The sequence below is a fragment of the Phyllobates terribilis genome, unplaced genomic scaffold (assembly GCF_046119375.1).
Source record: "Phyllobates terribilis strain yellow unplaced genomic scaffold, ASM4611937v1 Scaffold_12__6_contigs__length_324123572, whole genome shotgun sequence".
Classification (NCBI taxonomy): domain Eukaryota; kingdom Metazoa; phylum Chordata; class Amphibia; order Anura; family Dendrobatidae; genus Phyllobates; species Phyllobates terribilis.
Genome location: NW_027362772.1, coordinates 196,777,677 through 196,849,765, shown reverse-complemented (window position 1 = coordinate 196,849,765; position 72,089 = coordinate 196,777,677). Strand labels below are relative to the sequence as shown.

Below are 72,089 nucleotides of genomic sequence, written 5' to 3'. Positions count from 1 at the left end.
TAAAATTAATACACACAATTGTATACTGCTGGCATTTATTTGATGTGAGGAACATGTTCACACTCACACAAGCGAAACACCACATCTACACCCAACTGGTCCCTGTACAAACTAGAAAGGCCCTAGCAGCACAACAACAAAAATATACCATATCGGACTTGGCTCCTTAAAAGCCCATCGAGGGGTTTCTCGAACCTCCTGAGGAACCAGACTAAGAAAAGGAAAAAAAGTGTGAGAAGAGATACAAGAACCCAAGGTGAGAAATTAAGACACATTCAAATAAAGTGAAGGAGAGACGGTTAAGGAGTACCAAAAATAAAAGGAACAATTAAGACTTCCCACAAACTTAATAGAGATAAATGGGAAAGGTGCTTTGAGGGAAAGTAAATCAACTTACTGCAAGAATACAACTTGAGTTTACCTAGCAAGGTAAACCTATAAGATAAAGAGCAGGAACTCCTAGATGTACATCCACCAGGAAATGTAGCCAGTAAGGAAGTGCAGAGAAGGGATACTACATAAAGCCCCACCAAGAAAGTGATAGTGCCATACAAAATGGGAAAATGGAAAACACCTAGAAAAGATGAAACCAAAAAAGGAGAATAAGGACAAAATAAAAATCAGCATTTGGACAGGGAAAGAACAGAGCAATAGCTCAACAGGCAGAAGAATCGGCCACGAAGCAACAGGGCCACCGATCGAATCCCGAGACATGACATTTGACATCTTTTTTCTTTTCAAAAGTGAAGTGAACATTCATATCCATCGAAAAGGGAAAAACAAACTTATATTTTGCGCTCGTATTCACTATTCGCATATGCAATAGAGTTCTATAGTTTAGGAGGCTCACAGACCAACTGCAACATCAATCCCTCCAGGGCCTTGAACAGCAGATCCAGTCACTGGCCCATGTGATGACTTTGTGTGTCATGACACATACAAGTTTTTGACATAAGGCAACATAAGGTCTTTGTGCTTGGTGGCGTTTCATCAGGTTTTTGGATTTGACTTTTGGTCGGTAAGTCCATTGAGTTTTATTTTTTTGCGTACAAGAAGCGTTCTCAAACTTCGATAAAACAAACATGAAAATTGGACAGAACGTGGATAGAATTCAAGTGCTTTTCATTGACCCATAGATTTGCGTTTACAAGCATGGTCTGGGACTCAGATCAAAATCGGTGATGTCAGGTTTGGTACAGACCACTCAGTCTGCAAAAATACATGGACACGTGAACAGCCCAATAGATTATAATAGGTAAAAATTCTATCCATGTAAAGCACAGGTAGAACTCGTACGTATTATTGTGATCATGTAAATAAAGTATGTGGTTATGCAAATGAGGACTGTGTGTAAGGAAGAAAAAGAAAGCTAAGGTGAATCAGCTGGAGGCAGGTTTTAATCAGCAAGAAACATAACGATTGTAACATAGTAACGCAGGTTGAATAAAGACCTAGGTCCATCCAGTTCAACCTTTCTCCCCCAATTGTGCTCCCTACACTAACACTACACTAACTTACTGGGCCTAAGCCTCACAAGTGTATTATTACCATTTTTATTATTGCTGTGCTATTACAATTAAAAATGAACCCGTTAATAATATTTTAATTAGTTTTTTATTTATTGTATTACTCTTGTGATTCTAATAATGGTATTACTAAAATCCCTATGCTTAAATCTATTGATCCAGAAGAAGGCAAAAACCCCAGGACACATTCAGCAAATTTGTATCATGAGGAAAAATTCCTTCTTGACCCCGAGAAAAGGCGATCAGTCCTAGAACCCTGGATCAAACCTAATTATGATAATAGTTATGTAATTCCTATTATCGTATTAAATGTACTTGTAGCACCCTGAGGATTCGGCTGCTACAGGGGTATTACACCTCAAGCCAGAGGTGTGGTATTCCACTCCCGGGTAAGGATGGAGTGTGGAACTGAGCTAGTAGGCTGCATGCACTACATACATCCCATTTCCGGGGGACAGAACGACGGTACTCCCACCAGTATATGTGCAGGTACGACAGCGTCTGTCCCTGGCTGGAGTGGGAGGGGGGTGGAACATCCCAGTAGTGTAGGGGCAGATAGGGGGAGTAGTCTGGGTAAAGATAGGAGCTCATTGGGTGCTGGTCACCTGAGCTCACACATAGAGGGAGTATATATGGTGGGCACCATCTTAGGACAGGGTCTTTTTAGCCTGAGGAGCAGAGCAGAGGAGTTCAGCCGGGAGGGCTGACAGGGAGCTGTGGCTCCGGCTGGGCCCAGCTCCAGAGCCAAGCCTGCAGAGGGAGAGAGGAGAAAAGAAGGACCCAGAGAGAAAGACAAGAAGGGAACCCCAAGATCCCAGAATAAAGACAAAAGGGTGAAGGGTTGGCGGACAAGGGTACCGGATCCCAAGCTGGCAGAGGCCAAAACAAACCTTAGCCAGGAACCGGAGGTCGTGGGCAGGATCTGCCACGACCCTCACCAAATCCACCAGAATGGCACACCGAGCATAGGGTCAGGGAAGCCAGGGAAGGTTCAACCAACAAGAGACCCGAGGGAGCCAGACACAGGTGGATCCCTGGTGGGAACGGCCAGAGAGAGAGAGAGTCAGAAAGGAGCTCAGGACCACGCTCCGGAATTGCCTCGGCAGGATTTCGTGCCCGCAACCACCGGGTACTGCGTGCCTGAAGAAAAGTTCATATTTACCGTAAAAAGAAGTCTCCCGCCAATTCCGGAGGGTCCCCGCCATCGGACGCCATCTCGGATCGTTTCCCGCCATTTGCCCGCCATCTGCAGTCTTTTCCCGCCATCCACGGAGTTTCCCGCCACTGGGAGACGATTCCTGCCATTTCAGAAGATTTCCCGCCCTGGCAGAGCGGACGCCATTATGGGCGTGCCGGAGGGTGGCAAGAGGCCACCTCCCATCGTGGGCCAGGTCAAGGAATGGCGCCAAAAGCGGAAACCGCCCCCACCAGCAGAGACTGTGATGTTAGAGATGTCCATCAGCGTGAGGGGACTGCCCCTGGAACTGACAATCACCAAGTTACCCCAGGACCGCCCTCAGTATGGGCGTATACAGAACAAAAGAGAGAAGATGGGAGCAGCTTGGAGGAGTCTGGAGAGGAGTCTGGAGGAGCCGTACCCGGAGATGGAGGGAGAGGCAGGCAGCACCGACCCTGTGGTCAGGAGCCTGATGCAAGCAACCACCCCACAAGACCTGGTGGAGATCCTGGCACAGCTCCCCCGAGACCGGGAGCGTGCACAGACCGCGCTGGAGGGCCTCGCACGGAGGATGGCCCAGGTGCAGCGAGAAACGCTGATGGAGTGGAGCAGGGAGATGGCCCAGCAGGCTGGGACCCGCCAGCGGAGCACACCACCTGCAACGAGGAGCACGCCTGCCCCTGAAGAGGATGCAGAAGGGACGGAGGCCGGAGACGACGCCGCAGAGGGAGCTGAAGAGACGGAGGCAAGTAAAGGGGATGTCACTACCCCAAGCCCAGCCACCGTAAGCCTACCCCCGCTCCCCGTCGCAGAGCCCGAAGTCCCACTGATCGTGCCCGTTGCCGCACCGCTACCGCTCCAGACTAGGCCCCAAGCAGGAGCCGCGACCACGCCCCCTGTGACGTCACGCGCCGCAACCCTGAGCGCGGCCAAGCAGGAGACGCCACCGGCCTGGTCGCAGGGCCGAGTACCCCCGGGCGCCGCAGTGCCAACAGCGCCCTCTACCTCCACTGAGCCACCGGCCTGGTCGCTGGGCCAAGTAACCCCGGGCGCCGCCGTCTTCACGGTGCCCTTTACATTCAGGGTGCCCCAAGCCTGGTCGCAAGGCCTGGTGAACCCGGGCGTCGCCACCACAACAGCGCCCTCAACGTCCACAGCGCCACACCTGGGTGAAGACCTATTTGCCCAGCACACATGCCCGGATGGGCAGCCCTTTGTGTGGCCACCGGAGTTCCACCATCCCCGACTCCGGAAAGAAAGACCTCTGGATGAGCCCCTGATCCCGGCTCCGGCGCCCGTCAAGATGACCCCGCTCTCGTTAGAGGAGGCGCAGTTTGAGTGGGACCCCGCAGGAGGAGACCTCATCGGGTTCACTCAAGAAACCCGGGCGGCTGCAGCGGAGCGTGCAGAGTGCTGCCGCCAGCAGTTGGAAGCCTTTGACCGAGAAAGAAGAGAGAGGCGGGTCCGCGAGCAGCGGCTGCAAATAAAAAGTGCAGAACAGAAGAGCCGGACCAGGAGGAACCCCCGTGCAGCCCACGGTCCCCGTGCCACCGGGACTGTAATTAAATTCCAACTGCAGCACGGTTGGGGCTTCATCAGAGATCATCACACCCCCGGCGACGTCTTCGTGACCAGAAGAGATGTCGAGTCCCACCTACCGGAGGGACACAGAGGTCGTGACCTATACCTGGGTGATGAGGTCACCTTCACCCGGCACCAATGTGCCAAAGGACCCTATGCCCTTCATGTGCACCAACTGACAGAGAAAGAGCTGAGGTGTCAGGAGGAGCAAGAGGACCTGGACGGGTCTGAAGCCTACCCTCAGGAAGGAGCAGGAGGGCATCGTCACCATTAAGAGGTGAACTGAAACTGTAAAATAGTTACCCGTAAGGGTATATGCCATGCTGCTAATTTAAATATGTTCCCCGTTGGGACAAGTGTGAACTGTTCCAGTGTGTCCCATCTCCCCACAGGCTGAGGACTGTGAGCAGCCATCCCTAATCCCACTGGCCGAGGACTGAGAGCGGCCACCTTCCCTTGTACATAGTTGCGCTTCCTAAAGTGCCCCCTACCGGTTTTATAGGAAACTGTTTTTTCTTGAAGAGACTGTTGCACTTTACCCGGTCACAAGTTGCACCGTGGCCGGAGGAACAAGAATGTTTATATGAAAAAGTTTTATGCTGATAATATATATATTGTTTTATATGTTTATGATGTTTTTGAAAAAAATTGTATGTTTGTGGATGTTTTTATTCTTTTACAGCCCGAGGACGTGCTGTGATTTACCAGGGGGGAATGTAGCACCCTGAGGATTCGGCTGCTACAGGGGTATTACACCTCAAGCCAGAGGTGTGGTATTCCACTCCCGGGTAAGGATGGAGTGTGGAACTGAGCTAGTAGGCTGCATGCACTACATACATCCCATTTCCGGGGGACAGAACGACGGTACTCCCACCAGTATATGTGCAGGTACGACAGCGTCTGTCCCTGGCTGGAGTGGGAGGGGGGTGGAACATCCCAGTAGTGTAGGGGCAGATAGGGGGAGTAGTCTGGGTAAAGATAGGAGCTCATTGGGTGCTGGTCACCTGAGCTCACACATAGAGGGAGTATATATGGTGGGCACCATCTTAGGACAGGGTCTTTTTAGCCTGAGGAGCAGAGCAGAGGAGTTCAGCCGGGAGGGCTGACAGGGAGCTGTGGCTCCGGCTGGGCCCAGCTCCAGAGCCAAGCCTGCAGAGGGAGAGAGGAGAAAAGAAGGACCCAGAGAGAAAGACAAGAAGGGAACCCCAAGATCCCAGAATAAAGACAAAAGGGTGAAGGGTTGGCGGACAAGGGTACCGGATCCCAAGCTGGCAGAGGCCAAAACAAACCTTAGCCAGGAACCGGAGGTCGTGGGCAGGATCTGCCACGACCCTCACCAAATCCACCAGAATGGCACACCGAGCATAGGGTCAGGGAAGCCAGGGAAGGTTCAACCAACAAGAGACCCGAGGGAGCCAGACACAGGTGGATCCCTGGTGGGAACGGCCAGAGAGAGAGAGAGTCAGAAAGGAGCTCAGGACCACGCTCCGGAATTGCCTGGGGGTTAGCCGAGTCCAGGACCTGGTGGAAGGGAGCTCAGGACCACGCTCCGGAATCGCCTGGGGGTTAGCCGAGTCCAGGACCTGGTGGACGCAGCACGGCTCGGGTGGTCACTCAAGGCCAGAGTGACCAAAAGAACACCAGTAAGTAAAAACCCTGAACTGCATCTCCTGACTCTGAGTCTTCTTTCTGCATCATCACAACCCCCCATCATCCACACCTGCTGCCCTGAGGCCATACCCCTCCCGTTGGGGGTTATACCATCACTGCTGCACATATACCACCGGCCTCAGCGGACTGCTCTGCAGCGGCGGCGTCAAAGCCGCACTCAACGGGTGGCGTAGTCGACAATCAAGTTAACATCTACTGCCATAGACTGCCACTTAGTTTGACACCCTGGGCACGGACCGGGTCACCGCCACAAGGACTACTACCCCTATCCAGATCCGGCTCCGGGTATCCCTTGCACATGGCCCAGGGGGTGCGTCATACTACTAAAGGTGTAACATTTTGTCTAACTTAACCGTAGCCCACAATGTTATGTGTATCGAGGAAGTCATCCAGCCCTTTTTTGAAAGCGATTATAGTGTCTGCCATTACTACCTCTTGTGGTAGCGCATTCTACAGCCTGACTACTCTGACTGTAAAGAACCCTTTCCTGTTTAGGTGCCAGAATCGCCTTTCTTCCACCCATAATGAGTGCCCCCTGGTCCTTAGAATAAGTCATGTGCTAGTCCTTTGTACTGACCACACTCATATTAATACATGTAAATGAGATCTCCTCTGAGGCATCGTTTTTCTAAGCTAAACAAGCCCAACTTTTTCAACCTCTCATAATATGAGAGACCTTGCATCCCTTGTAATAATCTAGTTGCCCGTCTTTGAACTGACTCTAACTTCTGAATATTCTTTTTAAAATGTGGAGCCCAAAACTGGATTCCATATTCTAAATGTGGCCTCACCAGTGATTTATAAAGGGGTAACAATACTTCTCTTTTTATACATCCTAAAATCTTGTTTGCTTTTGCGGCTGCGCTGCTGCTTAACAATGAGTACTGCTGCTCAGCTTACTTGTAACCAAAATACTCAAGTCCTTCTCCCATTTTGTAGTCCCGAGTATACTCCCATTTAATGTATATGTAGCAATAGGATTACTCCGTCCTAGGTGCATTACTCTACATTTATCTACATTAAACCTCATTTGCCAAGTGTTTGCCCATTCAGTCATCTTATAAAGATCTTATAAAGATCGTTATGCAATATTGTAATGTCAAGATCAGATTTTAATATCCTATATAGTTTGGTGTTGTCAGCAAAAACTGACACTTTACTCACAATCCCATCCACAAGGTCATTAATACAGAGGTTAAGAAGAATAGGTCCTAGCACAGATCCCTGCGACACCCCACTGCTAACTATATCCTATTTAGAGAACGTACCATTTATGACGACTCTGTTTCCTATCATTTAGCCAATTCCTTACCCATCTACATATAGTTCCCCCAAGTCCTTGCTTCTGTAGCTTCAGTATAAGGCTGTTATGTGGTACAGTATCAAATGCCTTTGCAAAGTCCAGATAAATCACATCCGCCGTATTACCATCTTCCAGATTTGCACTTACCTCCTCATAGAACCCCAACATGTTGGTTAAACACGACCTATTCTTCATGAATCCGTGCTGATTGTCATTTATTATATTATTCTCTGTGCTATAACTCTGCAGGTCATCTCTTATGATGCCCTCAAAAACTTTGCACACTACTGATGCCAGACTTACCGGACGGTAGTTACCTGGATCCACCATTTTAACTTTCTTAAATATAGGTACCACATCGGCTATCCTCCAATCCTGTGGCACTACCCCTGTTACCAGAGAGTGTAAGAATATGAGATACAGCGGTTTGTCAGTTACTGAGCTTAATTTCCTCAGTATCCGTGGATGAATGCCATCTGGGCCGGGGAATTTGTCAATGTTTATTTTGCGCAGATGCAGGTGTACATCTTTTTGTGTTAAACTAGTTATATCAGGTGGTGAACTTTGATTTTTCCCCTGTTGAAAGATCTCTGGAACGGACAGTTTGTTGGTGAACATGGATGAAAAGTGACTGTTTAATATCTCAGCCTTTTCTTTGTCCTCTATAATTATCTTGTTGTCATTGTTTTTTTAAGGGGCCGATACCATCTGATTTTTTCTTTTTGGCATTGATGTATATATCAAAATTTTGGGGATTTATTTTAATATCGCTGGCGATTTGTTGCTCTGTAGATAATTTTGCTAGCTTGATTTCTTTTTTTACATTTCTTATTTAGGTCTTTATACTCCTGAAATGCTATTTCTGCATTCTCGAGAATGTCGGTAAATGGATAAAGATGGTGCCAGTGGAAGATGCGTTTCCTCCAGGATGAATCAGTCAGATTAATTAATATCAGACTAATTAGAAAGCTATAACACTATGCGTTTCTCGGACGTTCCGTCCGCTTCCTCAGGTACAGAGACATTCTCATGAAGAATCCCGAGGGATTTGTGCCTGCTGCAGCACTTCGTCTTATGCCTTTCCCATGAGTTGTGCATGTCACAACCCATAAAGGTGAGCAATTTTCATTTCTTACCTTCACAATTGTTATCGGATAACCGCGCTATCTTGCGCCCCTTTCTTCGCTTTTTTCATTTCTGTATTCTCGGCCTTCAAGATTTTGAATGCCCTTTGTTTATGTCTTATTAAACTTTGTACTGTCTTATTTATCCATAGTCGTTTCTTTTTATTCCTGGACATTTTATTACCAGTGGGTATAAATTTTCTACAGGATTCTAGTAGTATTTCCTTAAACATGCCCCATTTACGTTCGGTATCCCCGGTTACCATTATATGGTCCTAGTCTACACGACTAAGTTCTTCCCTTAATTTGTTGAAATCAGCTTTCCTAAAGTTCCAGACTTTTGCATTTCTTTTTTGAAATGTTTTATTGAATATTACATTAAAACTTATCATATTATGGTTGCTGTTTCCCAAATGCTCCCGGACCTGTAGATCTGAAACAGTATCAGGTCTATTTGACAGCACCAGATCCACCAGATTACCTCCCCTGGTTGGTTCATCTACCAGCTGAGAGAGGTAATTGTCCTGAACTGTGGATAAGAACTTGCAGCTTTTAGCACAACTGGAAGGTTCTATGTCCAACTGAATATCTGGATAGTTAAAATCCACCATAATAAGGACCTTATTATTGTTTGCTGCATTTTTAATTTGTTGCAGCATTTCGTCCTCTACCTGTTCAGCTATATTAGGAGGCTTGTAACAAACTCCAATTAGCAGCTTTCCATTATTGCCATCTCCATGTACATTTACCCAGACTGACTCTACATTGTTGCAGCTCCCCCCAATGTTTTCATTGAGCACAGCTTTTAATTTGGATCTTACAAAAATACACACCCCTCCACCTTTTTTGTCTTTCCTGTCCTTTCTAAATGTAGTGTATCCCTCCATGTTTGTCACCCAGTCATGGCTTTCATCCAGCCAGGTTTCCGTAATACCCACCACATCATATTCCGTGAACGACATAAGAGTCTCCAGTTCAGCCATTTTGTTAGCGAGACTTCTTGCATTTGCCAGCAGACATTTAATACTTTTACCACATTTGTTACTCATACTCATCTCCCTAGTTTCCTTGCGCATCCCAGCCCCCCCTAGATCCTCTATAACCTCTGCTGTCCCACTCTGTCTACTCTATCTATCCCCTTATTAGCACGAATACCCTCCCTCCCCCCAGATCCTAGTTTAAAAGCTCCTCCATCCGTCCGACCATTTTTTCCCCCAGCATAGCTGCACCCTTCTCATTGAGATGCACCCTGTCCCTACTGTAGAGCCTGTAGTCGACAGCAAAGTCAGTCCAGTTCTCTATGAACCCAAAGCCTTCCTTCCTGCAACAATTTCTGAGCCACTTATTTATATCCCTAAGCTCCCGCTGTCTATCTAGTGACGCTCGTAGCACCGGCAGTATTTCTGAAAACACCACCTTGGATGTCCTGGCCTTCAGCTTCTCTCCTAGTTCCCAATAATCATTTTTAAGGACCTTCCACCTCCCTCTAACTTTGTCATTGGTACCGATGTGTACCATGACTGCTGAGTTTTCCCCAGTCCCATCCAGCAATCTGTCTATCCGATCCGCAATAGGTCGAACCCGACAGACAACATACTGTTCGGCATTCACGGTCTCGGTGGCAGATGACCCTGTCTGTCCGCCTAATTATAGAGTCCCCTACCACCAACATCTGTCTAGACTTTGCTGCACTCCTATTTGTCTCCTTCCTATGGCAGTCATCTTCCTGGTTGCTAGGAGAAATGTCCTGCTGCAGTGTTCCCAGCCCTGGGCTTGCAATCCCAATATCAGCCAAACAGGCATATTTACTAGGTTGTGCCAGAACAGGACTGGGCTCCCTGGCACTTGTCCCCCCACTCCTACTTCTAACTGTTACCCAGGTACCTACTTCTGGGTCCTGATCGTCCCCAACTCCACATCACTAGCCCCAGCTAGCGCATGATCAGTGAGCTCTAAACGCCTCTCCAGGTTTGCAATGCTCCTGAGTGTTGCTAGCTGCACATTTAGATCTAGTATCTGGGCTTCCAAACATGTAACTCGCTGACATCAAGCACAGACATATTCACCCTCAAATGGCTGTTCAAGGCATGCATGCATCTCACAAGACGCACACCTGGTAGCATTGTCCATGGAGCACATATTAAATGGGGATAAACAATATAGGTAAAAGCAGAAAAACTAATAGAAGGCTAGTAAGGAAAACACCAAACTATGCTCTTGTGTTAAACTATGATATTGCATTTAACTATGCACTTATCTGCCCCTCTCTACTTATGCCTTGTCTGGGACGTTCTATCAGCCTCTGCACACTCAGTAGCCTCGCTGGTTAGCTTTGCACTTGAAGTCTTTGTAGTCAGCCCAGCACAGGTGATCCTGTTAGGTGCAATTGTGCCCTCAGAGATTGGGAGACCCACACATAAGCAGTAAGCTTATTTCAGTAGGGAAGGAGCACTGCTATGCTTGCAGTTACTCCCTCCAACACTGTAGGTTCTGTGCTCTGATCTCAGTTTCACTGAGCTCATCTATGTCAGACTTGTTTCAATAAAGAGATCCTATCAGCTTGAAAATGAAGTGAAATGCAATGCAATGAAATCCCTATGCTTTCTGTGCATGGAGGCTCAGTGGGCGATCCAAACCAGTGATTGCCGGTTTTCCTTTTAAGTTGCATGCAGAGATAACTGTCAATCGCTAACAGGACCGCCCACTGGACCTAAATGTACAGAAAGTACAGAGATTTAGTTGAATAAAATACATGCTTTACTGAGTCTCTTTCCCACAAAACTATACATCAATCTGTTCAGGTCCTCCTACTCTATAACATGTCATCCGCAGATTGCACTATATTTCCAAGCTAAAAGAGGCCTTTTAGGCTGTTCAATGGCTGCACTGCAGGCAAGGGCTGTGAGTTCACTTCAGAGATTTGTGGTAAGAGGTGTTATGTTTGCTACTGAATGGGGAGCTGATAAGCGGGGTAAGGAGTACTGCAGAAATGATGAACAGGTGGTTAGCAGAAAGATGAGTTCACAAGGGGGGGTGTTGGTGCCAGATATGTCTGAGGCGTGACGGTGGAATGATAAGGAGTGGTGGGAAGTGGCGCGCCAAGCTGACGAGTGGGGTGTACTGTTGAATAATGAGCTAACTAATGTATTTATGATAACTTATCCCTAAATAGTACTGTCAAACAATTACCATGTAATACCACTATACATGTGCTAAATAATACTGTCATATCGATACCACATATTATCACCACAAAGTTTTTATGTCAGTGTATAACACCCGCAAATTGTTACACAAAAGTTGTTGCACAAAAATTTCACGATTTTTGACATCAATAGGGCAGGATAGTGGGAGTGGGAATGGTTACCCGTGGCCTGCCAGGCTCACTATAAATTACTTCAGAAAGTAGCACAAATTATAGCTGAAATCTACTCAAGCTTATAAGTGGCATAGATTCCTGATTCTGCCGAAAGGGGTGCTGGAAAGCAAAAAATTCAGTCTTGATTACTCAAACCCATATTTTCTAAAAAAAAAATACCACCATACTGTTATTGAATAAATAAACACTACACTACAATAATATAATATATAAATCTAATAAAATGAGCTTGGAAACAAGATTGTTCAGGTCAGTATGATTATGGCAATACCAAACTTTATTTTTTTTTTTTTATTATATTGAGTGATTTGAAAAGAAGGGTTATTTCACCATTTTTTGAGACAGTTTCTTTAATTTTTTTTATCGATGGACCAGTGTGAGATGTTGTTTTTTGAGTGGCTAGCTGATAGTTTTATTGATACCGTTTTGGATTATAAATAATATTTTTATTGATTCTTATTGCATTTTTGGGGGAAGTATGTTGACATTAAAATGAAAATTGCCTCTCCAGAGACGAAGAGGACTGGAACTTTACAGTGCCACCTGTTGGAAGGAGCAATCCTACAAGTCACTATCGACCCTTTAACGAGCCTTGCAATATGACTAAAGTTCTAGTCCTCTTCCTCTCTGAAGAGGCAATTTGCATATTTAATTTCCCAGAGGAGCATTGCACGGCGAATAAGTCTCCTTAAATTGGCATGCCAGTTCCAGCATGTCATTCTTCCCTTAGACATAAAAATGGGAATTCTAGTCTTTTGATTTTTATTTTTATTTACGACATATACCATACACCCACACATGTGTACAGTACAGACCAAAAGTTTGGACACACCTTCTCATTTAAAGATTTTTCTGTATTTTCGTGACTATGAAAATTGTACATTCACACTGAAGGCATAAAAACTATGATTTAACACATGTGGAATTATATACTTAACAAAAAAGTGTGAAACAACTGAAAATATATCTTATATTCTAGGTTCTTCAAAGTATCCACCTTTTGCTTTGATGACTGCTTTGCACACTCTTGGCATTCTCTTGATGAGCTTGAAGAGATAGTCACCGGAAATGGTTTACACTTCACAGGTGTGCCCTGTCAGGTTTAATAAGTAGGTTTTCTTGCCTTATAAATGGGGTTGGGACCATCAGTTGTGTTGTGCAGAAGTCTGGTGGATACACAGCTGATAGTCCTACTGAATAGACTGTTAGAATTTGTATTATGGCAAGAAAAAAGCAGCTAAGTAAAGAAAAACGAGTGGCCATCATTACTTTAAGAAATGAAGGTCAGTCAGTGCGAAAAATTGGGCAAACTTTGAAAGTGTCCCCAAGTGCAGTTGCAAAAACCATCAAGTGCTACAAAGAAACTGGCTCACATGAGGACCGCCCCAGGAAAGGAAAACCAAGAGTCACCTCTGCTTCTGAGGATAAGTTTATCCAAGTCACCAGCCTCAGAAATTGCAGGTTAACAGCAGCTCAGATTAGAGACCAGGTCAAGGCCACACAGAGTTCTAGCAGCAGACACATCTCTTCAACAACTGTTAAGAGGAGACTTTGTGCAGCAGGCCTTCATGGTAAAATAGCTGCTAGGAAACCACTGCTAAGGATAGGGAACAAGCAGAAGAGACTTGTTTGGGCTAAAGAACACAAGGAATGGACATGAGACCAGTGGAAATCTGTGCTTTGGTCTGATGAGTCCAAATTTGAGATCTTTGGTTCTAACCACCGTGTCTTTGTGCGATGCAGAAAAGGTGAACGGATGGACTCTACATTCGTGGTTCCCACCGTGAAGCATGGAGGAGGAGGTGTGATGGTGTGGGTGTGCTTTGCTGGTGACACTGTTGGGGATTTATTCAAAATTGAAGGCATACTGAACCAGCATGGCTACCACAGCATCTTGCAGCGGCATGCTATTCCATCCGGTTTGCGTTTAGTTGGACCATCATTTATTTTTCAACAGGATAATGACCCCAAACATACCTCCAGGCTGTGTAAGGGCTATTTGACCAAGAATGAGAGTGATGGGGTGCTACGCCAGATGACCTCGCCTCCACAGCCACCAGACCTGAACCCAATCGAGATGGTTTGGGGAGAGCTGGACAACAGAGTGAAGGCAAAAGGGCCAACAAGTGCTAAGCATCTCTTGGAACTCCTTCAAGATTGTTGAAGACCATTTCCGGTGACTACCTCTTGAAGCTCATCAAGAGAATGCCAAGAGTGTGCAAAGCAATCATCAAATCAAAAGGTGGCTACTTTGAAGAACCTAGAATATAAGACATATTTTCAGTTGTTTCACACTTTTTTGTTAAGTATATAATTCCACATGTATTACTTCATAGTTTTGATGCCTTAAGTGTGAATGTACAATTTTCATAGTCAAGAAAATACAGAAAAATCTTTAAATTAGAAGGTGTGTGCAAACTTTTGGTCTGTACTGTATATGTCATACATGTGTGATGAAAATACAGAATCTAGAATAAAAACAAAATGAGAAAATACCCTGCACTAAGTAAATAAATAGTACATGTAAAAAACATAGTTGACACTATTTTGATCAAGAGAACATAAATACCATCCTAACGCAACAAGGAGTACCTAATCAGAATGCTCAGCAACTCTTGTAGTTCACCTCGCTATGTGTCAGCAGACGTCGAAATAGACGGGGGTAGAGCAGGACCCAGAGATGGGTCCTGCTTTGCCCCCATCTATTTTGATGTCTGCTGACACATTGTGAGGTGAATTACATAAGTTAGGGTCCATCCTCTATTGCGTAAACTTGTTGCAGAGGTATGGCTTTTGCTCTCTTTTGATCAAACTAGTGTCAAACAAATACGCTATGTTTTCAATGTACTACTACCATTTATTTAATTACTTACTACACGGTGTTTGCTCATTTTTTTATCCTAGGTTCTGTCTTTTAAATGGCCACAGTGTGAATGTGCACCTACACATTACACTTATACCAACATGTATTCCAGCTCATTTCTTTTCTTTTTCTTTAGTTTTTGTACTCTGTACAAACAGGGGCATGGCCCACTTTTTTTGCTGTGCATCTTGTCTATATAGCTTTCCACATGTGAGATGGCAATGAACAGACTTGTAGTATCGGATTCTGGCCACCGGAGGTTACTGTTGCTTCTTGTATAGACTTTGTGGTAGACCTCATGGTGTTTTTCAGAAGGAAGTAAGATCAAAATGGAGGAGGACCATCGACTGCCATCCTGAAAACTAAGTCTTCGCTGTGTGCTAAAAACTAATCAGTTCAGAGTACTGGAGAAAAGTGTACCTGTTCCTGTGACTCCTGTTAGAGAGGAAGCATTTCTTTGGGGGACAACTAAGGTTGGATGCAGAGCTGGATTACCACCCAAGGCATCTGCTGTAACGTGCAGGCCCTCCCGCTAGCCTTTCAGGATAAAACTACACTCCAGGTGACAAGTCAAGGAACCACTCCTCGGCCTCCCAGCTAAACAGCCGAACGGATGATCATCCAGCCTCATCTGTGACCAGGTTACAGACGTTAAGACCTGAGCTCAGGCCCCACCACAGGGATCCCAGTGGGAGTGTGCATGCGGACATTAGAGAGTTTGGCACTAAACATAGATTTTTAGTTAGAGACATTGTTTGCTAGTAGGACTGTGTGAACCAGAGCTAAATAGTCACCTCATTAGGGGGAGCTTGTGTACAGATAGCATAACAGAATTGTAATCTTAGAGAATTGTTAAGTTTGTGAATCTCTGCGCTGCACCTCTGCAGGGGCCGTCTCTTGCACCCATCTAATTACAACTTTGCCCTTGGTGAACTCCCAGTTACTGCATTAGGCAGAACCACAGGTCAGGAAAATTATAGTGTATCCATTAGAATATGCTGGGCCTATCGGTGGTGCAGCGAAAGGGTCCTAATGGACAAGGGTTAGGTGTGTGTGAAATTTAACTGTGTTTCTTTTGTGTGTTGTCGGGGTAACTCAGTTTCTGTTAGTAAAAAGTAGTTCCTTAAACAATTCTTTAGTTGTGTTCTTTGTCCTCGGCCCGCTGTACTCTGGGAGAGACCACCGCGGTACATGGTCTACACATGGGCAGGTGCACAACAGTAGGGTCTGGTTCCTGCTCTGCCCCCTGTCTATTTTGAGGTCTGCTGACACATAACTAGGTGAACTGCAAGAGTTAGGGGCTATCCTGATTGGGTACACCTTGTCCCGGAGGGAAGGCTTTTACGCTCTTTTGATCAAAATATGGTCAACTTATTACTCTATGTTATGTACATGTAGTATTACTATTTATTTACTTATTACAGGGTATTTGATCTTATTGTTTTTATCTTGTGTACTGTCTGTTAAATGGCCACAACTTATACTAACATGTGTTCCAGTTCATTTCTTTGATTTTGTAATTATGTAAATGGAAAGGCCATGTTGGAAAGAGGTTAAAATGTTATGACCATTGGCTTGTACAGACTCTATATATCGCTGTACATAGCAGATTTCAAAATAGTTATGACTGAAAATTGTGGTACATGCACCTCTAATTTCCTATCAGATTTGATAGACTGGCCCTCTTGAATGATTTGGTGGAGTTGGCAAGCACATATCCAAAGGAAAATCTTTCTAATTGATTCAGCACTTGGGACTCGTTTCATCTTGCAGTATTCGTTATCACTCTTTGTAAAAAAAAAAAAAAAAAAAAGGTGGGCTCATTAATTTTGCAGAGAATAAAAAAATCCTCTTTTCCTCTTTATTTTTGTCTTTTATATATTTTGCACCTTTTTAGATCAATAAGTCACATGTTCCATTAAACTATTTCATGCAACTCTGGCATACAAAAAAAAATCTCTGTATGGGGAGGACTGGAGTACATTTGTGCAAACATTTTGCGACTTTAGAAAATCGCAAATAATGAATCGGCCACAAACATCTGGGTTACAAACAAAGCGCCTATAATGGTGAACATAGAAATATGCAGATGAACAAGTAGAAAATAGACTTCAAATAGGCGCAACTTAAAACAGTGTATGGTGGCTGCCGGACATATAGTGGATGGGAGATATGTATCACAGAGATGCATGTCCTCTGTGATATAAACCTGGAGTAATTCTCTAGTACATATAGTACTAAGAGGGGTTAATCGGCCATGTTCGGTCCAGCTCTAATTGTAAGCAGCTGAAGAGTTAGGGCGGGTAGGCTACTCATCATATCTCCACCGCTGGGTGTGGTTCAAATAGAAACATGGGATCTGTTTATCTGATACATGGTACTGTGTATGAAGGTGGAAGACCTCCTGGATTGGGTGGTTTGGCAAAAAAGACTAAGAAGCTTGACTCTAAGCCAAGCGGGCAAACCCACAGTATTGTATGACCTGTTTACTTTATGTTTCACTTTGAGCTGGACAAATGTTGTATTTGAAATAAACTAGCCGGACTTTAAATAGAAACAGTTCCTGTGATACTTCAGATCGCTCTGAAGTGAGTAGCATTTGTTACATTTAGTGTTAGAAGTGCGGGCAGTGTTTCCAGGGAACACGTGTGACTGCTAAAGAAGTACTCCATGTCTTGGGTGAAAGTGGCTATAAGCCAGGGAACAATGTCAGACAGTATGGAGGACCTGTGTAATGCACGCGCCCGGACTGACTGGCGTGTGCGTGTATATGTAGTGATTCCACTGGACCGTACCGGAGAGTGAATGCCTGGAGGGGCGTAACTAAGTATCCACCCGATTCGACCAAGGTCGCACAACGGCATACGATGCCAGTGCACCAAGGAGGAACCGAGCAGAGGGACCAGGTGCTACTCCAGGTCAGACCCCGGACACGGCTGTTGACCCACACCGGGGAATACAGGAACAGGCAGGTTAGGCTGGCACACAGACTGGTGGGTATAGGCAGACACGGCTGGTATGCAGACGGGTGGATGCTGGTAAGCACTACTGGTATGCAGGCAGGGAGGTACTGGCAGGTAGTACAGGTTGGAGCACAGAGTGGATAGGACCCAGTACAGACTGGGACTCAGGAACAGAACCGCAGATGCGGTGGACAAACAAAGCAGAGTGAGGCCGCCCGGAGCGGCGAGCAAGAGCAGAGCAAAACGAGACCGCCTGGAGCGGTGAGCGAGAGTAGAGCAGGACGAGGCCGCCTGGAGCGGTGAGCAAGAGTGGAGCAGGACGAGACTGCCGGAGAAGTGAGCAAAGGGTGAGAGCAGAGCGATACTGCTGGAGCAGTGAGCAAAGGGTCAGAGCAGAGCGAGACTGCCGGAGAAGTGAGCAAAGGGTCAGAGCAGAGCGAGACTGTCGGAGCAGTGAGCAAAGGGTCAGAGCAGAGCGAGACTGCCGGAGCAGTGAGCAAAGGGTCAGAGCAGAGCGAGACTGCCGGAGCAGTGAGCAAAGGGTCAGAGCAGAGCTAGACTGCCAGAGCAGTGAGCAAAGGGTCAGAGCAGAGCAAGACTGCCAGAGCAGTGAGCAAAGGGTCAGAGCAGAGCAAGACTGCCAGAGCAGTGAGCAAAGGGTCAGAACAGAGCGAGACTGCCGGAGCAGTGAGCAAAAGGTCAGAGCAGAGCGAGACTGCCGGAGCGGTGAGCAAGGCAGAGCAGAGCGAGACCGCCTGGAGCGGTGAGCAAAGGCAGAGCAGAGCGAGACTGCCAGAGCAGTGAGCAAAGGGTCAGAGCAGAGCGAGACTGCCGGAGCAGTGAGCAAAGGCAGAGCAGAGCAAGACTGCCGGAGCAGTGAGCAAAGGGTCAGAGCAGAGCGAGACTGCCGGAGCAGTGAGCAAAGGCAGAGCAGAGCAAGACTGCCGGAGCAGTGAGCAAAGGGTCAGAGCAGAGCGAGACTGCCGGATCAGTGAGCAAAGGGTCAGAGCAGAGCGAGACTGCCGGAGCGGTGAGCAAAGGCAGAGCAGAGCGAGGCCGCCTGGAGCGGTGAGCAAAGGCAGAGCAGAGCGAGACCGCCGGAGCGGTGAGCAAAGGCAGAGCAGGCAAGAACCGCCGGAGCGGTGAGCAAGGCAGAGCAGGCAAGAACCGCCGGAGCGGTGAGCAAGGCAGAGCAGGCAGAAACTGCCGGAGCGGCGAGCAAGGCAGGACAGAGGGGACAGGGCTCTGTTCACACGGAACAGACTGGAAGGGAAAGGCAGAACCAGATACACACAAGATACTTGCAATGAAGTAGCGAGCGGACTCTAAACTCACAAACGGAAGTACAGCGACAACGAGTAGGAGTTAGGTGCAGGTTCAGACTCTGCAGAAAAAGGGAAGGTACGGACATAGAGTAAAACAGGAGACAGGTTAGGAGACAGTTCAGACAGGAACTGTACTGCAACAAATACAGGAGCGAGTCTGGGTATGCGGCCCCCAGAGGGGGGGATGAACAGGCTAGGAGTGAGTTCAGACAGGCCTGGAAATACAGCCTCCAGGAAGACAGACAGACAGCTGGCTAGAGTGCACAGACAGGACACAGTTCAGACACGGGAACTGATACCGTAAGGCAGGAAACAGACAGGACCTGGCACATCAGTGACAAGAAGCCAACTGACAGAACAAGATGTTCAGGCATGGATTCCAAGGAGGAGCTGGTTTAAATACCAGGTGACAGACAGCAATAGGCTGAGGATGCATTAGGGGCGTGTCTGCAGTAGCTACAAGAAACAGGAAGTTCAGCGGGCGTCGCCGTAAGCAGCCAGAGCAGAGCAAAGCAGACAGTATGGAAAGAAGCCAGAGTGGCAGTCTGGACTGGAAATCAAGTGCGCGCTCTTGCACAGTGGGAGATGGACCACTATGCAAGGACACCGCCAGGTATGTTACAACCTGATTAAGCACTTGGTATAAGTCCAGCAGCAGCATTAGCAACAGCTACAGCAGCAACAGCTGGCACAACAGGAGACAAGTAAGCTGCTTATGCAACAGATCCAGCAGCGGCACCAGGAACAGATCCAGCAGCAGCAACAAAACCAGTACCAACAACAACAGCAGCAGATTGAATTACACAGATGCGGTTTGTGGCACGGCGGCAGCTCCAACTCCAAGGTCAGCTGATTTCTCTGTCTGGAAGGCTGTAAGGAGAGGCTTGCAGAAAATGACCCCAGGTAATGACAGAGGCCTTTTTAACCACTTTTGAGAGTTGCCGATAGGGAGAAACTCCCACCAGAGCAGTTGACAGAAGTCCTGGTGCTACACTTAATGGTAGAGCCACAAAAGGCCTACTATGATCTAACCTTACAGGTTGGCAAAGAATATGCAAAATTGAAAATGAAAATTTTTGCGCGCTTGGGGGTGACAATGACTGTCAGGGCACAACAGGTCCACCACTGGGCAATATCACCGTGACAAACCCACTCACTCACAAATGTTTGATCTGCTGCACTTCATCCAAAAGAGGTTGCAGTCAGAGTCCTGTATCCCAGCGCAGATGGTGGAGCGAGCTGTAATGGGCCAGTTCGTGCATCCCTTCCGAGGCTGATGCACCCCCTTGGACTTTGGATGTCCCACCCCCTTTTTAACCTGCGCCCCCCCAGTATGAAATGGGTTGCCCGGAGAGATCCCCGGGATGCTGATGGCTTGGTCAAACTGGTCGAAAGGTATCAGGGAGTCGAGGGTTCCTTGGGGAGACAACCTACTCCATACTGTGCTTCGCATCAGGGGGTGGATGCTCAAAAGGGGGTGGGGCATCTAAAGTCCAACGGAGAGGCGGAAGTAATACCGAAGGTCCCATCATAGGCCAGGACTTTTGTTGGTTGGACTTGTGGGAGAAGGGGACACTGTCCCCATCGGGGCTCACAATCTAAATTCCCTATCAGTATGTCTTTGGAGTGTGGGAGATAACCGGAGAAGCCGGAGGAAGCCCACGCAAACACGGGGAGAACACACAAACTCCTTGCAGATGTTGTCCTTGGTGGGATTTGAACCCAAGACCCCAGCGCTGCAAGGCTGCAGTGCTAACCACTGAACCACCGTGCTTCTGTGGCACCCCAGGGGTCTGGTTGCCACAGTAATAGGAATATTACGTCTGAGAGCAAGTGGGAGGTTTCTCTGGTCAGGAGCCCTAAGCATGCAACACCGCCCGCCCAGACCTGGGAGGGGAGGAATCTGCCCTTATAAACTGGGTCTGGGGCGGGATTAGGACAGTCAGAGCCTGGAGAGGGAAAGTTACAGCAGGAGCTCTGTAGGAGCAGTAGCTGAAGATCAGGGGCTGGAAGCTAAGCAGAGATATAGCTCGCCCTGGCAGAAGAATCTGATAACCGGACACCGGAGTCCGAGGCTGTGGGGACTGATATCCACCCAGCAGCAGAAACCAGCCGGCAGGGGATTCCAGGTCCTCTGGCCATAGAAGCCCGGAGGCTCAGTCACAAGGAAGGGACCAGCACCGCCATCCAGGAGCGGAGGCTAACAGAAGGCCCCAAGTCACCAGCCATACGGGTGAGCACCACACGGCATACTCAGGGACGTGGGCTACTTCTACCGGCTTACAGCAAGGTAGCCAGAAAGAGTGCAGATAGACGGAGAGGCCTACAACTCCACCTGGCCAGGGGAGCTCCTGTTTGCTCGCAGACTGACCAGGCCCCTTATGTTAGCCAGTACTCCCGGGAGGGTCTGCCTTAACATCACCAGTAAAGACCCTGAACTGCACTGCAAAGACTCTGAGTCGTTCCTGCTTCATCGCCGCACCAGCACTACTAGTCCTGGGACTCCCGCGCACCATCACTCCCATCATCCACATTCACTGCCCTGGGGCTGCACTCCTCCCGTGGGGAGTCACACTACCTCAGCTGCATACCCCATCAGCCCCAGCGGTCTGCCTTGCAGCGGTGGTCCGCACTGACCGCAATCCACGGGTGGCATAGTCGGACTATTAACTTAAAACCTTACAAATAGACTGCCACTGGTTTGACCACCCTGAGCCACGGGACCGGGTCGCCGCCACGGAGACTACAAACCCCAGCATCCCCCAGAGACCTGGTTCCGGGTAACCCACTACACGTGTACGCGGGGCCCAGGGGGCGAGTCACTTCCCATAGGCTAACATTCTCCTGAGGCCAACATTCCTGAGTTAGGGCTGACCGGCAAAAATTTGGGGTCTATCCAACATAGGGACCTAACTCTAAAGAAGGCGCTCAATAATGTAACCATCATAAATGGTATAGCGCAGGAGTCGGGAGCTGACAACATAAAATAGGGAAACCTGGTGAGTGGGGACTTATTGAACTGGTTACTTAGGTAAGGGAGGAGATAGTGGAACAATTGTGGATGCCAGGACCTTATAGATGGAGGGTGTTAGACATGGCCCATTCACATGTCTTAGGTGGCCATCTGGGGGTGGCCAAAACTCAAGAACAGATCATGCGGAGATTCTATTGGCGCGGAGATATTAAAGTATTGCAGGTCCTGTCGCACCTGCCAGATAACCGCCCTCACCTTTCGCTTTCAAAGTCTTGCCATTACCCATCATAAAAGTACCATTAGTGCAAACTGCCATGGACTTGGTTGACCCCCTGGTTAAATCTGCTCGTGGGCATCAATATATATTTGTCATTCTTAATTATGCTATGCGGCACCTTGAAGCGATTCCCCTGAGAAACTCCCCTGTGAAAAGCATAGCCCAGGAGTTGGTCCATGTTTTTTCCTGGACTGGCTTACCCAGGGAGATCCTGACTGACCAAGAAACACCATTTATGAATAAGGTGATGAGAGAACTGTGTAAGGCCCTGCAAATTACACAACTGAAGACGTCAGTGTACCATGCCCTGATGGATGGCCTTGTGGAAAAGTTCAATAAAAAATAGAAGCTTATGCTTAAGAAGGTCATAGAAAAGCATAGTTGAGACTGGTACTGTCTCCTACCATATCTGTTGTTTTCTATCCACGAGGTTCCACAAGCCTTTACCAGACTCTCTCCGTTTGAATTTCTGTATGACCAACATCCTTGATCTAGGGAAGGAAACCTGGGAAGCCAAAGTCATGCCCCACCAGAGTTTCATCGAGCACGTCGCCCAGATGCAGAAGAGGATTATAAAGGTGATGCCCATTGTAAAAGAACATCTCCATGCATACGAGGCTCAAGCTAGGGTCTACAATCGGTCAGCCCGGGTGAGGCAGTTCAGCCCCGGGGATTGAGTCCTCATACTAATTCCCACAGTGGAGAGTAAGTTTATGGCCAAATGGCAAGGCTCCTGTGAGGTGGTGGAGAGGCTTGGTGAAGTGAACTACAAGGTTCATCAACCAGGAAGAGGAAAACCGTACCAGATGGAGCCCATTGAAACTTCATGTTTGCTGGTTAAGCTAGAAGTAGATGTTGAAGGAGTCGCAATAGTAGAGACGCTGTTGAAAGCCAAAAAAACGCTGTATGGAGTTGCTGCAGCAGAACTGGGACCTGTTCTCAGATTTGCTGTGGTGTACAAAGGTCATAGAACACGAGGTTCTGACGGAATCCCAAGTGTGGGTGAACTTGAAGCCATATCGAATTCCCGAGGACCAGAGAGAGCTGATCTCCAAGTAAGTGAAGTGTATGCTGAATCTCAGAGTCATTGAGGAATCCAAGAGCAGGTAGTCTAGCCCGATTGTCCTGGTTCCAAAACCCGATGGGAATGGAGGTACTATAGCGATTATAGGAAAATGAATGAAGTCTCTAAGTTCAACGCATATCAGATACAGTGTGTCGATGAACTGATCAAGAGACTTGGGCCAGCAAGGTACATAACCACCTTGAATTTAACAAAGGGATATTGGCAAATCCCCATGTCACAAGAAGCCAAGGAGAAGGCTGCTTTTTCTACGCCCGACGGATGCTTCCAATACATCCGGATGCTGTTTGGACTGCAGGAAGCACTGGCCACCTTCCAGAGAGCCATGGACTCTTCAGAATTATGCCGCAGCATACCTAAACGATATTGTAATTTACATAGGCTGAATAAAGACCCAGGTCAATAAAGTTTAACCCTCCTCCACCAATTGTACATTTGGTCACTAATTTAACTATAACTCACAATGTTATGTGAATCGAGGAAATCATCCAGCCACTTTTTAAAAGCTGTTATAGTGTTTAACATTACTACCTGTTGTAGTAGCGCATTCCACAGTCTGACTGCTCTAACTGTAAAGAACCCTTTCCTGTTTAGATGCCGGAATTGCCTTTCTTCCACCTGTAATGAGTGACCCCCTGGTCCTTAGTATGGTCTTTCGAAGGAATAAGTTATGTACCAGCACTTTGTACTGACCACACATATACAGTACAGACCAAAAGTTTGGACACATCTCATTTAAAGATTTTTCTGTATTTTCATGACCTTGAAAATTGTACATTCACACTGAAGGCATCAAAACTATGAATTAACACATGTGGAATTATATACTTAACAAAAAAGCGTGAAACAACTGAAAATATGTCTTATATTCTAGGTTCTTCAAAGTAGCCACCTTTTGCTTCGATGACTGCTTTGCACACTCTTGGCATTCTCTTGATGAGCTTCAAGAGGTAGTCACTGGAAATGGTTTTCACTTCACAGGTATGCACTGTCAGGTTTAATAAGTGGGATTTCTTGCCTTATAAATGGGGTTGGGACCATCAGTTGTGTTGTGCAGAAGTCAGGTGGATACACAGCTGATAGTCCTACTGAATAGACTGTTAGAATTCGTATTATGGCAAGGAAAAAACAGTAAAGAAAAACGAGTGGCCATCATTACTTTAAGAAATGAAGGTCAGTCAGTGCGAAAAATTGGGCAAACTTTGAATGCGTCCCCAAGTGCAGTTGCAAAAACCATCAAGCGCTACAAAGAAACTGGCTCACATGAGGACCGCCCCAGGAAAGGAAGACCAAGAGTCACCTCTGCTTCTGAGGATAAGTTTATCCGAGTCATCAGCCTCAGAAATCGCAGGTTAACAGCAGCTCAGACTAGAGACCAGGTCAATGCCACACAGAGTGTAGCGCCGGCGTCCCTGCCCTCTGCTAGGCAGGGACGCTGTTCCCCTCACCTCTCTGCTCCGTGCCCGGCGTCCTCCTCCCGCTCTGCTGGCAGCGCGCGCTCCTTCCCGGCCACTGTGCTTAGGGCGCGCGCGTGCGCTCTCCCTCCCTCTTAAAGGGGCCGCGCGCGCCGTCCTAAGGAGTCCCCGGCCAATGGCCGGAGGACTTCACCATATATAAGGCACCTCCTCCAAAATGGAGGTGCCCGAGCAATGTTGTTGCACTGTTCACTACTCTGCTTCAGCCCTCAGGTCCCGTTGCCAGTTACCTGCCAGATACCTGCCAGATTCCTGCCAGCTTGCTGTCTTATTCCTGCCTGATTATCTGCTACCTGCCTGCTAGTCTGAGGTCCGACGGTCTGCCTTACTACTCCTGTCAGTCTGTCTAAGGACCAGCCTGTCCGCTCACCTGGGAGCGCACTTCAGCCACCTGCCTGCTTGCCTGAGGTCCGACGGTCTGCCTTCCAACTCCTGTCAGTCTGTCTATGGACCAGCTTGCCTGCTCACCTGGGAGCACACATCTGCTACCTGCCTGCTAGCCTACCTGGAGGCTCCGCCGTCACGTGCTGTGACCACCTGCCTGTCCAGTGACTCCTGCCCGCTCACCTGGGAGCGCTCATCTGCTGCCTGTCTGCTAGCCTACCTGGAGGCTCTGCCGTCATGTGCTGTGACCACCCGCCTGTCCAGAGACTTCTGCCCGCTCACCTGGGAGCGCTCATCTGCCGCCTGTCTGTTGGTCTTCCTGGAGGCTCCGCCGTCACATGCTATGACCACCCGTTCATCCAGAGTCTCTCGCCTGCTCACCTGGGAGCTCACGTCTATCATCAGCCGCCACAGGTCGTACCAACCCTTTACCCAGAGACTGCCCCGGTCACTTGCCGTGACCATGTGCCCGTTCATCCAGAGACTGCCCCGGTCACTTGCCGTGACCATCTGCCCGTTCATCCAGAGACTGCCCTGGTCACTTGCCGTGACCATCTGCCCGTTCATTCAGAGACTGCCCCGGTCACTTGCCGTGACCATCTGCCCGTTCATTCAGAGACTGCCCCGGTCACTTGCTCTGACTTCCTGCCCGTCTTCCCTGGTCGCCACCCGCTCCCTTACAAGGACCGCCCCCTTGTATAGTAGCTCAGAGGTTCCGCCTCCCAGACCCGTTACAGTTTGCTCGGGCCCTGGAACCCGGTGGCACCCAAGCTCCCTCGCTCTCGGACCTGTGTCATGAACTGTCCCGTCAAAGGTCCCAACAGGAGTCCATCCTGGGTCACCTGCGGAATGTCAATACTCGCCTGGACACTCTGACTGCTCCACCAGCAACCTCCGCCAGTGCCATGTCTCGCAATCCGGCAGCTCCGCTGCCCACTAATACCATGGTATCCTACCCCGGACCCCGGCTTTCTGCACCTCCTCGCTTCGGAGGCGACTCCGCCCAGGCTCGGGGCTTCATAAATCAGTGCACCCTGCACTTTGAACTATTGTCCCACCAGTTTAACTCCGACCGAGCCAAAATTGCATTCATCATGTCCCATCTCACCGGGGAGGCCCTGGCCTGGCTAAATCCTCTATGGGAGAGAGGAGACCCCCTGGTGTCCAACTTGCCTGCTTTTCTCACGGCTTTCCGGAAAGTCTTCGACGAACCCGGACGGAAGACCTCATCCGCATCATCACTGCTACGCCTCCGTCAGGGAAGTCTCACCGTGGGCCAATATGCCATACGGTTCCGTACCCTTGCCTCGGAGTTGGCCTGGGATAACGACGCTCTGGTATCCGTCTTCTGGGAGGGTCTGTCCGGCCGTATTAAAGATGAACTTGCCGGTCGGGACATCCCTACCACTCTCGATGACCTAATAACTCTTGCCACCCGGATTGACCTACAGTTCCAGGAGCGTGCCAAAGAGGTCACCCGTGAGAGGAGGTTACCACGTCTAGCTCCTACTTTTCAGAAACCCGTCACTCCCTCCGTCTCTACCCAGGTACACTCTACTGAGCCTATGCAGGTCGACCAGACCAAGATGGTCAAAACCCGTCAGGACTTACGCCGTGCCGAGGGGAGCTGCTTCTACTGTGGCAGTAAGGAGCACCGGATCCGTACCTGCCCGGAGAGGTCGGGAAACGCCTGTGTCTAGGTTCGCTCAGAGAGGTCGACCTAGACAAGAATAAATCCTCTCCATCTCTGCTGTTGTCAGTCTCAATCGTCTGCGGGGAGAACCGTTATTTCGAACTAGCCCAGCTTGACTCTGGAGCAGCCGGGAATCTTATTTCACAGTCCCTGGTAGAGAAATACCGCATCCCCACCAAACCTCTGGCTGTACCCCTGTCTGTTGCTGCCGTGGATGGGGGCCTCTTACCACGCCCCATCCAACTCATCACCGAATCCATTACTCTGCAGGTGGGAATGCTGCATTCTGAGAGTATCTCCTTTCATGTTCTGCCTGGACTCTCCCACGCCCTCTTGCTAGGCCTACCTTGGCTCCAGAGACATGCACCCGTGCTTGACTGGCAGACCGGAGAAGTCCTTCGCTGGGGACAGGACTGCCATAAGACCTGTCTGGTTCCCGTCCATCCCGTCCGTCCTTCTCCTACCCCAGCTAATCTACCTGGACTTCCGATTCCTTATTGGTCTTATGCTGATGTCTTTAATAAAAAGGAAGCAGAGACACTACCCCCTCATAGACCATACGACTGCCCTATCGACCTGTTACCTGGTACTACTCCTCCCCGTGGGCGTATTTATCCATTATCCGCTGCTGAGACCCGGTCGATGTCCGAATATATTGAGGAGAATCTGGCCAGGGGATTCATCCGGAAATCTACCTCCCCGGCGGGAGCAGGCTTCTTTTTCGTCAAAAAGAAGGACGGCTCTCTCCGTCCCTGTATAGACTATAGAGGCCTTAACCAGATCACGGTGAAGAATAAGTACCCCCTTCCGCTCATTCCGGAGTTATTTGATCGTCTGAGGGGGGCTAGAATCTTCACCAAACTGGACCTCCGTGGGGCGTACAACCTGGTTCGTATCCGTCAGGGGGATGAATGGAAGACGGCATTCAACACCCGGGACGGCCACTATGAATATCTGGTAATGCCCTTTGGTCTCTGTAACGCTCCTGCCGTCTTTCAAGAGTTGGTCAATGACATCTTCCGGGACCTTCTCTACTCCTGCGTAGTGGTGTACCTGGATGACATCTTGGTCTTCTCTCCGGATCTCCAGACTCACCGGAGGGACGTTCGTCAGGTCCTGCTCAGGCTCAGGCAGAATCACCTATTCGCTAAATACGAGAAGTGCCTCTTTGAGCAGAACTCGCTTCCGTTTTTGGGCTACATTATTTCTCAGACCGGCCTACGAATGGATCCAGAGAAACTGTCTGCCATCGAGAAATGGCCTCGACCGGAGGGGTTGAAGGCCATTCAGCGATTCCTGGGCTTCGCTAACTACTACCGCCTCTTCATACCACACTTCTCTTCCCGGACTGCCCCAATTTCCGCGCTCACCCGTAAGGGTACTAATCCCAAAGAGTGGCCGCCCGAAGCAGAGGAGGCCTTTCTTTCCCTAAAACAGGCCTTCTCTTCCGCCCCGGTGCTGCATCGCCCGGACGGCAACAAGCAGTTCTTCCTGGAAGTTGACGCCTCCTCCTCTGGAGCCGGAGCGGTACTTACTCAAAAATCATCTTCCGGGAGAATGGTAACTTGTGGCTTCTTCTCCAAACTCTTCTCCTCTTCTGAGCGCAACTATTCCATAGGAGACCGAGAGTTATTGGCCATCAAGCTGGCGTTGGAGGAGTGGCGTTACCTACTCGAGGGGGCTCTTCATCCGGTAATAATTTACACTGACCACAAGAACTTGGCTTACCTCCAGCATGCCCAGAGACTTAACCCGCGCCAAGCCCGGTGATCCTTGTTTTTTGCTCGCTTTGATTTTGTTCTTCATTTTCGCCCGGCTGACAAAAACGTCAAAGCAGACGCCTTGTCCCGATCCTTTCTGGTGTCCGATCTCGAGGAAGAACCTAAACATATCATCGATCCCGCCAGAGTAATGCAGGTGGCTCCCGTGAGTCTAAATCGTCTCCCTCCCGGTAAGACGTTTGTTTCAGTACCTGATCGGAAGAAGATCCTACACTGGGGCCATTCGTCTAAACTAGCTGGCCACGCCGGTCAGAAAAAGACCCTCCAGTTTATTGCCCGGCACTACTGGTGGCCTACCCTGCACAAGGACGTAATAGACTTTGTTTCTGCCTGTGTGTCCTGCGCCCGCAACAAAGTCCCGAGACACCTGCCAGCCGGTCGCCTCCTTCCGCTTCCTGTGCCTGCTGCCCCCTGGCAGCATATTGCTATGGACTTCATAACTGAGCTCCCCGTCTCCGCCGGTTGTACGGTCATTTGGGTGGTCGCTGATCACTTTTCCAAGATGGCTCACTTTATTCCCCTGCCAGCCCTCCCGTCTGCACCCGAGCTGGCTAAAGACTTTATCCGCCACATCTTCCGTCTTCATGGCCTGCCCCTCCACATCGTGTCGGATCGTGGGGTACAGTTCACCTCACGTTTCTGGAGAGCCACTTGTAAACTGCTAGACGTCACCCTGGACTTCTCTTCCGCTTACCACCCACAGTCCAATGGTCAAGTGGAGCGGATCAATCAGAACCTGACCAGTTACCTCCGGCACTTCGTTAATGCCCATCATTCAGACTGGGTGGATCTCCTACCATGGGCCGAGTTCTCTTATAACAATCACGAGAGCGAATCCTCCTCCAAATCCCCGTTTTTTGTAGTCTTCGGTCAGCATCCTCGGATTCCTTTTCCTGTCTCCACCTCTGTGGACAACCCGGCTGCGGAATCTCTCGTTAGCAAATTTTCCTTCATTTGGGAGAGTACCCGATCCGCACTCCTTCAGTCGTCCGAACGGATGAAAAGACACGCTGACAAAAAACGCCTGGATCCTCCACAATTCCGTCCTGGAGATAAAGTCTGGCTCTCATCTAAATATGTCCGACTCAAGATACCTTCTTACAAGTTAGGGCCTCGGTTCATCGGTCCTCTGGAGGTCATCAGTCAGATCAACCCGGTGGCCTATAAATTGAAACTCCCGGCCAACTTACGGATCCCTAACTCCTTCCATGTATCTCTCCTCAAACCTGTGGTACTTAACTCTTTTTCCAAGTCTACTGGTACGCCTCCTGCTCCGGTTTCTGCTGAGGACGAGTTTGAGGTAGAGAACATTCTTGCCACCAAAAGGGTAAGAGGAAAGACCTTTTTTCTAGTAGATTGGAAGGGGTTTGGTCCTGAGGAGAGAACGTGGGAGCCCCGGGAGAACATCCATGCCCCTCTTATCCTAGCTAAATTTCTGTCTGGCCTAAAAAAGGGGGGGCCTAAAGGGGGGGGTACTGTAGCGCCGGCGTCCCTGCCCTCTGCTAGGCAGGGACGCTGTTCCCCTCACCTCTCTGCTCCGTGCCCGGCGTCCTCCTCCCGCTCTGCTGGCAGCGCGCGCTCCTTCCCGGCCACTGTGCTTAGGGCGCGCGCGCGCGCTCTCCCTCCCTCTTAAAGGGGCCGCGTGCGCCGTCCTAAGGAGTCCCCGGCCAATGGCCGGAGGACTTCACCATATATAAGGCACCTCCTCCAAAATGGAGGTGCCCGAGCAATGTTGTTGCACTGTTCACTACTCTGCTTCAGCCCTCAGGTCCCGTTGCCAGTTACCTGCCAGATACCTGCCAGATTCCTGCCAGCTTGCTGTCTTATTCCTGCCTGATTATCTGCTACCTGCCTGCTAGTCTGAGGTCCGACGGTCTGCCTTACTACTCCTGTCAGTCTGTCTAAGGACCAGCCTGTCCGCTCACCTGGGAGCACACTTCAGCCACCTGCCTGCTTGCCTGAGGTCCGACGGTCTGCCTTCTAACTCCTGTCAGTCTGTCTATGGACCAGCTTGCCTGCTCACCTGGGAGCACACATCTGCTACCTGCCTGCTAGCCTACCTGGAGGCTCCGCCGTCACGTGCTGTGACCACCTGCCTGTCCAGTGACTCCTGCCCGCTCACCTGGGAGCGCTCATCTGCTGCCTGTCTGCTAGCCTACCTGGAGGCTCTGCCGTCACGTGCTGTGACCACCCGCCTGTCCAGAGACTTCTGCCCGCTCACCTGGGAGCGCTCATCTGCCGCCTGTCTGTTGGTCTTCCTGGAGGCTCCGCCGTCACATGCTGTGACCACCCGTTCATCCAGAGTCTCTCGCCTGCTCACCTGGGAGCTCACGTCTATCATCAGCCGCCACAGGTCGTACCAACCCTTTACCCAGAGACTGCCCCGGTCACTTGCCGTGACAATCTGCCCGTTCATCCAGAGACTGCCCCGGTCACTTGCCGTGACCATCTGCCCGTTCATCCAGAGACTGCCCCGGTCACTTGCCGTGACCATCTGCCCGTTCATTCAGAGACTGCCCCGGTCACTTGCCGTGACCATCTGCCCGTTCATTCAGAGACTGCCCCGGTCACTTGCTGTGACTTCCTGCCCGTCTTCCCTGGTCGCCACCCGCTCCCTTACAAGGACCGCCCCCTTGTATAGTAGCTCAGAGGTTCCGCCTCCCAGACCCGTTACACAGAGTTCTAGCAGCTGACACATCTCTACGACAACTGTTAGGAGGAGACTTTGTGCAGCAGGCCATCATGGTAAAATAGCTGCTAGGAAACCACTGCTAAGGACAGGCAACAAGCAGAAGAGACTTGTTTGGGCTAAGGAACACAAGGAATGGACATTAGATCAGTGGAAATCTGTGCTTTGGTCTGATGAGTACAAATTTGAGATCTTTGGTTCCAACCACCGTGTCTTTGTGCGACACAGAAAAGGTGAACGGATGGACTCTACATGCCTGGTTCCCACCGTGAAGCATGGAGGAGGAGGTGTGATGGTGTGGGGGTGCTTTGCTGGTGACACTGTTGGGGATTTATTCAAAATTGAATGCATACTGAACCAGCATGGCTACCACAGCATCTTGCAGCGGTATGCTATTCCATCCGGTTTGCGTTTCGTTGGACCATCATTTATTTTTCAACAGGACAATGACCCCAAACACACCTCCAGGCTGTGTAAGGGCTATTTTACCAAGAAGGAGAGTGATGGGGTGCTACGCCAGATGACCTGACCTCCACAGTCACCAGACCTGAACCCAATCGAGATGGTTTGGGGTGAGCTGGACTGCAGAGTGAAGGCAAAAGGGCCAACAAGTGCTAAGCATCTCTGGGAACTCCTTCAAGATTGTTGGAAGACCATTTCTGATGACTACCTCTTGAAGCTCATCAAGAGAATGCCAAGAGTGTGCAAAGCAGTCATCAAAGCAAAAGGTGGCTACTTTTTGTTAAGTATATAATTCCACATGTGTTAATTCATAGTTTTGATGCCTTCAGTGTGAATGTACAATTTTCAAAGTCATGAAAATACAGAAAAATCTTTAAATGAGAAGGTGTGTCCAAACTTTTGGTCTGTACTGTATTTATACATGTAAATGAGATCTCAATGGAGGCGTATTTTTTCTAAACTAAACAAACCCAACTTTTTCAATCTCTCATCATATGAGAGGCCTTCCATCCCTTATAACAATCTAGTTGCCAGCCTTTGAACTGATTCTAACTTCTGAATATTATTTTTGAAATATGGAGCCGAAAACTGGATCCCATATTCTAGATGTGGCCTCACCAGTGATTTTTAAAGGTGTAACAATATGTTGGGATCGCAGGATTTTCTCTCTCTTTTTATACCTCCTAAAATCTTGTTTGCTTTTGCGGCCGCTGCTTGACATTGAGTACCGCTGCTCAGTTTACTTGTAACCAGAGTCCACAAGTTCTTATCTTGTTCTGTAGTCCCAAGAATAATCCCATTTATCTGCCCAAAGTGGTATCAATGAAATTGTCAGCTCGGCGCGCAAAAAATAAGCCCTCACCCAGACCCAGATCCCGAAAAATGGAGACACTACGGGTCTCGGAAAGTGGCGCCATTTCTTTTTTTTCCTTAACAAAATCTGGATTTTTTTTCACCATTTAAATAAAAAAGAACCTATACATGGTTGGTATCTACAAACTCGTAATGACCTGGAAAATCACAATGGAAGGTCAGTTTTAGCATTTCGTGAACATGGTAAAAAAAACAACTTTTTTTTGCAATTTCATTGCACTTGGAGTTTTTTTCCCGTTTTCCAGTAGATGATATGGTAAAACTAATGCTGTCGTTCAAAAGTACAACTTATCCCACAAAAAATAAGCCCTTACATGGCCATAGTGACTGAAAAACAAAAAAGTTATGGCTCTGGGAAGAAGAGAAGCAAAAAATGAAACCGCAAAAACTGAAAATGGCTTAGTCATGAAGGGGTTAAACTTTGTCCTGTTTTATTTATCCGTAATGGTTTCTTTTTATTCCTGGACATTTTATTACCAGAGGGTATCAATTTTCTAAAGGATTCTAATAGTATTTCCTTAAACATGCCGCATTTATGTTTGTCATGGCTTTCATTCAGCCAGGTTTCTGTAATACCCACTACATCATATTCTGTGACCGACATAATCGTCTCCAGTTCATTCATTGTGTTTGCGAGACGTCTTGCATTTGCCAGCAGATACTATTAGCAGATTTATTACTCCCACTCACCTCCCTGCTTTCCTTGCATATCCCAGCCCCCCAAGATCCTCATTAACCCCTACTGTCTCACTCTCTCTGTCTACACTATCTTTTTATTTTGCACAACTACTGTCCTTCCCCCCCAGATCCTAGTTTAATAGCCCCTCTATCCATCTGACTATTTTTTCCCCCAGCATAGATGCACCCTCCCCAGTGAGATGCAGCCCGTTCCTACCATAGAGCCTGTAGCCGACAGAGAAGTCAGCCCAGTTCTCCATGAACCCAAACCCTTCCTTCCTGCATGAATTTCTGAGCCACTTATTTATCTCCCTAAGCTCCGGTGTCTTGCTAGTGATGCTCGTAGCACCGGCAGTATTTCTGAAAACACCACCTTGAAGGTCCTGGCCTTCAGCTTCTCTCCTAGTTCCCTGTAATCATTTTTAAGGACTTCCACCTCCCATTAACTTTATCATTGGTACCGATGTGTACCATGACCGCTGGGTCTTCCACAGCCCCACCCATCAATCTCTGTATCCGATCCACAATATGTCGAACCCGAGCACCCTGCAGACAACACACCGTTCGGCATTCAGGGTCTCAACGGCCGATGACCCTGTCTTTCCGCCTAATTATAGAGTCCCCTACCACCAACATCTGTCTGGCCTTTGCTGCACTCCCATTTCTCTCCTTCCTACAGCAGTCGTTTTCCTGGCTGCTAGGAGTAACGTCCTGCTACAGTGATACCAGCACTGGGCTAGCATTCCTAATATCAGCCAAACAGGCATATTTACTAGGTTGTGCCAGATCAGGACTGGGCTCCCTGGCACTTGTCCCCCTACTCCTACTTCTAACTGTTACCCAGCTACCTACTTCTGGGTCCTGATCTTCCCCACCTCCACCCTCCTCCCTATCACTGGCCCCAGCCAGCGCATGATCAGTGAGCTCTAAACTCCTCTCCAGGTTTGCAATGCTCCTGAGTGTTGCTAGCGGCACATTTAGATCTAGTATCTGGGCTTCCAAACATGTAACTCGCTGACATCGAGTGCAGACATATTCACCCTCAAATGGCTGTTCAAGGCATGCATGCATCTCACAAGACGCACACCTGGTAGCATTGTCCTGGAGCACATTTTAAATTGGAATAAACCGTACAGATAAAGGCAGAAATAAATAAATAAACAATGGCAGGCTAGTGAGGAAAACGCCAAACTATGCTCTTGTGTACAGCTACGATATTGTGTTTAACTATTCAATTACCTGCAACCCGCACTTAGAATGCAGACTCCCCCTCCACTCAGCAGCCTCGCTGAGACACACTGGAATTTGTATTCCTGCAGATCACACAGTACAGATGTGGCTAACAGAAGCTTCTAGAAACACTTATATCAAACACACTTGGTCTCATGGACCAATCACAGGCTTCTTTTTTTTTACTTAAACAGGCTTTAACCCAGACAAAAACAGACAATTTTCCCAAACAATAACAAATACACCATACATTCCAACTGTTGAAGAAGATAAAGAGGTACGCGTTGCCACACCCCAATCAATGTCAATTTACTATTTCTTTCTCCCCTGGCAGGAGGAGTTGTCAGAGGGGCAGTTACAGTGAGGAAAATTCATCAGACACCCTACACTGCAGGGTGTAGACCCAAATCTGGGACTGTCCGCTGTATCTAGGACTAGAGATGAGCTGATGGATTCCCAGGACTCTGGTCCAGCATCCAGGTCAGTGGTACCGGGCAGCTGGACGGGAGGCCGCGAATCTCTTACCTTCCAGTGTCCCCGGTGGCTTTTGATCACCCAGGGCTGGAGTGTCATCATCTGTGCGTCCAGCTCATCTCTTGTTGGGACCTGTAGATTATTTCTTGTTCCTTCACTCACAGTTGGAGCCTCCAGAACTTTCTCATCATTATGTAGCTTCACTATACGACATCTGGCTTTTTTGTGTTTGTAAGGCTGTGTTCACACTGTGCAGAAATACTGCGTTTTGTATTCTGCAGGATCCGCACCAAACTACACAATAACAACCTTCTCCCCCTTATTTGATGCGTTTTTGGTGCAGATGTGAAGCCGCGTTTCCAATGTTCTTTTTATAGTATAGAAAAGCTTTGATTCTGCACTTAATAAAGTATCTGCAGGCTTTTACATGCATTTTTTTTAGGTTCCGCATAGAAGATAAGAAATACAAAAGCACCCAAACCGCACTGATCAGCAGCGTCCTTGGGCGCACATTGAGCGCCTTTTTTGTTAAAGCAGTTTTTATTAAGGATTTTTTACATAAATGGCCTAAAGAAAAAAGGGAAGACATATTATAAATACACAGTAATATAGAAGCAAACAAGAGCAAAATAAAAGCAAAAAAGTTAAATTTAGAGGGATGAAAGATATAGGTAAAATAAAGGGTGAAAAGGGTTAAGGATGAGAAGGGGAAAGGAAAATATGGTTTATTAAGGAAAATGAGAATAAAGGAAAAAGAAAAAATTAAAGGGATAGAAGTAAATTTAAAAAGATTGGTATGTACAGGATAGGCAAGGGAACGGTGTTACGATACACATATAATATACCTTATATATAAAACATTTAAGAGGTAGAAGGGGAAGAAAAGGAACGGGAAAGACAAGGAAAGAAAACCTGTAAAAGCAGGTGAAGAGACAGGCCTATGGATAAATACTAACTTCTAAATAATGTAAAATACTGTTTGTTGAATTCTAATAGTGGGCGCTGTTCTCATGAAATCACATCCACTTTGCTTGGACAGTTAAACATGACAGAATTTTTGCGCAAAAACAGAAAATATGCAGCATTTACCCTATATGTGAACACAGACTAAATTTTTAAGAAAAGTGGACGTGGTTCCATGAAATCTCCGCCTCCTGTGGTCTGAAGACACTGCTGAATGCTGCAGTTTTCGTGCATTATTTCTCTATAGGCTTTTCTCAAAAAAATGTATGAAAAAAACAAACGCCGCTGCATTTTTAAGCACAGAATCAAAGCTTTTCTGTACTATTAAAAAAGCGTAAAAAAAAGCGGTTTCATATCTGCACCAAAATCACATCAAATAAGTGGGGAAAAGCATAAAAGAAACGCAGCATACATGACATAATCAGCGAAGATTGTTATTGCTCCATGTGGTGCGGACACCTGCAGAAAAAAAGCAGCAGAAAGAACGCAGCATTTACGCTACGTGTGAACACAGCCTGAGCATTACAGTTTTATTACAATTTTTAATAGTTTAATAGAGAAAGAATATAAATTACACCATTTTTTTATGTAATTTACCGATCCCCCGTAAATAATCTGATCATGGTGTTGCGCAGGTAAGATTACAGGGACACTAAATATGTCCGTGTTATGTGCTGATTAGTGATGTTTATTTCTTAAAAAACGCATTAAAAATGACTGTTGTTTTTATTAACAAGTGTTTTCATTATTATTTTTTATAACTTTTATAGGATGAAAAAAATCTCTTATTCTCCCTCTAGAGTACAAATGCGTACATTGTAGATAGAAATTCACTGCTATCAGTATTATCTGCTTGTAGTCAGATGCTACAGTACAGATCAAGTACATAAAATTCTGCCAATGACTTCACTAGAGCTGGTAGCTCAGCAGCATAAAGCATATTATCTGTAATTTAAAGATTGCGGGTTTGAGACCGGGAGACTCACAGAACATTTTTGTTTTGTAATTGCTTATTATTTTTAATACTTTTATAGGAACAAAAAAATATTTTTCTTCACCTCAGTTTACAGGAACCATAAAAAATGCATTGTTATATACACAATGTATTTCTACGGATATGTATACTCTGCGCTTTTGTTCATTGCCTGCAATCGAGGTCAAGTTAACCAAATTCTCCTATCTTCAGTGTTGTGGGCTGTAGCTCAATGGTAGAGCAACAGCCTGTGAACAGTGAGATGTGAGGACATGTGAGTTTGAGTCCTGGGGAGACCCGATCACATGAGGGAGAAGCAGTGAATATGCAATTTCATTTATGCGCTCAGCAGAGAGAAACGGCCCCGCCCCCCCCCCCCCCCCCAGGAGGAGGAGGAGGAGGAGCAGGAGCTACAGGAGCGATGAAAACATTGGAGAGGTGGCCCCGCCCCCCGAGGAGGAGGAGCTACGGGAGCGATGAAAACATTGGAGAGGATGCGGGACTGAGCCCTCAAATCTGGACATTCCCACCGAATTCGGGACGGTTGGAAGCTAAGATTACACTGTTATCACAACTATGATATTGTGTTTAACTATGCACTTACCTGCAACCAGCACTTAGAATACAGACCCCCGCTCCGCTCAGCAGCCTCGCTGAGACACACTGGAATTTGTAGTCCTCCAGATCACACAGCACAGATGTGGCTAATATAAGGTTCTAGAAAGGCTAATATCAAGCACACTTGGTCACATGGACCAATCACAGGCTTCTTTTCTTTCTTTTTTTTTTTTTTTTTTTAAACAGGCTTTACCCCAGACAAAAACAGACAATTTTCCCAAACAATAACAATTACGCTGTTATCACAACTATGATATTGTGTTTAATTATGCTCTTACCTGCAACCCGCACTTAGAATGCAGACCCCCACTCCGCTCAGCAGCCTTGCTTAGACACACTGGAATTTTTAGTCCTTCCGATAACACAGCAGAGCACAGGGGTAATCTTCGGCCCAGATTGGAGACGTCACCTGCAAAAGGTCCAGGCAGTGTTTGATGCTTTCAGGAAGGTGGGGTTTTCTATAAATGCGAAAAAATGTCCCATGGGGAAAGAAGAGGCCAAATAGCAGGTATATGTAGTATGTAGAGGCGAGATCAAACCCCAGATCAGTAAAAAGGACGCAATCTAAAACTGACTGAGACCACTCTCAAAGAAGCAAGGCGGAGCCTTTCTGGGAATCGTGGAGTTCTACAGGAGGTTCTTTCCAAACTTTGCCATGATGGCCGCATTCCTGACTGACCTCCTTAAGGGGACAAAATCAGCTATGGCAAAATGGACTGTGGAGGCGGAAACGGCCTTTCAAGAACTGAAAGTAGGTCTCTGTAAACAGCTTTAAGAAGGAATTTGTATTCCAAACGGACGCCTCAGAAGTAGGATTAGGAACAGTTGTTTGTTCTCTACCTGAGTAGGAAACTGTCGGCACGTGAGAAAAATTATTCCATTGTAGAAAAAGTGGGCAGTGGACACATTACGATATTATCATTAGGGCGAAAATTTAAATTAGTGTCAGACCATGCCCCACTCAGGTGGATGAGAGAGAAAAAAAGGGAAAAATACTTGTGTTATCCGCTGGTTTCTAACCCTGCAGGATCTCCACTTCTATGTGAAACATAGAGCCGGGAAGTTACCTGGTAATGTTGATGCTCTTTCAAGAATCCCATGTCTAGTGGGAGAAGAAGCCAATCCCCATGGCTTTAGGCAGAGGGGGGTTATGTAAGGTGGCTTCCAGACACATAGTAGATGGGAGATATGTATCACAGAGGTGCATGTCCTCAGTAATATAAACTCAGAGTAATGCTCTAGTACACATAGTACTAAGAGGGGTTAATCAGCTATGTTAGGTCCTGCTCTAATTGTGAGCAGCTTAAGAGTTAGGGCAGGTATGCTGCTCACAATATCTCCACCCCTATGGTGTGGTTCACATGTGAAAATGTTACCTGTTTATCTGACACATGGTTCTGTGTATGGAGGTGGTAGACCTAAAGGATTGTGTGATTTTGCAAAAGGCTTAAGAAGCTGGACTCTATGTCAAGTGGGCGAACCCGCAATATTGAATGAACTGTTTACTTTATGTTTCACTTTGAGCCGGACAGGCTGTATTTGAGTTTTCCTGTTATGGGGTTTATGAGGACTTAAATAAACCAGCCGGACTTTAAATCAAAACTTTATTCGGTCTCCCATGACAGCACCACGTGAGAGAGAGGATCCGCCCATCAAGGACAGGAAACCTACAGGTTAAAAAGGGCGGCCCTCTCTTCCCGCCTCAGTTTAGGTTTCCTGTCCATGATGGGAGACCTCGCAGGCTTACCTGCAGAAGATGGTCTCCTGTCCCAGAGAGGGCCACAGCAGGTGGTTGGAGCCGGTCCGTCCCGGTCCTCTGGAGACGTCACGGTAGGGCTCAGTGGGGCGCCTCCGTGAGCGTTGCGGCGGGCGCGACATCGCCTCACGCGGAGGTAGATGTCCACCAGGTGTGGGGCCGCTAGCGGGCTTCCTCCCCCCGCTACAATTTGCAGGAGATCCAGGTCGCGCCAGCGGGGCACGTGACAAGCGCGACCTACTGACGTGACTTCCGGTGCGCCGGGCAGGAAGTCCCTGTGACGTCACCGGAAGGGGCGGAGCTCGTTTGAATTTTGCGCACGAGCAGCTGAATGCCGGGGGATTAAGGTCCTGGCGGCGAGGAGCCCACCTGGAACCCACCTGGCCACCTGGGGAGGAAGACCAAGGAGCAGGTAACGCCCTCCTGGGTAAAAAAAAAAAAAGAGCACACACCCACACATGGTACCAGTATGGCCAGTATATAAAGGGTCTTGTAACATACAGAGGTGCTTCCCATTCCATTCTTACACTGTAAGTTATGGAAGTTTCACAAGAGCTGTCACCTAGGCAACAACATCTGCTGCAGGAGCAGCCCTCTGGGGAGCCCTCACAACTAGTGGCGCAGCGCCATTCCCGGCTAGGGTCTGGTCGTTCAGCTAGAAAAGCTGTCACTAAGAGCAGGAAGGACGGTCCGGTGCGGCGTGATTCCTCGCCATGCATGTTGAATTCCTCTGCTTCTACGGTACCGAAGGCTCTGTGGGTTGAGTGGAATCTTCGTGAAAGTTCTACTAATATTTCCTCCTTCTTTCTATCTATAACTTTCTTTTAGAGCAAGAAATGTTCCTCGAAATCCAAGCACAGAGAATGTGCCTTATGCAGCTGTCCACTCCCTGATTCATATAGCAAGAGGTTATGCCAGCTTTGTATTAGCAAAATGATGTCGGAGGAAACCCCAGATTTTTCCCTAGGCCTAAGAACTTTAATAAGGGAAGAAATAGGCAAAGCATTGCAGGGTTCAGAGTCTGGGCATATTCCTCAAGAAACCCAGCCGGGTTCAGACTCTGAACTGTCGGTCGCCTCCTCCTCCGTCTTCTCTTCCTCTGACAGTGAGCCAGATAGACAGTGCTTTCCCCTGAAGGAGGTCGATGCCCTAGTAAAAGCCGTCCGATCTACAATGGGGATAGTGGACACGAGGGCAGAGAAATCAGCTGAGGATGTTATGTTTGGTGGTCTGGGGCTAAAGAAAAGAAGGGTCTTTCCGGTAAATTCAAAGGTGAAAGACCTCATTGATAAGGGGTGGAGGAAACCTGTCAAGAAGGGTAGTGTTCCTCCATCCTTTAAAAGGAAATATCCATTTGAGGATGCTATGTGTTCCTCCTGGTTAAAAGCACCCAAGCTGGATGTTGCTGTTACCAAAGCAGCGAAAATAACTTCCCTCCCGTTCGATGATATGGGTGCATTGAGAGACCCCCTAGACAGACGGGCTGATACTTTCTTGAAAGGGGCATGGGAGACAGCTGCGGGAGCACTGAGACCAACAGTAGCAGCTACCTGCACGTCCAGAGCCCTGATGGTGTGGCTTGAACAGCTAGACAGTCAGTTGAAGGATGGGACTTCTAGGAAAAACATTATTTCTTCCCTTCCACTGGTTCAGGGGGCGGCAGCTTTTCTTGCGGATGCATCTGTGGACTCAGTAAGGTTGGCAGCAAAATCAGCAGCACTGTCAATTGCGGCTCGGTGAGTCTTGTGGATTAAATGCTGGCCAGGGGATTTACAGACTAAATCCAGACTGTGCACAATCCCGTGCGAAGGAGAATACCTCTTTGGTCAGACCATGGATGACTTATTGGAGAAAGCTGGGGACCCTAAGAGGGGGTTTCCATCAGTACCTCTACCCTCCTTTAAGAGATCGTTCCGGAAGAGGAAATTTTTCCGGAAGAGATATTTCAGGGAGCAAGACAAGTCTGACGAAAGGGGTCGAAAAGGTAGAGGTCTACTCTTTGGTCCGTCTCCAAAAATTGAGCAGAAGCCAGGGGATACACAATCAGCCCAGGTGGGAGGGAGATTGTCATTTTTTGTCCCAGCTTGGGAACAGATTTCTCATAGTAATTGGATTTTAAGCCTGATTAAGTATGGTCTTAAATTTCAATTTAAAGCATTGCCTCACAAAATATTCATGGTTGTTCCCTCCAGTTCTTCCCCAGAACGCCAGGCTGCCCTCGTTTCGGAAGTACAAACCCTAATAAGAAAGCACGTCCTGATTGAGGTTCCGGAGGCTGAAAAGGGTCTTGGTTTCTACTCCCCGCTCTTCTTGGTTCCGAAACCGGATGGAAGTTTCAGGACAATCATGAATCTGAAATCCCTGAATAATTTCCTTAAAATACACACCTTTAAAATGGAGTCTTTAAAATCCGTAATAAAGTTACTTTTTCCCCACTGCTATATGGTAGTGCTCGATCTCAAAGATGCGTATTACCATATCCCAATTCATAGTCACTATCAGAAATACTTGAGGCTGGCCATTGAAATTGACGGGGTGGTTAAACACTTTCAATACACTGCTCTCCCCTTCGGTTTAGCTATAGCCCCGCGAGTTTTTACTAAAGTAATGGCGGAAGTTATGGCACATGTAAGAGAAAGGGACATTCTAATTATCCCTTACCTGGATGATCTCCTGATAGTGGGGAACTCGTTGGTTCAGTGCGAGACCCACCTGCGGGAGACCATGTCGGTCTTAAAGAGCTTGGGGTGGTTTCTAAATTTAGAAACGTCTAGACTATCTCCACTCAAGGTACAACAATATCTGGGGGTCATATTAGATTCCAGGAAACAGCTATGTTGTCTTTCAGAAGAAAAAATTGATAGAATCCGGGGGTTGGTAGCACAATGTATACGTAAACCTTCTATGTCACTCCGTAAGGCCATGTCACTATTGGGAACCTTCACCTCCACTTTTCCTGCGGTTCGTTGGTCACAATTACATTCAAGAGCTTTTCAGTGGGATGTGTTGTACAATAACGCAGCTTTAGAGGGGCATCTAGACCGTGAGTTTACGCTAGGTCCTCGTGCCATAAGGTCCCTTCGTTGGTGGTTGCGACAAGACAATCTTGCTAAAGGGGTTCCCTGGGAATGTAGTCCAACTGCAGTCTTGTCCACTGATGCAAGTGCTACAGGTTGGGGAGCTGACTTTGAAGGGAGATTAGTGCAGGGAACCTGGTCAAGCAGTGAGCGACAGTTGTCATCAAATGTTAAGGAGCTTCTGGCGGTGCAGCATGCGTTCAACGAATTCCTTATATATTTACAGGGCCGGCATGTCCGTATACTCTCGGACAATCAAGTCACGGTAGCTTACATAAACCACCAAGGGGGAACCCGCTCAAGAAACTTGATGAGGGTAGCGAACCCACTTCTGCTGAAAGCCGAAGATCATTGTCCCTCTCTTTCGGCTACTCATCTAAAAGGGAAGGAAAACATCACAGTGGATTTCCTCAGCCGTACTTCCGTAAAAGAGGGAAAGTGGTCCCTAAATACGCGAATATTCTCCAGAATCGTAGAAATGTGGGGCCTTCCGACTGTGGACTTATTCGCAACAAGAGCCAATCGGAAAGTGGAAATTTTTTGTTCCTTAGACCCCAGAGAAGAACCCCTGGCAGTGGACACCTTCATGGTTCCCTGGAGATTTCCTCTGGCATATGCCTTCCCTCCCATGATCCTGCTCCCAGCGGTGATAAGAAAGATCAGGGCAGACCGGGCCAGAGTGATACTCATATGCCCCTTTTGGCCCAAAAGACCGTGGTTCCCTTGTCTCCGGAAGATGTCCATATCAGATCCCTGGGTTCTTCCGGAGATTCCGGACCTCCTCACTCAGGGGCCACTTTCCCATCCTCCAACCCCGAGTCTACATTTGACGGCGTGGAATTTGAGAGGGTGTTATTGACCAACAAAGGATTCCCCGCAAATGTAGTGAATACTCTCCTGGTTAGCAGAAAACCTGTTACCACCCGTATTTATGCCAGGACCTGGAGGAAGTTTCTGTCCTTTGCAGAAGTTAAGGTGGAGGAGGGGCCCCCTATTGGGAAAAATCTGGAATTTCTGCAGCGGGGCTTAGAATTGGGTCTCTCTACCAGTACCTTGAAAGTACAGGTGTCGGCGTTGGGGGCTTTATTTTCTTCCAATATTGCAGATAACTATTGGATAGCCCGTTTTATAAAAGCTTCCTTTAGGTGTAGACCCATTACCAAAGTAAAGATGTCTCCCTGGGATTTGAATTTTGTATTAGATGCCTTGACCAGTCCTCCTTTTGAGCCACTAGATTTAGTCTCCACCAAAATTATTTTCCTAAAGACGGTCCTGTTAGTAGCCCTAACTTCAGCCAGGAGAGTCAGTGACCTACAGGCCCTTTCAATATGCCCTCCATTTACGCAAATTCTGGACAATAGGATTATATTAAAACCGGATCCGGCCTTTCTTCCTAAAGTGGCCACTCGATTCCATAGAACCCAGGAGATAGTTCTCCCGACTTTTTGCTTCCCGCCCAAAAATCAAAAAGAGGAGAGGCTTCACACTTTAGACGTTAGGAGGTGCGTACTAAAGTACTTAGAAGTATCATGTGGATTTAGAAAGGATAAGTCCCTATTTATTTGCTATCAGGGGGCTAGAAAGGGTTGTAAGGCCTCAAGGGCTATAATCTCTAGATGGATCAAGGAGGCCATTTCCCTCGCATACTCCTCAGGGGATAAAGAGATACCGGAGGGATTGAGGGCGTATTCTACCAGAGCGGTATCAACCTCCTGGGCGGAGAAGACAGGGCTTTCCATTGAGGAAATTTGTAAGGCTGCCACTTGGTCTTCTCCCTCTACTTTCTATAGGCACTATAGATTGGATCTGGGTGGCTCTGCAGATCTCACTTTCGGGAGAAGGGTGCTTCAAGCTGTGGTCCCTCCCTAATTTCCTTCGTCTCTGTAATTCTCTCACGTGGTGCTGTCATGGGAGACCGAATAAAGCCTTAGTTACTTACCGGTAACGGGATTTTTCGGAGCCCATGACAGCACCCGTATATTCCCTCCCTTCACTGGTGTTGTGTACTCCCGTAGAGGTGATTTCTTTTTGTGCACCCTTGCGGGAAATTGATGAAAAGTAATGTACTTAATGTGATTATGTTTTGTTATAACTAACCTTGGCGGTACTCTCATGCTCTGTTAACTAAACTGAGGCGGGAAGAGAGGGCCGCCCTTTTTAACCTGTAGGTTTCCTGTCCTTGATGGGCGGATCCTCTCTCTCACGTGGTGCTGTCATGGGCTCCGAAAAATCCCGTTAACGGTAAGTAACTAAGGCTTTTCCTGTGATACTTCAGATCGCTCCGAAGTGAGTAGCATGATGTACAGCGGACTAATAAATAACACTTTTTGTATGCCATTTTAATAAAGAATCTGATATTAAACATCAAGAGTTGTATTATCTGCAAAGGCTTTTTTTGATCCAAGTAAAGCTGTAGGTCACCAGGCTAATGAGGACAAAGTTATAATGAATTTGCCCTGGAGCAGGGAGCATTCAGACTTTTGCTTTTTTTCTATTTCACTTAAATACTAATAGTAGTAACATTATTTTAGTTTGTTTGAGTCCTTACTGTTATGACTGGTTTATACAGTGTATTTGCAGAATATATTCCCTCTCTATACTTCAATTGTTAAAAAAAGGATTGGACATCAGCAGTGGGGACAGATACTACCATAACACCAGCCCTTATACTGTACACTGCAATCCTCCTTTACAGAAAAAATTACTGCCCAGTCTCAAAGTAGACATATTCTTATGAAGAATCCAGAATCCATTGGACAGAATAAAGAAGAAAAAACAATGCCAGAAATTGGCTATTCACTTCCCATCAATTAAAAAGCCAAGACCACTGTGGTGTATTGAAAAAGATAGGAGTGGCTTGGAATACTCACTATTCACAGTATCTGGATGTTACGGAGTCTACTGCTCATTCTGATAAAAGTCTGTCTTGATGAGCTACAGAATATCAGTCACTTCTCGTGATTAGGTAAGTAATATTACCGCCTAAGACATACACATTGTACAGGATTTCAGATTATAGACAGATATGAGATATATAACGATCGATAAATAAATAGATGCTAGATAGATAGATGATAGACAGATTCTAGATAGATAACTAGAAAGGAAATATGTAGATATGGACTAAAATGTATATTTAAATAAGATAAAAAAAGTATTATTTGTCATAATACAAATTTGATTTGAAGTTATTGGAATGAAAGGGGGCACCTTGGATGCTGTTTCAAAACTCTGGTGTTGAGAACTGTAGTACATGATATAAATCGCCTGATGCTGCGTTTCCGCAGTATTTTTCCTTGTACTTTAATGTAATATATGATCAGTTTTCTACAAAACACCAATCAGGAGCAGTTTTAGAAATATATTTATGCATTAATATTTTAAATTAGCACTGATGACAAACTAAGGGGGGAGACAAGCGCACAGCTATTGAAATGTACAGATGAGAAGAGAGTTATGGAGTTGCTCACCTGAAAAGGTTGTGATTGTCACAACTCCAATAATTGTCCATGAATATTACAGCTCTTCAGTCCAGTTGGCAAATGAAGGGTAACATTCTTTTGTATATTGATTAGTAGAAAATGGAGATTGACATTTCAGAGTAGACCACACTGCCATGCAGTTTGTTTTTTAAAAAGAGCTCGGTGCGAGCACGAAACAGGTAAAAATAAAACTACGAAAGTACTATTCCATTCTGGAACTGCTTCCTCCATACAACAGCGCGGCCTACTCTGAAACGTCAGTCTCCTTTTTCTACAAATTAGCACTGATGACATTTTTTTTCCATTTCAAAACCAAATTAAATGTGTTTCTGCTCCACATGGAGAAATTCCACACTAATGATTTCTAATGATTTGTAAATAATAACTATTCCTCCGTGCCAATATGTTAGGAATTACCAACCTATATTCTACTTTTGTACCCATCATAAAAGAATTAAGTTTACTTGACAGCGGACTGCTTAGTGTGACAGAGTGTCTCTGTAGGTAAGGTCTCATTCAGATGTCCATGATTCTTCTTGTACGTAAAATGCAGACTGCTGTTCATCAGCATCTTTAATCTAAGTTTCGTAAGTGTTTGCTCAGTGTGTCAGTTTTTACCATCAGTATTTCATCAGTGATTTTCATGGACCCACAGACTTGTATGGGTAATTTTCAGTTGTGACTCGGGTCAATGACTGAGAGAGAAATATCTCTGTGATGTTTTGCAGATCACTTGGTCCACAAAACAGGGATATGTGAAAAGCCTCTGATTATAATGGGTATGTCTTATAGTCGTGAAAAACACCTAACATGTCGGAATGAGGAGAAACCTAGATGGAACTAATGGGTGCTAAGGAATCTCATTATGTAGTATGAAGATCCAGACATTGAGGGTTGCAATGCTTGCCTGATATTTAGCTGGAGCAGACAATTGGAAGGAGCCTTGTGATCTGTTTTCTGTCATCAGTAAAATTAATGTTGCCAAGAACTTTCCTTATGATGCTAAACCAGTTCAAGATTTAAATACTTTGTTATTATTGCTGAATTTCTCTGTAACTGGGGCTGACATATTAGCTAATCTGAGTCTGCTGAAGTCCAGCAGCTCCTGCTCCCTTCACATGATGACTGGGACGGAGGAGGTACTGCTGTTACTCATTCAGCGCTGTGTATACAGCAATCAAGGGAGCAGATTAGCTATGAAACACCTCTGCCTTTTCAGTGGTGACTCCGGCCACCTCTGATGGCCGGCTCCCTGACCCTGCAGCTACACAATCTCCAACCAGAATCTAAAATGTCTTTGGAGAATTATATGTGGACCAGTCCGACTTTTTAATGTGTTGAGTGGTCTGCAAGTAGTTAATGGTTGGTCTACTGGAAATGTCATGAATGACTCAGATGGCGTTAGCTCCTGTCCTGGAATGTTTATAGTTGAGTTTCTGATCCCCATGTTGATAACCCTTTGTATCCTTCTAGGCTTTGAAGATACTTGGTGAATTATAAACATGTGGGTCACTTTGCACAGAGGTGAATTTATTAATGAAATTTTACTGCAAGTTTTTTCCTGCAAACAACTGAGACTCTTTGGGGTTCTGTGCTGGTCTCTCCAGTTTTGAGATGTGAGCAAGAAAGTGGGCATGGTGAGATTTGCAACTAAATCTAAGCTAGATTTATGAATCATGACTTTTAAAAGAAATCACAGAAAAGTTGCATTTGTCAATCCAGTAGGAGAGTGTATCAAAAATTGGAAAAACTTCTCTAGATTGAATTTCAAATTGAAAGATGCACAACATTGTGCTACATTTACCCCTCCTTATAAACTAGTTTGTAATTGTGCAAAACGACTGTTGGATTTGCTGAATATGGAAAATTGGAAAATAAGGAATATTTATTGTATTCGTTTAATAAAGTAAACTATTAATGTGATTCCCCTTAAGTTATTTTGCATCTATTTTTCATTTTCAGACCCCTTGTCGATCTGCAAATCATAATGCATCACAGGACTGCACAATTTGCATTAAACCTTTATCCACATTCAGAAATGGGGTACTATGAATGTGGTCGTGATCTCTTCACATTTGTCACAGTTGCATCCACCCATATCATGCGCACCCTACAAAGACCAAAAAAGAGCAGACCGACCAAAAGGAAAGTCAATCACCGAAGATTTCTTCAAAACCAAATTTTCAGGTAAATATTAATTAATTTTAAACAGTGTACTAACAACTAGAATAATTTTTTTAGACTTTAACCCCTTAAGCCCCGCGCATAATGACCGGGCCAATTTTTACAATTCTGACCACTGTCACTTTATGAGGTAATTACTCTGGAATGCTTCAACGGATCCCCCTGATTCTGAGACTGTTTTTTCGTGACATATTGTACTTCATGATTGTGGAAAAATTTCTTCGATATCACTTGCGTTTATTTGTGAAAAAAACAGAAATTTGGCGAAAATTTTGAAAATTTTGCAATTTTCAAAATTTGAATTTTTAAGCCCTGAAATCAGAGCGATATGTCAAACAAAAGAGTTAATAAATAACATTTCCCACATGTCTACTTTACATCAGCACAATTTTGGAACCAAAATTTTTTTTTGTTAGGGAGCTATAAGGGTTAAAAGTTGACCAGCGATTTCTCATTTTTCCAACAAAATTTACAAAACCATTTTTTTAGGAACCACATCACATTTGAAGTCACTTGGAGAGGTCTTTTTGACAGAAAATACCCAAAAGTGACACCATTCTAAAAACTGCACCCCTCAAGGTGCTCAAAACCACATTCAAGAACTTTATTAACCCTTCAGGTGCTTCACAGGAATTTTTTGAATGTGGAAGAAAAAAATGAACATTTAACTTTTTTCACAAAAATGTTACTTTAGACCCAATTTTTTTTATTTTCACAGGGGTAACAAGAAAAAATGGACCCCAAAATTTGTTGTGCAATTTCCCCTGGGCACGCAGATACCCAATATTTGGGGAAAAAACACTGTTTGGGCGCACGGCAGGGCTCGGAAGGGAAGGAGCGCCATTTGACTTTTTGATTGTAAAATTTGCTTGAATAATTAGCGGACACCATGTTGTGTTTGGAGAGCCCCTGTGTGCCCAAACTTTGGAGCTCCCCCACAAGTGACCCCATTTTGGAAACTAGACCCCCCAAGGCACCTTTCTAGATGCATAGTGAGCACTTGGAACCCCCAGGTGCTTCACAAATTGATTCGTAAAAATGAAAAAGTGAAAAAAAAACCACTTTTTCATTTTTATGAATCAATTTGTGAAACACCTGGGGTTCCAAGTGCTCACTATGCATCTAGATAGGTGCCTTGGGGGGTCTAGTTTCCAAAATGGGGTCACTTGTGGGGGAGCTCCAATGTTTGGGCACACAGGGGCTCTCCAAACGCAACATGGCGTCCGCTAACAATTTGAGCCGATTTTCCATTCAATTTGTTAGCGGACACCATGTCGCGTTTGGAGAGCCCGTGATGTGCCTAAACAGTGGAGCTCCCCCACAAGTGTCCCCATTTTGGAAACTATACCCCTCAAGGATTTTATTAAGGTGTATAGTGAACATTTTGAACCCAGAGGTACGGCACAGAAATTGTTTACATTAGGTCATCATATTGAATAAGTTGTCATTATTCTTGAGCGCAAGTGCTCGCTACTTGAGTTTGCATCAGGTATGCACCATGTACAGCGTGTGCTCGAGTGACATGCTCGAGTTCCTGCTCCCCATGTTTCACGGTTATTAGACACCCAAAAAAAACCACGCGGGGATCGCTCGTGCATGGCAGGCAATCCCCGTAAAGTTTTTTGGCCGCGAAGCATATGGGGCAGAGACTCGAGCATGTCACTCAAATACCCACGATACTCAATGCATACCAGAGCACCCGATGCAAACTCAAGTAGCGAGCACTTGCTCTCAACACTAGTCGCCATATCGTCATCTTTTTTTCTTACTTTTGAAAAAAATCCCAACCCCAGCCCTAACCCTAGCACAACCCTAGCCCTAGCACAACCCTAGCCCTAGCACAACCCTAGCCCCAGCACAACCCTAGCCCCAGCACAACCCTAGCCCCAGCAGAACCCTAGCCCCAGCACAACCCTAGCCCCAAACCCAGCCCTAACCCTAGCCCAATCCTAACCCAAGAGTTTATTTTTGACGCCGTTCCTTGTGCGGTATAAGTGATTAGATGACTTTATTCTTCGGGTCGGTGTGATTACAGCAATGCCAGAATCATATGGGGTTTTTATGACTGACAGCTGTCACACACTAAAAGACGCATTTTTTTTAAAATCTAGTTTTTGCATCGCCATATTTTGAGAGCTATAATTTTTCCAGATTTTGGCAGACAGTCATGTGACGGCTCGTTTTTTGCGGGATGACTTGACGTTGTTATTGGTGCCATTTTCAGGCACGTGACATTTTTTGATCGCTTTCTATTCCGATTTTTGGGAGGCAGAATAAACAAAAACCAACAATTCAGGAATTGTTTTTTTTTTTTTTTTTATTCTGTTCCGCGTGTGGTAAAATTGATGAGGTAGCTTTATTCTTCGGGTCAGTACGTTTACAGCGGTGCCACATTTGTATCATTTTTCTATGTTTTGGCGCTTATACACAATAAAAGCTATTTTATAGAAAAAAATATTTTTTAGCATAGCTTTATTCTGAGAGCTATAACTTTTTTATTTTTCGGCTGATGGAGCTATATGGCAGCTTGTTTTTTGCGGGACGAGATGATGTTTTCAGCGGTACCATTTTTATTTATATGCGTCTTTTTGATCGCGTGTTATTCCACTTTTTGTTTGGCGGTATGGTGATAAAGCATTGTTTTTTGCTTCGTTTTTTTTTTTTTTACCGTGTTCACTGAAGGGGTTAACTAGTGGGACAGTTTTATAGGTCAGGTTGTTCCGGACGCGGCGATACCAAATATGTGTACTTTTATTGTGTTTTTTTTTTTTTTTTTTTATAATAATATTTATTGATGGGTACATTATATTTTTATTTTTGGTGTATTATTTTTTTTATTTTTTTATAATATTTTTGCACATTTTTTTTTTTTCCACTTTCACACAGTTTATACACTTTATTACTTTGTCCCACTCTGGGACTTTCACTTTTTTTTTTCTGATCGCCTGCATGGCACAGGAATGAAGCACCATCCCTATGCCATGAAGGCTGTCAGAAGTGCACAGTGTGAAGATTGCTTGGAGATGCACTGCGCATGCCCAAGCAATCTTCCTGCTCTCTGGTGACCCGGATGTTGTCATGACGACATCGGGTCATCATGGCAACACCCGGGAAGCCTTTGCAGACTGCGCTGGAAGCCGGAAGAGGAGGTGAGTATCGCCGATCACCTCCCCTTGCCCCCGCAATGCCGCGATCGACTTCGATCGCAGCATCGCGGGGGTTAATGTGCTGGGAGCGGTGCAGGACCGCTCCCTGCACATAGTACCGGGTGTCAGCTGTGACAATCAGCTGACACCCGGCGGCGATCGCGCCCGCACAGCCTGTGTGCGCGCGCGATCGCCATGACGTACTAATACGGGTCTGGCTCTTAAGTCCCAGGGCACAGACGCGTATTAGTACGTCAGATGTTATTAAGGGGTTAAGGCTATGTTCCCACAATGAGTTTTTGGTGATTTTTTACAGTGTATTTTTTAAGTAACCTATTGTACTTAATGTGTACAGAAATGATGCAGAAACTCTGCAACATCAAAAACTCACCCAATGCTTGCCATGGGAATATAGCCTAAGAAGTGGTATTTTTTGTGCAACAAAAATGCACAGCATCAAAAACTCACCAAAAACTCATTGTGGGAACTTTCTACTTATGCTGGCACACCAAAAAAATGTCAGAAAGGTTTATCATTTTAATAAAGGAACATTTTATTAATAAGTTTCTAAAATAACATAAATACACATATCACTATTAAAGTGCAGTAATTACTAGAGATGGGCGAACCAGAACAGTAAAGTTTGGGGCCGGACCAAACACCTAGTGTTCAGGCACAGACCCGAACATGGACTTCTCAGGAAGGCCGTGTTACTGTTTGGGTTGGGCATCCAAAACATCGGGTGTTTCCTGAACTGTCATGTGAGTGACAGGGCAAGAAACACCAGTGGCTCTCATCAGTGGTAAAATCATTACCACAGGTCAGAGTGCTGTGGGCTCACCCATTCATATGACAGTGTGAGGCCGCAGCTGTGACTGTGACCGGCGGTAAAACACTTATGAGAGACTACTACTACCATCAGCCTACGCCTGCTGTCGCTGATAACAGCGAGAGCAGACACTGCTGATTGGAGTAATCATCAGTCGGCACCTGTGCTGCAAGTAAAGAAAAAAAGTCAAAATTAAGAAATGAGGGAGGTAAGGATCACAAGTGCCCTTAAGATGAGGGTAGAAAAGTTACCAGTAAAGAAGCTGCAGATAGATGTGCAGATCTTGTGTGCAAATCTGCATAAAAGGAAATGCAGATAAAAGATGAATGAATCTAGCTGATACCCTGACGAAGGAGGACGGAGTATTCCCCGAAACACGTTTATCTTCTTTTTGGCCCATCTGATCTCCCGTACTGACTGACATCACGCAGCTCTCCAGGACACGCTGTTCATCCTGGGTTGGTATCAAGGGACGCTACCGGCCGGAGCGCCCCCGGCTCTGCTATACCTACTTCCTCCCTCCTACTTGCTCACTCGCAGCCCGCTCACACGCCAGCATAAGGAATCACGGATACCACTCCACAGCCCTGCAATATGTGGACACAAGCTGCCAGCTACCATCCTCAGACAGGAAGCGCAGTAAGTAATTTCATAGCTGACACCTTGTCTGCATGAGTACTGCACGGACGACACTCTACGCTTCTGCACTCTGTGACCACCCACTGCTCACAATCGGCGGCCAGCTCCGGAATACCTTTTCAGTGAGTAACCCCACAACTGATGTCTGGCTGCATTAGTACTTTATTTGAAGATAATTAACATCTGGACTTTTATCATTTGCCATTATTTTGGAGTATTCTAAGGACTCTTGAACTATACATGGACTAAACATTATTATGGACTATTTTTAACCCTGTGCATTGTTATTTATCTTATGAAATACCTACTTTTTCTGAATTAAGTTGCCTATATGTGCTGATCTCTATTAGTTGTTTTTTAATAATATACTTTAATTTTTTTCCTTGAGTTACCACTCGATTCATTCTGTTTTATGTTCATACACTTTACCAAATTGTAAGTAGCGTGATAGATTAATTTATCTTTTAAAATGAATAAATAAATATTGAAATACAAATAAATTACTCACCTTAACGACTAATCCTTGAGGCCCTTGTACCCTGTAAAAAATCAAAATACACCATAATACTTATAGTAACACTTAATCCCCAAAGCCATTGTCACCTGTAAAAGAGAAAAAATAATAAACCACCGTAATACTCACCTGTCCGCCATAATCCAAACTGTCCCACGGCGATCTGGATCACTTTTAGAGCAGTCACATCAGCTGATGTGACTGCTCTCCCCAGCAGCCAGCTACACACTGACACAGGCAATGTGTAGTGCTCAGCTGCCCTGAGAAAGTTCACTGGAGTTCATCAGCTGATGAGCCCCAGTGATCTCACTTATGGCAATGCCGCTGCATGAGAAAATTCTCACACAGCGGCAGTGCCATAAGTGAGGTCACTGGAGTTCATCAACTGATGAACTCCTGTGAACTTTATCATGGCAGCTCAGCGCTACACACCACCTGTGTCAGTGTGTTTCTGGCTGCTATGTAGAGCAGGATGCATATATAAAATGTCCCCAGTACTAATCCCTTAGTAAAAGTTTGTAAATAAACACACTGCCTGGAAAAATAACTTTATTTGAAATAAAAGGCCTCGCAGTTTTACACATTTATTTAAAAATAAAAAATCCTGTTATACTCACCTAACACCCAATCTGATGAAGCCATTGTCCCCTGTAAAAAAACAAACAAACAGAAAATAAAAAAACAAATTTATACTCACCTAACACCTAATCCTGAAGCCACTGGCTTTTTTAAAAGAGAAAAAATAATAAACCACCATAATACTCACCTGTTCGCCGTGAAGATAATCCATTCTGTCACACGATGATCCGGATTACTTGTACAGCAGTCACATCAGCAGTCACTGATGTGACTGCTCTACACGACGGCCAGCTACACACTCTCTCACTCAGCAGCGGTGCCGTAAGTGAAATCAACGGGGCTCATCAGCTGATGAACTCCTGTTAACTTTCTCATGGCAGCAATAGTGCTACACAATGCCTGTGTAGCCAGCTGCAAGGGAGAGCAGTCACATCAGCTGATGTGACTGCTCTACAAGTGATTCGGATCGTTGTGAGACAGTATGGATTATGGCGCATAGGTGAGTATTATGGTGGTTTATTATTTTTTCTCTTTCACAGGTGACAATGGCTTCGGGGATTAGGTGTTAAGTGAGTATTGTGGTGTTTTTGTTTTGATTTTTTTAATTATTTACAGGGGGCAAGGGCGTTGGGGATTAGTCATTAAGGTGAGTATAACTGTGTTTTTTATTTCTATTTCAATATTTATTTATTAATGTTAACTTTTTTTTTTCTTTACTTGGAGCACAGACGCCAACTGATGACTACTCCCATCAGAGGCGCCTGCTCTCACTATTGTCAGTGACAGCAGGCGTCGGCTCATGGGAGTAGTAGTCTCTTATCAGCGGATGCTTGTGACCAGAGGTAAGAGATTTTTACTGCCAGTCACTGTCACAGCTGTGGGCTCTCTCTGTCATCTAACAGGGTGAGCCCGCTGCACTCTGACCGTCGGTAATGATCTTACCACCCATCAAAGCCCGTATTTACCGCGCTGTCACGCAGATGACAGCGTGGGAAACTATGGATGTTCGGGCCCCCCATTCATATGAATGGGGTCCGGGTTTGGGACCTTTCTGGTGCCTGAACCAAGCATCCACAGGTTCGCCCATCACTAGTAATTACTCTGGTATCTACATAGGATAAATATTCATAGTACTCACATGAAGGTCATGCAACTATTATCATATGTGGAGCTAAATACACATATGATTTATGTAATTTTAGAAAATTATTAATAAAATGTTCCTTTAATAAATTATTAAAGTTTTTTGACTATTTTCTTTGGTGTGCCAGCATTAACTTCTTCTCTGCATCCAATTTTTGTTTTTCCACTTTTCACGTTTCATCCCCTTCTTTCAAAAACCAAGACTTTTTTACTTTTCCATCAACATGGCCATACGAGAATTTCTTTTTTGCAGGACAAGTTGTAGTTTTGAATGACCTCATTTATTTTAACCGCTTCCCGACCGCCCACTGTAGATAAACGTCCGCGCTGCCTGGGCTCTGTGCAGCGCGGACGTTTAAAAAAGGTGGGTGGTCCCGATGCGCTCAGGACCCCCAGGGTCCTGCAAGCGCTGCAGGAGCGGTGCAGAGCGATAGCTCTGACAGGGAACATCATCGGGACCTGATTGGATCAGGTCCCAGTGATGTTAACCCTTTGCTGTCTTCTATATGCCGCAATCTATAGTGATCGCGGCATATAGAAGACAGCAGGAGGAGAGGGGGTCGTCCACTTACCTCTCCGATGACCCCTGATAGCTTCCAGGACCTTGGGTTGCTATGGCAGCTGGAGGTCACATGACCGCCTCCAGCTCTGCCATATATGGTGTCCTGCCTGGCTCAGCCTGCAGCCTGCAGCTGAAGCCTGGCAGGAGACTCTGACTGTGAAAGTCAGTGAAGATCTCATGTAATGTAATATATGTCTATTACATTACATGAGATCAGGGATCAGAAAATTAAAAATTAATGTCCCATACAGGAACTAAGTAAAAATATAAAAAAAAGTAAAAAAAAATGTTTTCAAACTGTCAAAAAAAACCAACAAAATAAATTAAAATAAATAAAATATTAAACCGATAAATCCGTATATTTATGCAAAAATAAAAAAAGTACACATATTTGGTATTGCCGCGTCCGAAACAACCCGAGCTATAAAACTGTCACACTAATTAACTCCTTCTGTGCACACCATAATAAAAATAAATAAAAAACGGAGCAAAAAACTATGCTTTTTCCTCATATCGCCAAACAAAAAGTGGAAAAAAATGCGATCAAAAAGCAAAATGGAAATAAAAATGGTACCGCTGAAAACATCATCTTGTTCCGCAAAAAAAAGCTGCCATACAGCTCCATCAGCCGAAAAATAAAAAAGTTATAGCGCTCAGAATAAAGCAATGCAAAAAAAATTTTCTATAAAATTGTTTTATTGTGTAAAAGCGCCAAAACATAAAAAAAATATACAGTAAGTGTAGTATCGCTGTAAACGTACTGACCTGAAGAATAACGCTGCCTTATCACTTTTACCACACGCAGAACGGCATAAAAAAAAACCTCAAAAAACAATTCCTGAATTGTTGGTTTTTGTTAATTTTACCTCCCAAAAAACGGAATAGAAGGCGATCAAAGAATGTCCCGTGCCCAAAAATGGTACCAATAAAAATGTCAACTCGTCCCGCAAAAAACAAGCCATCACATGACTCTGTCGGCCGAAATATGGAAAAATTATAGCTCTCAAAATATGGCAATGCAAAAACTAGATTTTGCAAAAAAAAAGCATCTCTTAGTGTGTGACAGCTGTCAGTCATAAAAACCCGATATAAATCTGGTATCTCTGTAATCGCACCGACCCGAAGAATAAAGTAATCTAATCAGTTATATCACACTAGGAACGGCGTAAAAAAATAAATAAAACCAATTCTTCACCTGCTACTGATTTGTTTATTATGTCTCCCAAAGATTGCAGTATGGCTCGGCACACATTTATCCTGCGCTCTGCGCTGAGCACTTACGCCAGAGTTTCCGTGTAAATCTCTGAAATACGTGATTCAGCCGGGACCCATGACGGAAGATTCCCTGTAATGAGGCAGATATAGGCCACTGTGGATGCCGTCTGGCCTGTGATCCCACGGTGTCATTTGTTTTAGGCGTGCATAAAAGTGCGGTTGGCCACAGTTTTGTGCACTTCTGAAAAAAAGGACACCGCTAAACAGAGGCCAGATGGAGTCCAGAGTAACTCTGCTGATTCATTACAGTGAATGGATCCCGCAGGGGTTTCATCTGAATTACATCACTTGGAAATTTAGATGGAAACCCCGATGTAAGTGCTCAGCCTAGAGCGCCGGATAAATGTTACATAAAATGTTCCCAATAAAAGCTTCAACTCAGTCCTCAAAAAAAGCTAGTCCCCACTCAGGTCCGTCATCTGTTAAAAATATAAGGGACTTCCAGGTTACTGGTAGCAGAAAGGCTCTGGAAAATCAAAATGGCCCTTGCCCCCCAAAAGAAATACAGAAAATTTTGTGCTCCCAAATCCAAATGCTTATTCTACAATAATTTGTTCTCCAATTGTCAAATAGCGCTCCGTCCCCCCCCCCAGATCTCGCCGTATGGCTGAGCGGTACGATACAGCCACATATGGGGTATTGCCACTTTTAGAAGAAATTGTGTGACACATTTCGGCACCATTTTTACCCATTGTCCTGTGTGAAAATGTAAAATCTGAGGGTAAAACATTTTTTTGTGGTAAAAATATAATTATGCTTTTTTCACTGCCCAATGGTATAAATTTAAAAATTAAAAAATACTCACTACTTCCCTAGATGAATTCCTTGAGAGGTGTAGTTTACAAAATGGGGTCACTTGTGGGGGTTTCTGCTGTTTTGGCATGTCAGCGACTCTTCAAATGTGACATGGTGTCTGCTGCCTATCCCAGCCAACATAGCGCTCCTTTCTCTTCCGAACCCTGCCGTACACCAAAGCAGTGGTTTTCCCCCACATATGGGGTATCGGCGTGTTCAGGAGAAACTGCACAACAAATTTCATGGTGCAATTTATCCTATTACCCTTATGATAATGCAAAATTAAGGGATGAAAAACGTTTTAGTGGGAAAAATGTGAAAATTTTATTTTTACAGCTCAATATTATAAACCTCTGTGAAGCACCTTGGGGTTCAAGGTGCTCACCACACATCTAGATATGTTCCCTAAGGGGTCTAGTTTCCAAAATGGTGTCATTTGTGGGGGGTTTCCACTGTTTAGGAACATCAGGGGCTCTCCAAACGCAACATGGCGTCTGCTAATTATTCAGACAAATTTTACATTCAAAAAGTCTAATGGCGCTCCTTCCCTTCCGAGCCCTGCTGTGCACCCAAACAGTGGTTTTCCCTCACATATGGGGTATCAGCGCGCTCAAGAGAAATTGCACAAAAAATTTTGGGGTCCATTTTTTCCTGTTACCCCTGTGAAAATAAAAAAAATTGGGTGTAAAGTAACATTTTTGTGAAAAAAGTTAAATGTTCATTTTTTTCTTCCACATTCCAAAAATTCCTGTGAAGCACCTGAAGGGTTAATAAAGTTCTTGAATGTGGTTTTGAGCACCTTGAGGGGTGCAGTTTTTAGAATGGTGTCACTTTTGGGTATTTTCTGTCATAAAGACCCCTCAAAGTGACTTCAAATATGATGTGGTCCCTAAAAAAATGTTTTTGTAAATTTTGTTGGAAAAATGAGAAATCGCTGGTCAACTTTTAACCCTTATAGCTCCCTAACAAAAAAAAATTTTGGTTCCAAAATTGTGCTGATGTAAAGTAGACATGTGGGAAATGTTATTTATTAACTATTTTGTGTGACATAGCTCTCTGATTTAAGGGCATGAAAATTCAAAGTTTGAAAATTGCTAAATTTTCAAAATTTTCGCCAAATTTCCGATTTTTTTCACAAATAAACGCAAGTGATATCAAAGAAATTTTACCAGTATCATGAAGTACAATATGTCACGAAAAAACAATCTCAGAATCAGTGGAATTCGTTGAAGCGTTCCAGAGTAATTACTTCATAAAGTGACAGTGGTCAGAATTGAAAAAATTGGCCCGGTCACGAAGGCAAAAACAGGCTCTGGTGCGAAGTGGTTAACATTTAATGTACTGTAAATTGTGAAAAAAAATCCAAGTGCTTTGAAATTGTGAAAAAATGCAATTTCTCCATGTTTTTTGGGGTTTTATATTCGCGGTGTACATTCTGTGGTAACAGTTACCCTGAATCAAGATTCTCCAGGTAAGTATGATTACAAGAATACAAAACTTGTATAGATTTTATTTAAGTGGAGCAAAAAAGGAAAGATTTGGAAAAAGAAAGTTTCTTTGTTTGTGTCAACCTTTTTCAGATGTCAACATCTTTATTTTTCCATTGATTGAGCTCAGTGAGGGCTTATTTTTTGCATGATGAGTGGAAAGTTTTATTAATACCAATTTGGGGTAGATAAAACGTTTTGATCTGTTTTAAATATTTTGTCAGGAACGGTGAAGAAAAAAATCCATTCCGGTGCTTTAATTTTTTTTCTCATTACGGCGTTTACTATTTTGGTTAATTAATTTTATATTTTGTGCTTCTTTTTTACTCAGCATAAACTGACCTCCAAATCTATTCTGGCTCTCATAAACTTACAATGAGTTGCGACTTCACTCCACAATTTGCTGTGAACCACAGTCAGGGCAGAGACACACTGCCGTATAACTCGTGCGAAGATTGCATCGCACTGAATGGACTGGCCGGCACCTCTCCTGATCTGAGCATGACAGCATGATTGTTTTCTATGCAGCTGTCAAGCGCAGGTTAGGAGAGGTGCTGGCCAGTACGAGGTTTATGATGTGATCCTCACACGAGAAATATATGTGTGTATCTGCCCTTATAGAGGCATTGTGTCAATTTTTGGGACTTTCTTGGGTGTCTATAAGTTTTTTTCAACAACAGAGACACAGCCTCATTACTTTTGGGCTTTTTCAAGTCTGCAGATTCTCCTCATGTACTGTAGCACACCTTCAAATTTTCACGACTCTCTTTAATTCTGCTGGTCTCTTCCACAAATGGATGCACATGAATACTCCTTTTGCTGGAGACTGCATTTCTGTCATAATAATTTGGAGGCTCTCCCTCAATTTTTAAGGATTATCTTGGGAGTTACAATAAGTCTATGAAGCAACAACAATTATTTGGGGTGTCCTCCTCGAATCCACTTAGGTGGCATCCCTACATTCAGAGGGGGTGCATACGTATGGCCTGATATCTGAACATGTAAACAAATGTACTTGGCGCCATGGCCTTAGTTACCTGCAGCTAGCAACAGTAACGATCTTCTGCATGCATTATTTTAAAAATGTCAGCCCTTCAGCAACTTAATTTTTGACCCTGAGGCTGAGGAGAGTTGAAAAAAATTGCCATTGTGATTGAGCCAGTTTACAAGTTAGTCAACTAACTGCTCAAGATGGCCACTAAATGTTCTTCCTCCTCTAATCTCTTAGCTCTATCATAAACTGTTATGCTGGAACTTCTGGCTACCCCCAGTTTGAATGAGGGTTCCCCATCTCCTCTGCTCTCAGACCATCAATGTCCACCTTCCTCTGACCTGGGGTATACTCAGGTTCCCACCTTTGGTGTACTGCTCATTGCTGCCTTTAGTCAAACAGGTCCTCTTCTGTCTTCTGCCTCATTGCCTCTGGCTCAGCTGGAATAGTCAGATGACTCAGTCTTATTTGCTAGATTTGGAGCCATGCAAATATGTCCATATGGAAGCCTCAATAAAAAGACAGTAGGCTAAATTTGATCGAGTGGATTCCATTGAGCAGAGGGTTGATAACGTGGTTAACCAAAATTCAAATATGGTTACTGACTTATAAACTCAACTGGATCAAACTCTACTAAAAATAAAAAACCTTGAAAAAAGATCCAGAAGAGCTAATTTTGGAATCCATGGAGTTCTGAAAACAGTTGCAGACGTTGAGCATTTCGTCACTGAGGTATTGAAGGAATTGATTCTGAATATCAATAACACTACTCTGGAAATTAATACAGCCCATTGGGCCATACAGCTCCTAAAAGTGATAGCCCATCATATGACATCATAGTTATACCATACCAGGATTTCATTCAGTCAAAGAAAAGGTGCTTTGGGCGGCCAGAGATTAAATGTCTATTTTAGTGGTGAGTCATGAGATTGTAATATTTGCTGATATTGCTCCAGCTACCATTCAATGTCTGAGAAACCTAAAACTGCTCTAGCTCATTTAACAATAAATGTGGAATACGGAGGTTCAGAGTCCACGCTGCCCAATGGTTCAAACATAAGATCACACACAAAGGTGAAGAATTGGGCAGCGTGGACTCTGAACCACTGTATTTCACATTAATTGCAACACATCTCCTTGGTGGTCCTGCAGCAGCCTTTACATGCCTCTATAGGAGTTGTGACTATCGCAACCCTAATCTGGTGAGCGTATCTTTAACATTTTACACCACTTGGTTATCAGATAAGATCCCATTTGCGCTTTTTGTCTTTCCAGTTTGATTTACTTGATCATTTAACATTAGAAATATATTCGCTGCAAATGGGCTTTCCCATTTTGTCCTTATTTCCAACACCTAAAAACCCTATTATTTCTCTACTCTAGCAGAGAGTGAGGCTCTTTTGTGTCAATTGAATCTTCTACCTAATAACCCAGAGCGCAGTCCTCTGGACAAAAGACCTGCTGCCCCTTTGTCTCCATTGTGGTCCAAGGTTTCCAAGCCAGTCAAGTTTCCTAATGCACCACCCACTTCAGTATTGTCTAGCTGCACTGAAATGATTCCTGGCATGAGCCACACAATTGTTTGACAGAAAAACTGACCAGCACCTCTTAGCAGAATAAAGCAAGTGTGAACAGGTGCAAGCTGCTATGACTGCGTAATATACAGACAAAAGAATACAGCAGCCTCTGTATGCACTAAGATGTATTAAAACATTGAATATATGAAATTTAGACTGCATTACTGCTACAGTATATAGAATACAATTAAAAAATATCTGCTCTTAGCGCACAAATTGGCTATTTAATGTGAGCGCAATAGCCATGGAAGGTGTACCTTTCTTTGATACGACTCTATTCCTAGTATTTGTCAAACATACAGTACAGACCAAAAGTTTGGACACACCTTCTCATTTAAAGATTTTTTTCTGTATTTTCATGATTATGAAAATTGTACATTCACACTGAAGGCATCAAAACTATGAATTAACACATGTGGAATTATATACTTAACAAAAAGTGTGAAACAACTGAAAATATGTCTTATATTCTAGGTTCTTCAAAGTAGCCACCTTTTGCTTTGATGACTGCTTTGCACACTCATGGCATTCTCTTTTTGAGCTTCAAGAGGTAGTCACCGGAAATGGTTTTCACTTCACAGGTGTGCCCTGTCAGGTTTAATAAGTGGGACTTCTTGCCTTATAAGTGGGGTTGGGACCATTAGTTGTGTTGTGCAGAAGTCAGGTGGATACACAGCTGATAGTCCTACTGAATAGACTGTTAGAATTTGTATTATGGCAAGAAAAAAGCAGCTAAGTAAAGAAAAACGAGTGGCCATCATTACTTTAAGAAATGAAGGTCAGTCAGTCTGAAAAATTGGGCAAACTTTGAAAGTGTCCCCAAGTGCAGTTGCAAAAACCATCAAGCGCTACAAAGAAACTGGCTCACATGAGGACCGCCCCAGGAAAGCAAGACCAAGAGTCACTTCTGCTTCTGAGGATAAGTTTATCTGAGTCACAAGCCTCAGAAATCGCAGGTTAACAGCAGCTCAGATTAGAGACCTGATCAATGCCACACAGTTCTAGCAGCAGACACATCTTTTCAACAACTGTTAAGAGGAGACTTTGTGCAGCAGGCCTTCATGGTAAAAAAGCGGCTAGGAAACCACTGATAAGGACAGGCAACAAGCAGAAGACACTTGTTTGGGCTAAAGAACACAAGGAATGGACATTACACCAGTGGAAATCTGTGCTTTGGTCTGATGAGTCCAAATTTGAGATCTTTGGTTCCAACCACCGTGTCTTTGTGCGACACAGAAAAGGTGAACGGGTGGACTCTACATGCCTGGTTCCCACCGTGAATCATGGAGGAGGAGGTGTGATGGTGTGTGGGTGCTTTGCTGGTGACACTGTTGGGGATTTATTCAAAATTGAAGGCATACTGAACCAGCATAGCTACCACAGCATATTATAGCGGCATGCTATTCCATCCGGTTTGCGTTTAGTTGGACCATCATTTATTTTTCAACAGGACAATGACCCCAAACACACCTCCAGGCTGTGTAAGGGCTATTTGACCAAGAAGGAGAGTGATGGGGTGCTACGCCAGATTACCTGGCCTCCACAGTCACCAGACCTGAACCCAATCAAAATGGTTTGGGGTGAGCTGGACCGCAGAGTGAAGTCAAAAGGGCCAACAAGTGCTAAGCATCTCTGGGAGCTCCTTCAAGATTGTTGGAAGACCATTTCCGGTGACTACCTCTTGAAGCTCATCAAGAGAATGCCAAGAGTGTGCAAAGCAGTCATCAAAGCAAAAGGTGGCTACTTTGAAGAACCTAGAATATAAGACATATTTTCAGTTGTTTCATACTTTTTTGTTAAGTATATAATTCCACATGTGTTAATTCATAGTTTTGATGCCTTCAGTGTGAATGTACAATTTTCATAGTCATGAAAATACAGAAAAATCTTTAAATGAGAAGGTGTGTCCAAACTTTTGGTCAGTACTGTACCTATCGCAGGCTAAAAGCCTACAAATGTAAAGTCAGGTAGGATCCAGCACTAATTTAAAAACCACCTTAGGCTGATGGGAGGAGTGCTTTGCCAAATATGTGGTCTAAGGGGTAACATTTCTCCTTGCGGAGAATGACATGTCTGAGATGCCAGTATAAGGAAACTTATACGCCCTGCAATGCTCCACTGGGAAATTAAATATGCAAATTGCCTCACTAAGCTGGAGCTAGTTTGCAAAGAAGAATGGGCAAAAATTTCAGCCTTTAGATGTGTAAAGCTGATATAGACATACCCCAAAATTATTGCAGTAAAAGGTGGTCCTACAAAGTATTGACTCAGGAGGGCTGAATACAAATGCACATCACAATTATCAGATTTATGCATTTAAAATATTTAGAAAACCATGTATCATTTCTTTTACACTTCACAAATACTTGCTACTTTGTGTTGGAATATCACATAAAAAAAAAAACATTTAAAGAGGTTTTCTCATGAACAAAGTACATTTAATCAATAGATCTTTGAATAATAATAATTTCCACAATTGGATGCGTTTAAAAATATTGTTCTTGTGCTGAGATAATCTTATAAATGTGCCCCTGCTGTGTACTGTGTAATGGTCGTGTCTGACCGTACAGGAACATGGTCTGATCATACCTCATCTCCTGGACAGGGGAGGAAGGAAGAGAGTATACAGACAGGACAGCAAGGGATCACAGCTGATTCTTTCTGTGGGGTAAAACATTTCCCTGCCTGTTTTCAAACAATGTTTTATCTCAAAGAAACAAAATCATCTGCGATCCCGTGCTGTCCAGTCTGTATACTCTCCATTGTGTCTTCCCTGGCCAGGAGCTGTGGTATGATCAGACCATGTTCCTGTACGGTCAGACACAGCCATTACACAGTACACAGCAGGGGGGAATTTATAAATTATCTCAGCACAGAAACATTTTTTTTTAAACACATCCAATTGTGGAACTTATTATTATTCAAAGATCTATTGATTAAAATTAACTTTATTCGGGGGTAAACACCTTTAACCCCTTTACGACCTAGGGCGTATTAGTACGTATCTGTGCCCTGGGCCTTATGGACCTGATACATATTAGTACGCCCTGACAATTTCGCCCGCACACAGGCTGTGCAGGCACGATCGCCGCCAGGTGTCAGCTGATTGTCACAGCTGACACCCCGGGCTATGTGCAGGGAGCGGTCCCGCACTGCTCCCAGCACATTAACCCCCGCAATGCTGCGATCGAAGTCGATCGCAGCATTGCGGTGGCAAGGGGAGGTGATCGCCGATACTCATCTCCTCTGCCGGCCTCCAGCGATGTCTGCCGCGGCTTCCAGGATGTTGCCATGACGACCCGATGTCGCCCCATATGCTTCGCGGCCAAAAAAACTTTGCGGGGATTGCCTGCCATGCACGAGCGATCCCCGCATGTTTTTTTTTTTTGGTGTCTAATAACCATGAAACATGCGGGGCAGTGACTCGAGCATGTCACTCAAGCACATGCAGTACATGGTGCATACCTGAGTACCCGATGCAAACTCAAGTAGCGAGCACTTGCGCTCAAGACTAATGACAACTTATTCAATATGATGACCTAATGTTATCAAATTCTGTGTGTACCTCTGGGTTCAAAATGTTCACTATACCACTTAATACAATCCTTGAGGGGTATAGTTTACAAAATGGGGTCACTTGTGGGGGAGCTCCACTGTTTAGGCACATCAGGGGCTCTCCAAACGCGACATGGTGTCCGCTAACAAATTGAATGGAAAATCGGCTCAAATTGTTAGCGGACGCCATGTTGCGTTTGGAGAGCCCCTGTGTGCCTAAACATTGGAGCTACCTCACAAGTGACCCCATTTTGGAAACTAGACCACCCAAGGCACCTATCTAGATGCATAGTGAGCACTTGGAACCCCCAGGTGCTTCACAAATTGATTCGTAAAAATGAAAAAGTGAAAAAAAAAACACTTTCATTTTTACGAATCAATTTGTGAATCACCTGGGGGTTCCAAGTGCTCACTATGCATCTAGATAGGTGCCTTGGGTGGTCTAGTTTCCAAAATGGGGTCACTTGTGGGGGAGCTCCAATGTTTAGGCACACAGGGGCTCTCCAAATACAACATGGTGTCCGCTAACAATTTGAGCCAATTTTCCATTCAATTTGTTAGCGGACACCATGTTGCATTTGGAGAGCCCCTGTATGCCTAAACATTGGAGCTCCCCCACAAGTGACCCCATTTTGGAAACTAGACCCCCCAAGGCACCTATCTAGATGCATAGTGAGCACTTGAAACCCCAAGGTGCTTCACAAATTGATTTGTAAAAATGAAAAAGTGAAAAAAAAAACACTTTTTCATTTTTACGAATCAATTTGTGAAGCACCTGGGGGTTCCAAGTGCTCACTATGCATCTAGATAGGTGCCTTGGGGGGTCTAGTTTCCAAAATGGGGTCACTTGTGGGGGAGCTCCAATGTTTAGGCACACAGGGGCTCTCCAAACGCAACATGGTGTCCGCTAAGAAAATTGAATGGAAAATCGGCGCAAATTGTTAGTGGACACCATGTTGCGTTTGGAGAGCCCTTGTGTTCCTAAACATTGGAGCTCCCCCACAAGTGACCCCATTTTGGAAACTAGACCCCCCAAGGCACATATCTAGATGCAAAGTGAGCACTTGAAACCCCCAGGTGCTTCACAAATTGATTTGTAAAAATGAAAAAGTGAAAAAAAAACCACTTTTTCATTTTTACGAATCAATTTGTGAAGCACCTGGGGGTTCCAAGTGCTCACTATGCATCTAGATAGGTGCCTTGGGGGGTCTAGTTTCCAAAATGGGGTCACTTGTGGGGGAGCTCCAATGTTTAGGCACACAGGAGCTCTCCAAACGCAACATGGTGTCCGCTAATTATTCGAGCAAATTTTACAATCAAAAAGTCAAATGGCGCTCCTTCCCTTCCAAGCCCTGCCGTGCGCCCAAACAGTGGTTTTTCCCCACATATGGGGTATATGCGTGCCCAGGGGAAATTGCACAACAAATTTTGCGGTCCATTTTTTCCTGTTACCCCTGTGAAAATAAAAAAAATTGGGTCTAAAGTAACATTTTTGTGAAAAAAGTTAAATGTTCATTTTTTCTTCCACATTCCAAAAATTCCTGTGAAGCACCTGAAGGGTTAATAAAGTTCTTGAATGTGGTTTTGAGCACCTTGAGGGGTGCAGTTTTTAGAATGGTGTCACTTTTGGGTATTTTCTGTCATAAAGACCTCTCAAAGTGACTTCAAATGTGATGTGGTCCCTAAAAAAATGGTTTTGTAAATTTTGTTGGAAAAATGAGAAATCGCTGGTCAACTTTTAACTCTTATAGCTCCCTAACCAAAAAAAATTTTGGTTCCAAAATTGTGCTGATGTAAAGTAGACATGTGGGAAATGTTATTTATTAACTCTTTTGTGTAACATATCTCTCTGATTTAAGGGCATAAAAATTCAAATTTTGAAAATTGCTAAATTTTCAAAATTTTCACCAAATTTCCGTTTTTTTCACAAATAAACGCAAGTGATATCGAAGAAATTTTACCACAATCATGAAGTACAATATGTCACGAAAAAATAATCTCAAAATCAGGGGGATCCGTTGAAGCTTCCAGAGTAATTACCTCATAAAGTGACAGTGGTCAGAATTGTAAAAATTGGCCTGGTCATTAACGTGCAAACCACCCTCGGGGGTAAAGGGGTTAAGTTTGTATGTGTAACATTAAAAAATGTAGAAAAGGTCATGGGGTAAGAATACTTTTTCAAGGCATTGTAGTTAATAACAGGGATAACTTGTTGAGAAATGGCGGTCCAACTGCTGGAAAACCTCCAATCCTGAGAATGTGCTCTGAAATGCCCCATTCATTGGTTATAGGGCTGAAGGAGATAGCCAAGTGCAGTGGCTGACTATGTCAGGCAGTTTCATAAACAATGAATGAAGTAGTGATGAGCATGTATGGCCACTCATGAAGCATAATGAATCATTTCTAGGAATCCTATATGGTATGAGTGAAGATGGACCCCACCGATTAGGAAATTATCACCTACCTGTGAATAGGTGATAACTGGCCAAGTTGAGAATACCTCTTTAAGTCCTTTTATTCCATGCTAGGGCAAATTACCAATAAACTATTTGTTATTTTATCTCTTAACAGGAAATACTCTGTAATAGAAGCTGCCACACAGCAACTTGCTACTTCAATTTTCTCACAGGAGGCTTTAGTAGAGAAACAAAATCAAACCCATAAAAATCGCAATTCAGCCATTCAGCACGGGAGTATTCTATCAAAAGGTGTCGAGAAAGAAAAAATCACTCCTTTACAAAATGTAATTAACTTATCATCCAACCTTTCCATGCTTCCAGATGGGCATCTGAACAGCAGCACGTTCCTAGGAGTTGCAGAAGCTTATCTTGTTCCAGACAGCATTTCTAAACTAGGAATAAGCATGGATTCTCTGTCTTGTATCTCAGATGAGGTTGGCACAGTTGAGAGTCTGTTTGATAACATCATAACAGAGGATGACATTTTTTCTTCTCCTTATGGGTTGGTTCAGCCAAAAACTCACCATTTACATAAGAAAACAAGAAAGGAACATGAATATAAAACAACCATACAGACCGACCTAATATTTCATGACACAAATAGACCTACTTGGCTTCCTGAGAGTTTTGACAAATCTGGTCATCAGTTACCTTTTCTCCAGATTGCATCTAATTCAATGGAGAACCAAAGTAGTGACTTCTCTTTAAGTGATCAACTGAATTATCATGAAGTTTTGCTACATGATGGTGCTACACTAGAAAACATTGAAAAAGGATCTCCAAAAATGATATTGTCTGAAAAGGGCTTCAAACAAATACAAACTGGTAATGAATGTGGTCAAGATGTTTTCCCAAACAATTCAGGTTACTCAGTTGTTGGTTTTAACAAACGGATGCAAGATACCCTACATGATGATATATTTATAGACAATGAACTAGAAATGCAATCAGGCAATATTAATGAAAATGAAAATATAGATTATAACGTATTTTGGGCATCTGCCAAGTTTTGGGACACATCTCTCAATGATTAAATTTAGCTTTGTCATTCATTCTCATCACCGTAGGTGTATAAAATCAAGCACATAACCATGCAGTCTGCCTTTACAAACATTTGTGATTTTGAGTACTGTAATAGTATGACACCATTTCAACAAGAGAGTTCATGGAATATTCAGTTGTGAGAGGTATTATTCAAAAGTGTAAGCATTTAGAAGCCACACCATCTTAGTCACAAAATGGCAGATCACATAATGTCAGCAAAAAAAACGTGCTAGGAGCTTCATGGCATGGGTTTTCATGGCTAAGCAGCTGCATGCAAGCACAATGCCAAACATCAGATGGAATAGTGCAAAACCGCCACCACTGGACCCTGAAGCAGTAGAATCTGTGGAGTGATAAATCATTATTATCCATCTGGCAGTCTGATAGGTAGGCTAGGTTTGGAGATTGCCAGGAGGGTGTTAACTGTCTGAATGATTTGTGCAAGTTCTAAAGATTGGTGAAAGATGAATAATGCTATAGGAATGTTTTATCATGGGTTGGCCTAGGGGCTTTAGTTTGAGTGAAGCGGAATCTTAATGTTTCAGCATACAAATATGCAAATAGTCTCTTCAGAGAGGAAGAACCCTTCAACTCTAGTGCCACCTATTGGAAATAGCAATCCTAAAAGTCAATTGTGACTTTTAAAATTGATTCTAATAGGTGGCACTAGAGTTCAAGTAATCTTTCTTTCTTAAGAGGCTATTTGCATATTTAAATTCCTAGAGGAGCATTGAAAGGTTTACAACCGTCCACACAGTGGCATGCCAGGCTAGACATGTCACTCTCCACAAGGAGAAACATTAGCCCTTACATCTCAACATACGAAGACATATTGGACAGCTTTATGATTCCAACATTGTAGGAACAGTTTTGGGAAGGTATTTTCCTGTTCCAGCATGACTATGACCCAGTAAAGGCATGGTTTTGTGAGTTTGGCTTTCCCACACGGAGCCCTGACCTCAACCATATTAAAGACTTTTGGGGTGAACCAAACCCTCTCATCCAACATCAGTTACTAACCTCACACATTCTTTTTTGGATCAATAAGCAAAAATATCCACAAAAACTCTAAAATCTTGGAGAAAAACTTTCCAAAAGAGTGGAAACTGTTACAGCTACAAAGGGGGGAACAACTCCATATTTAAGGGAATTAATCAGAATGATCCATAGCTCCTCTTTCCTCCAAACTGTTAATGTGGTCATCTTGCTCTCTGAATGATAATTATTTTTATTTATTGTTATAGAGCCATTTATTCCATGGTGCTTTGCATTTGAAAAAGGGGTATACATACAAAAACATGTAATGGAACCCTTTACTTATGCAATTTGTTGCTCCCTGACTGAAAAGTTTCTAGTTTAAATCACATGCAAGTGATGTATAAGTGCTCTGGAAGTGTCAAAACACTTCAGAAAATGAGGCTGGGCAGGGAATAGTATAAGGGAGGCAGAGGCTTGCTGTCTGACCAACAGATCACTTGGCTTGACTACACAGTCAGTGAGCATGAAGCCAAGGAAGCAGAGGCCTGAGAAGTGATTTGACATGCCCAGAGCACATAAACCTAGTTTACGTATGAATTAAAAAATGAGTGATTTTTCAGTCAAGAAGCAACAGGTTGCATGAATAAAAGTGTAGATGACATTTTTCAGAGAGCAACAAAACCATACAGTCAGTTTGGGGGAAGGAGGGACGATGGATCATTTTGACAAATTCCCCTCAATACCTATGGATTTCGAATGTCTTAAAAGGTCCTTTAGGTGTAATGTAAGTATCCTAATACTTTTGTCTATATAGTGTATATTAAAAATTTTAATGAAGTGTTACCCTACCAAACTGCTCACAGTGCTGGGTATGTTGCCATTGACCCCTGTAGCATAATAGAGAAAACAAACTTTAATTCTGAATAGCTCTGTGAAGATCCGGGGTCTTCTGTGGGCGTAACGCTACTCAGACAACGCAGGGTGAGGGTAAAACAGCGTGGCAATACTTTATTGAACCATAAAGTGGACAATAAACACACAGAACAGTCCCAGCAAATGCCCAAGATGGTACAACATTACACAGTCTCACCATTCCTTTTCCGCCTGCCTGGGTTAGAACAGCTATGACTTTGGAGACTTCCAGGGCCTACTACCTCAACCAGTGCCCCCCCCCCCCCCCGCTTCTGGCGGGCCCCCACAGAGAGAAGGTAGCAAGATTAGGAAGCTAACATTCCATCGAGGGACAAGACCAGGAGACCCAAGGGTCCCAACCTGGCAACTCCAAATGTCTCCATGGGTTCTAGGCAACTGCTGGGTCCCTCCTAGCAACCCCAAAACAACATATCCATGGGGCCAGGTGATTTCTTCATCCTCTCTTGGACTCCCCAAAATGTATCCATGTCTCTCTGATAGTCAATTGAGCAGATCCAAATCTTTCCAGTCAGAGCCGGTACCCTTAGACTAGAATCATGTAGAATACAAATCTGTGTCTCTTTAGATGCCATGCAATCCATCTACTTTCCTCAAGGATGTCTTTTATTCTCCTTCCAAAGTCCTTCTGACTCTGTCTCAAGTCTCATTCTGTCTCAGAAGCACATCTCCTTTCTGCTTCTCTGGGCTCAAGTCTGACTCTTGCAAAAAACACATGTCCCTTCTTAAATACACCTCCACAGGTTAAGAATTAGGGATGATATTATTCCACAGGGCTTGAGTATCCACACCTCATCCCCCAAGATTGACTGGCAAAACACCCTACAATGGTATTTAACATATCTAGCAAACATTCATTGTTCTAACTAATCTATTTACATAGTTGGTACACAATGGGCTCTTGTAAATACACATCATTGATTCAGAGTCAAAGAGCAGATAACATTCAGGGTTATACAAATACCATGACCTTTAGAAATACATAAACATATACAAGTCAAGTTAAACACAATAGTGTATTTCTCTTGACTTACCAAATCTAATCTTCTGGCGTATTAACATTTTACTCTGTATCATCACAAGCACCATGCAGGCAAGGGTTTCCCTTTTTCCAAGCCACATCCCTCCTGCCCATCCCATACTCCAATTACCTGCCAATAAATGTATTAGTGGTCCAGTGATGCCAACTTGATTTTTTATTTTTTCTAGACTGCTTATCAAAAAATCACGGATAGACAATATTTTTTACGGATGCACTGGAAAACCAAAATACATTATTAAGGTTATCAGTGATATTTGCCCACAGTTCATAATTTTGATATGAAGACATCAGCTGCATTCATTGTTAACTGTAAAATGATTATACCGTATTTTTTGGCCCATAAGACTCACTTTTTTCCCACAAATTTTTGAGGAAAATGGGGGGGTGCGTCTCATCGTCCTAGCATAGCTTACAGGGGAGTTTCGTTGGTGGTGGAGCTGGATCGCAGGAAGTAGGGTCCCTCTCTCAGGTACCCAGCAGAAGCGGTGAGATGCTGCGGGATCAC

At 45.1% G+C, this 72,089-nt stretch overlaps 1 protein-coding gene across 1 annotated transcript; it reads left to right on the top strand.

Moving 5' to 3' along the window:
• Positions 1–22,272: 22,272 nt before the first annotated feature.
• On the top strand, positions 22,273–69,497 carry LOC141171750 (uncharacterized). Its single transcript, XM_073655391.1, has 6 exons — positions 22,273–22,454; positions 22,594–22,813; positions 23,127–23,218; positions 47,940–48,042; positions 52,454–52,653; positions 67,703–69,497. Exons 1-6 carry the CDS (start codon positions 22,273–22,275, stop codon positions 68,622–68,624), a joined length of 1,719 nt encoding a protein of 572 aa, XP_073511492.1. The 3' UTR covers positions 68,625–69,497.
• The last annotated feature ends 2,592 nt before the right edge of the window (positions 69,498–72,089 follow it).

What these genes read in the sequence shown, in the direction of transcription:
- LOC141171750 (XM_073655391.1), top strand. Translation starts at nt 22,273, where the DNA reads ATGCGGCACCTTGAAGCGATTCCCCTGAGAAACTCCCCTGTGAAAAGC. An exon ending in CTTCAAAACCAAATTTTCAG is followed by an intron (nt 48,043 to 52,453) that starts GTAAATATTAAT and finishes GCAGCTCTCCAG; the next exon opens with GACACGCTGTTCATCCTGGG. An exon ending in ATCCTCAGACAGGAAGCGCA is followed by an intron (nt 52,654 to 67,702) that starts GTAAGTAATTTC and finishes ATCTCTTAACAG; the next exon opens with GAAATACTCTGTAATAGAAG.